Below are 72,089 nucleotides of genomic sequence, written 5' to 3'. Positions count from 1 at the left end.
TCTTTACATAATTAAACAAATGCAACACATCTTTACATAGTGAAACAAATATTCTGCAACATAAACAAATGCACCCTGTCTTTACACAGTGAAACAAATACAACACGTCTTTGCATAGTTAAACAAATATTCCACAACAAATCATGATGCTTAGGAGACTGAGACACATTAAATATTAGAGAGGGCTTTGTATTCACAGCCTTAAAGCAAACTATAGTTTATTCTGACTGTTCATTTTGAAGCCAAATTTTTGTGACTTTCCCCTATGTCTGTGTCCACACTAATGTTAACAGATGTCCCACCTTCCAAAACAGAGCGGCAAGTTTGGCAGCCCTTCTCAGATGGCAAATTTAATTATGGCTGCAAATGTGATAATGGAGCAACCTTTCCAAGTTTTAATTGGATTTGCATTTGGCACAAGCAACCTTTGCTTTCCCACCATATGGGTAACTGCAGTGCAAGGAACTGTCATGTGCCCTTGCTGTGAGTTACTCAACTCTTGATTATCTACAGAGGAATGGTCCATATAGTGGATCAGTCATGCCTGTTTTTAACCTCGGCCAGCTCTCAGCTATGCCTAGTGTAATGCTGCCCCATGCTGCCACTTGGTTTAGCCCTGGCAACCAGTAACATTTTAATATCTTCTGGGCAGAACACCAACTATTAATCTGATGCCAACTTATGCATCATGCCTTTCCGTTAGATAACACATTCCATGTGCAATCTTACACGGCTTTCGATGTGTAGGGGGCCTTAAGATTTGCAGAACAGACGATAACTCAGACAATTCAGATAACAGTTAGGTGTCTTGGTGGTAGGAGAGTAGGTAATGAAACCATCTGAGGCGAGTTGAACGACTTATCCAAGGAAGCACAGAAAGAGTGTCAACCTTAGGTTTCTAACAACAAGGCTCTTGCTTAATCTGACACTTTCCCATGAAAGAACGGGAGAAATATTTAGATGACCCCCTATTTTGAATTATTGTAGCTTCCCTGTTTTAGCACAGACAATGAACAATATGATTTGAATAAACAAAGGAAAAGATAGGATGTAGCAAAGAAGCAGAAAAAAAGATTGTTGGATTCATTCTCTTTTAAAAGCTTATCTTTGTGTGTGTGTGTGTGTGTGTGTGTGTGTGTGTGTGTGTGTGTGTGTGTGTATGTGTGTTCATTTGTTTGAGTATAAATGCACATATGACATGGTGCATGTATGTAAGTCAGAGGAAAATTTTGGGTCTCAGTCTGCATTCCAGCTTGTTTCAGACATGGTCTCTTGTTCATTGCTACATGTAACTGGTGAGCTGGTCCATGCTCTTCCTCCTGCATGTAACAGGTGAGCTGGTCCATGAGCTTCCTCCTGCATGTAACTGGTGAGCTGGTCCATGCCCTTCCTCCTGCATGTAACTGGTGAGCTGGTCCATGAGCTTCCTCCTGCATGTAACTGGTGAGCTGGTCCATGAGCTTCCTCCTGCATGTAACAGGTGAGCTGGTCCATGAGCTTCCTGCTGCAAGTAACAGGTGAACTGGTCCATGATCTTCCTGCTGCATGTAACAGGTGAGGTGGTCCACGAGCTTCCAGGGATTCCCCAGTTTCTTCATTCCATCTTGCTGTAAGACTGCCGAGATCACAGACCAGCCACATCTGGCTTCACTGAGCCATCTGCCCAGCCCTCATTCACTCACTCTTCTCTGTTCCTTTTCTTAGAACACACTGTTGTCCTTTTGTGGCTTCAGAGGTCTGTGTCAGAACTGTGGCAATTCAGAGTAAGGAACAGGTGAGCATGAGCCCTAAAGAAAGAACTGAGAGCATCTAGGAAAACCGTTTGAGGCCCTAGAAGAGTTCTTAACATTATTTTATTACAGTTTTATTTACTCATCCTGTGTGTGTGTGTGTGTGTGTGTGTGTGTGTGTGTGTGTGTGTGTGTGTGTGTCTGTGTCTGTGTCTGTGTGGTATGTGGCGTGTGGCCCGTGTTGCCCTTTCTGTATGTGTGTGGATGTACATGTGCTGTGGCAGGTGTCTGGAGGCGAGAGGATAATCTGTGGGAGTTGGTTCTCTCCTTCCACTGGGTGCTCCTGGGGTTTCAATACAGGTTGTTATGTTTGGCAGCACGCATCTTTACCCACCGAGCCATCTCACTGGCCTTGCATGCAAAATGGAAACCCTAAAACTTATGTACTAGGAAACTTCGTTAGATAGTTGGCATCAGGGGTTGAAAGTGGCTAAATATACAATTCTGATACCCTTATTGGATACTGAAAAAGAAAGACAAATAGTTCTTACAGCAGTAACCAGATAATTCAAGGCAAGTCTTAAGTGCCCTGGGAACTACAGTTCATCTTGGTGGTGAATTTCAATTCTTGCTTAGTTGGGGGCACATGTGGGATTACTGAGGACATAGTAATCACGAATTTAAAGAAAACCTCTTGAGTCAAATTAAAATGTAGTTCTGAATGAAAGATAAATGCACCAGAAATATTTAACACAAGACTTTTATAATCAACTCCATATTTGGAAAGAGTCCTCCTGCCCCCCACAGCACGAACTGCATAAAAAAAAACATGATAGTAAATAACACAGAGAAATGGCCTTCCGAGATTCCAAACATCAAAAGTTCTGCTATTTAGAAATGGTCTCAGGTCACAGCAACCACCCCTGAAGATTTCAAAGCAAGCTGAAATAGTGAGTTCTGAGTACCAGAGGATTCCAGAGAGCTCTTTGAAGAAAGTGATCTGGCCTGAGCCTAGGGGTAGAAGGGATGAAGCCATTTTAGTATCCCATGCTGTTTAGGTGTAGGGCAAGGAGGTAGTTCTCCAATTTGTGAAAAATTCATTTTCATGTGACAAGGTCTCTTAGCAGCAGGATGGTTTCTGGAAACTGCCTTCTCTTTCTTGTGCCAAAATGGGAGTGTTTACCCAGATGCAAAAGATGAAAAATAATGACATTAAAAAAAGATTGGAGTGCTTAAAAAATATGGATTTAATTAAGCATTCCTATAATTTGGGACTGGAGAGATTCAGAGGGTTCTGTGTAGGATGTAACAGTTACTGTTTCATTATAGAGCCACAGTGGCCCTAATGTGGCACTCTGGCTTTGCTCATGGCCAAGTGGGTGGGTAACAGAAATTAGTTTCTCTCTCTCTCTCTCTCTCTCTCTCTCTCTCTCTCTCTCTCTCTCTCTCTCCCCTCCCCCAGAGGGGAGATCCTTTTTCTTCTCTGCTAAATTGAAGTGAAGGCCATTATAAGTACCTGATAGTCCTGAAAAGCACTGTCTGTTCCCAGAATCTCATATACCCTTTTATCAGTCCTCATCATATGGCTGTTGCACTTATTTTGTGTCTTTATAGCACATGGAAATGGGTTCCTCTGTACAGAGGGAGACATATGTTACATAATTCTTTTCCTCTTCCTCCAGAGTCTCTACCTCTTCCTTTCATCTTTGGCTCAGGACAGAGTTTGGCTCAATTCTGATTTTTTGAAGAAAGTATGGAGAAAACAGCCAGGCTCTTCTGGTAACTGGAAGGTTCTCTTGGTGGGCATGCTATAGTAATAGTTCATAAGAAGATACTTATCAAGCCCATTCCAATGACAGATACATCTGGTGTACCTGTTCAGTGCAAACTAAGTGTTGATATGCATATATGTGGGTTAATCTGAATTACAGGATCAGGTAACAACTATTATTCTATAAATGAAAGTACCTTTGACTCATCTAATGCCTTTAAGAATGCTATCAGACCCATCTTGGTTTCAGAAACATTTTAAAAATATCAATTTAATGGCCCACAAGATGGCTCAGCAGTGAGGGACATTGCCACCAAGCTTGAGAACCTGTCTTGTATTCTCAGAATTCACTCCCATAAGTCATCCTTTCACCTCCACACATATAGCCTGACATGCACCTACATATATATACATGTACCCCCACACATATACATGCACCCCTACACATATACATGCACACACACATGTATACATGTGCCCACACACATATACATGTGCATAAAACAAACAAATAAATAAATAAATGAAAAAAACCATTTAAAATATACTATAACTTTGGCATAATACTTATCAATCACCATTGTGCTCTATAGGACACAGATTAATAATTAATACTAATGCATGCAACAGGTCACAGCTATTAGGTATTTGTTGATATCAAGCACAGTTCAAAATATTTTACAGAAGTTAAGAATATAATGCCGTTTAAAACTCTATGGATCATATACTGTTATTCTAATTTCCTAGTTGGGGACAATCATTTGTAATGTTTACTGTTTTTATTCCAATTTTTTGTCAGGGAATGGTACACCAGAGATTTTGCTTGACAAAGCCACACATACAATAAATTGGCAAAGCTGAGGTTTTAAAAAAAATTCAAGGTAATGTGTAATCTCTATCTTCATATCTCCTCTCTGACCCTTTTTTTCTTTGTATTCTCCAATAGCAAACCATACCTTGCAGAGTATTTGTTTAATATCTGTCTTCTCAACTTGATGGGGCTCCCTGATGGCACAGCTGACTGTGACTAAAATATTATACCCAATGTTACACTAAAGTGTCTGCTGAGTGTAGAGGAGTTCATTAGGGCCTCTTAGGACTAGTCACCAAATCTCTCCTTTGTGTATGCTAAAGGTGACTTTGTTAGGCAAGGAGAAATTTCAAAGAAAACAACACATGGCGATATTCTTGTGGTTTCCACAGCCAACTTGAAAAATCCAGACAGGTGGAGATGTGACAGGCTGACAGATGACATGAATGCAAGACAGTGCAGATGATGTAAGTCCCAGACAAGTGACAGAGGAAGGAGAGAGGGGCAGCCCTGGGATGTATCAAGTTTCCCCAAAGCAGAGTGAGTTAGTGAGCATGTAAGACCTGTCTTATCTACTTGGTTGCAACTTTCCAGTTAGGCCGATGTGTGTCAACAATCACACACCCACAAGAGACAAGAGACAAAAATAAATCCAGTGACTTCCAAATTCTCTATTGACCCAAAAAAGGCAAATGCACTCGATTCATAAAACTTCTGGGTCAGAAACCTCCTAAGTTACTGAGCTATTCAGTTCCTTGCTTGCTCACTGCAGTTCCCAGTTATATATCCCAAGCAGGAAGTTCTTTCTGTGTTAGGTGGTGGTGGAAGTTTCTAGGCTGGGAAGGGAAAACTGTAAATGACTTCTGACCATGCAAACCCTTCTCAGCCCAACTTGCCATTGTGAGATGTGCTCAAGACAGCACTGTGAATTTTTGACTTGAATGTTTTCAATGAAATGCTTGCGTTCTCGATTCAGCTAGGGACTCCTGAGAGCCTGCTATATTTAAATGTTATGGGAATGAAGTGGAGAAAAATTCCCAAGAATTGGTAGTGTACTTATTTAGAATTTGTCATGGGCCAGTAAACCAGATGGTGTGGGTGCATGTAGATGAAGGCTCTCTCTCTCTCTCTCTCTCTCTCTCTCTCTCTCTCTCTCTCTCTCTCTCTCTCTCTCTTCTCTCTCTCTCTCTCTCTCTCTTCTTATTGTCTTACTATGTAGCCTAGGCTGGCCTGGAACTCACAGTCTTCCTACCCCAACCTCTGTGTACTAGAATTAGCAGATGTGTGCCACTACCCCTGGCTGGGAAGTATCTCCAGGGAACATCTTGCATTATCCAATATGAAGCTATATGGATGTTTACAACCCTCTTGTCTGAGAGTCTCTGGTTCTCAACACTCTGCATGCTCTGCTTGCCTTTATGGATACCATGCTCTCTTTACAAAGTAGTCTTTATCTGGGGAGCCATGAGTTCTTGCATCAAGGTAGTTTTCAGAATTTGCCAGATTGCCATTTCTTAGCTGAGCCTTCTCGTCTTGGCTCTTTCCTGGGCAAGTTCCCTGCTCAAGCCTCAAGACTGTTAGCAACACCACACTGGTGTTCCATTTTCCCCTAAGCAACAGAAAGAAAAATCCTTTTTTTTCTCTTTTCAACAGTTCACATAAACATCCTAGAGTTGCATCTTAGTCACCAAACTTGGGCTGTGAGTCTATTTTGAGTGACCCACTTCCAGTGAGTCTAAGAATCAAAGATTTATTTCCCTAGTCTGGATCATATGACAACCAAGTCTTACAGTGTAGAAATGAGAACTATAGCTGATCCTTTGGTTAAGAACTACAGCCAATAGGCCTTAAGAGTAGGAGGGGCTGGAAAAGTGCTCAGAGGTTAAGAGCACTGGCTGCTCTTCCAGAGGTCCTGAGTTCAATTTCCAGCAACCACATGGAGGCTTGCAACCATCTGTAATGAGATCTGGTACCCTCTTCTGGCCTGCAGGCATACATGCAAGCAGAACACTGTATTCATAACAAATACATAAATTTTTAAAGAAGAGAAAAGAGTAGGAGTTGGTGGTCTTTGCTGAGTAAAGGGGTCGATGTCACCTTCTACAAAGACCTACAACCTTTGTCATTCATTTAAATTCCCCTGGTTTCAAACAAGATAGTTTGATTAGACATGGGGGGGGGGACAGTGGTAAATCTCAGGATCAGCCAGCAATTGCAGCTAATATAATAGGAAAAGACAGCCCACAACAAACTCTTAGCCCCACCTTAAAGATGAATAAACATGCCTCCTATTGTTTAGCTAATAGCAGCAGAATCAGAATTTAAATCCAGTTCTGATTCAATAATCCATGTTCTGTGCATAGTAACAAGCCTATTAAACTTGCTGGGATAGGCTCCTAAGCCTATGATTCATATATGTCAAAATTTTGCTCTCACATTCCCGTGCTTTCTTTGCCTGTATTTTACTAACTTCTAAGTATTAATTGAGCTATATTCAAAACTTCCTAGTTTCTGCCAAGTAAAGGCAATGTCCTTGGATACTCAGTATGAGCTGCATCAAGATCAGATGTGGGATGTGCTCACTAGAGAAGCAATCCTCCTTAGTGGTTCTCCCTCCTTGGTCTTCCTGAGGGCTCTTCTTATTCTCTGCAGATTTTGAGTGAGTTTATTTAAGGAATGATTCTTTTATTAGGCCACTCAGCATCCCCTCAAATTCTTTCTGCTCACAACACATGGGTAGAGTCAGATGAATAGCTGAGACGTAGCATAAACTGTAGCAAATGTGAATAGAAAATGTTAAACTGTGTTAGCACAAATCTGTTAGAGATGATGAGGCCATTTCCCTTACCTGTTTTGATGACAAGATCTGTGACTAGTTTTCAGCTGGTTTGACTCATGACAGAGTCAGTTAACTTCTTACCATACTTCTAAAAAGTTTTATATATGTGCAAAGAAATATGTATAGTTAGTACATTTTTATGCATATATACATTTATTTTTGTACATGTATGTATTTACATTGGGTTAACCCTCATACCTATGAGCTTCCTATCTGTGGATTCCACCAATTGCAGATTGAAAATATTTCAACACAAAGTTTGTCTGTGCTAAGTATATACATACTTTTCTTTTGTCATTGTTCATTAAATAGTACAGTATAATGATTATGTACAGTACATTACACCAAGTGTTATAATAGTCTAAAGGTGATTCAGGGTCTATGAAAAGGTGTGCATGGGTTCAATGCAAACACAATGCCATTTTGTATAAGGGATTTGCGCATCTGCAGGTGTGGGCATCTGAGTCAGGGAGGGAGAGTCTTGGAATCAATGGACACCGAGGATCACAGATGATGATGGTATGTGTGCACATACACACAGGGCTTGGAGGAGAGTTGAGATGAGCAACAATAACTATATTTTAATAACATAACTTTATGTTGATAAGGTTTTATGTGTTTATGTTATACTTTCATAGTGCAATTGAAATTAATGTCTAATTTTCTTCCCCAAAGACAAACTGAAATCTTGGCAGTGTTTCCTTTGGCCCTTCTCTTTTTCCCTTTCAGGTGGTTTGTTCTGATGGCATGCAGTTTTTGCCCTACACAGTTTATGTGGGATTAGCTACACCTCATAGTTAAAGAATACAGACAGTCCAGTTTCTCAGATTACACTTGTTGAGCTTTGCTGTTGAAGCACAGACTTCATCTTTGTCTGCACTTGGGTGAGAAATGTCTGTCTCCATTAGCTTTAGCCTGGAATTCCTTTGTTCAATGTTTTTTTTTTTGGGGGGGGGAGGGGTCTCTGATCTCTAGAACCAAATAAGCCATTACTAAAAGATGGGTTTATAGCTCAGTGGTAGAAAGTTTGCCAAGCATGTATAAGCTTTCAGGTTCAATCCCTGTCATCCCACCAAGCCACATCTAACTGTGGGATCATTTATGAAAAGCCCCTCCCTCTGCAGGAATCATCTGTCTCTGGTCTATTATCCTCTAATGCTCTCTTTAACCTTCACCTCCAGGGACCTCTTCTCTTCCTCGCATGCTTTGTGTCCTTTCTTCCTACTGCCTCTGTGGCTGATAGCGGTACTGTTGCCCTTAGCATTTCAGGACAACATCAGGTAGGCTACACAAGCATATGCTGACATAATTTATGGACGGTGATGGTATCGGGGACAAGAGACTTACCGGGGGAATGGGGATGTTGAAGGCAATACATATGACTGATACCTGACCTTCCCCATGACGGTTTGGCTCTGCTTGAGGAACAGCAGGAGTATAGTCAAAAAGTGCCTTTTTTTTCCCCCCAGGAAAATTATCAGCAGAAAATAACAGATTAGCACCTTAGATTCTTCAAAGCATTTCTGTGTGCATTTTCTTCTTTAATCTGTGCAAAAGCAGGGTGTTCTCTAATTCTCCCAGCTTTGAGGGAGATGTTCTACTCCCTGCTTTGAGAGGAGGCTCATGAAGGTCCTGCTTTGGTTAAAATGTTTGCACTAAGGGGTGGATCAAAAGCAGGCTCTTCTTGCTCTGTCCTCGTCCTCTCTCCCGATGCACCAGAAATGAGTGTCGTTTTTAAGACTTCTTCAGTACATAAACACCTTACGTTAGCATGTGCATGAATTTAAGGTACAGGTGTGGTAAATGAATCCTGACAGTAGAAACAAGGCAGGCTTCAAGGAGATCAGGCCGCAGTACAAATGCTGAGATCTTAATCTGTAGAGAGAGGATCATAGATACTCTGTAGGGATTGAGAAAATGATCAGGAATGGAGCAAAGGAAGCCAACTTCTTCCTATAATCTAGGAATCCACTGCACTTGGACTTTCTCTAAGCAAGAGAGCAAAGCTGAGTTATTTAAATTGTATTTTATTAAAAAGTGTAAAACTAGGGGTTGGCGTGACGGCTCAATGGTTAAGAGCACATATTGTTCTGTCAGAGGACCTGAGTTCAGGTCCCAGCTCCTGGCTTCCAATTGCCTGTAACTCCAGCTTCAGGAGATCTGATACCTGTCTGGCCCCCTCATACCCAGACATACACATAAATGAATAATAATAAAAATATTAGAATTAAAATTAACATATATGTATGATGATGTTTCTGAAGAAGATTTGCTTTTGTTGATTGTCCACCCCTCAGCCTCCTGAGTCCCCTTGGACCAGTCCATCCCCAGCATCTCCTTTCTGCTCCTTTTCTCATGCTATATGTGTTCTAGTGCCTCCCTTCTCTGACGCCCATGCTTTTCCTCCTCGTCAACTAACTGAATTCTTCTTTTCTTTTGAAAATCGGCATCAGAAAGATATTTGCATATTTCTCCTACAGGAAAGCATCCTGAGGTTCTTAAGAACATGTATTAGTTGAGGTTATGAGTTGCAATATCACAACGGTAAATGGAGGGCTTCTGTACTAATCGTGCTGTGGCAACAGAGGAGCCCAAGATGCTCACAGAGCTCTGTCGTAGAGGATCAAGAGGAGGAATTGAAAGGTCCTTTATCTATTTGATTCCACGAAAATGAAATAAACTTCTTTTAATTTTAAGAGAAGCCTAATATGTGAGAAGCAGCCCAGGTTCCTTCTCTCTGTGTGACAGCATGTGGCTGACACGGGATGGGGACGGACAGCACATTTAGAGAGAGATGTTAATAAAAGACAACACATGTGGACATGGAGCTGTTTCTTTTCCCTGCACAAAACAAAGTAGTAAAGTATGTGTGAGTTCTCTTCTTATGACTAACAGTAACTTTATTTTCTAACAGGTAATTTTTCTATTGCTCCAATATTTTCCCTTTGGGGGGAAAAATCTGAGTTTCAGAATTGGATCTCTTGGGCCTTTCTGTTGTCTCCTTCCTGTTCAAAATGCTTGTGTCTCTTTACGGCTCACACCCTCTTGGAGCTGCAATTAGGCTCAGCACATCCAGGGCATCTTTGTGGGGTTGACCTTCTTTAATACACTTGGCTTTATATGGCTCTGTCTACCACAGCCCCTGTCTCTGAGCATAACATTGCTTTTCCTGGCATACAGAAATGCCTTTCCACTCTTTTCACTCTTTGAGGCTAATGTCTGACATATTCTGTACATAAAGTCTTTCTAGTTTCAGGTCTGTGGACCATCTTAGCAGAGGACCTGGCATTAGCAATCACTACCTCAAGCTATTTCCATAGAACATTAAAGGGACCACACATGTGATCTTCTAATACACAGTACTTGATACTGTTTTCTAACACACAACACTCTAATACTTTCTGCAATGGAAGCTCTCAAATAGGTAGGTTAAGATGTCAAAGAATTGCTGTTCAAAGGATTGAGCAGTTATTAGTGTATATTAGTTTCTTCCCTTCTCAATGGCAGGCTTATATTACATTTATGAGTGTGTGTGTGTGTGTGTGTGTGTGTGTGTGTGTGTGTGTGTGTGTGTACGCGTGTGTAACCATGCACATTCATGCTGTGGTATGCATGTGGAAGTCAGAGGATAACTTTTGGGAGGTGGCTCTCTCCTTCCAGCAAGTTGGTCCTAGGGATTTAAATTCTGGCCATCATGCTTGGCAGCAAACACCTTTACCTGTTATGCCATCTTGTTAGCTCAGGAATCTCTTGTTTATTGTTAACAATTAAATTATGGTATTTTAAAGTAGACCAGGTCCATGTCTTTATTTTATATAGCCTTGATTTACACGAAGGACAGGTGAGAAAGTCAGGGACAATATGATATTTCACAATACTATACAGTGTCTATCAGACGGAATCTGTAGCAACCCTGGATGCTTTCATTTCTTCCATATTTCATTTTTTCACATACCCATACATTTAGCTTGTGATTTCACCCCTATCATGTTGCCCTCAAGGTCTAGGGCAATGATTTGTGAACTATGGCCAGATAGCAGACCACATTCAGCTCAGTGTATGCTCTAAAACAACAACAACAACAACAAACCCAAACCAGAAAAAACAAACAAAAATAAAAACAATCCACAGCCACTCTTCATTTGCCTAGAAGTTTTCTGGTTTCGTTTGCCCCACAATGGCAGAGGTTAGTTGTGATAGTTTTAATTCAAAACGCTTAGAATATTTACTGCACTTCCTTTATAGAATAGTTTCTTTGTTTCTGGTCTAGCCACATTCTGGATCTCATAACATTTCCCTACCACACCTTTCACACACAGAAAACATTCTGCTCCTATTTAATCTTTATTAAAAAATCTTTTATTTGAAAAGTCTTAGATCTGAATGGAATTCAGACCCCATTTTTCATATTCAAAAGTAAACCACTAGTGCTGACAGATATTTCTCAGTCTGTGGATTTTCTATTTTATCATCTTAACATACTACAAACAAGAAGATAAAAAGATTCAATGTAATCCCCATTAAAATTCCAACACTATTCTTTACAGACTGTGAAAGAACAATACTCAACTTCATATGGAAAAACAAAAAATCCAGGATAGCTAAAACAATCATGAACAATAAAAGAACTGTTGGAGGTATCACCATCCCTGATCTCAAGCTTTACTACAGCGCTATGGTAATAAAAACCACATGGTATTGCATAAAAACAGACAGGTGGATCAACGGAATCGAATTGAAGACCCAGACATAAACGCACACACCTATGGACACCTGATTTTCGACAAAAAAATCCAAAATTATACAATGAAAAAAAAGAAGCATTTTCAACAAATGTTGCTGGTCTAACTGGATGACGGCATGTATAAGAATGCAAATAGATCCATATCTATCATCCTGCACAAAACTCAAGTCCAAGTGAATCAAAGACCTCAACATAAATCCAGATACACTGAACCCAAATGGAGAGAAAGAGGGAAATAATCTTGAATGCATTGGCACAGGAAACAACTTCCTGAACAGAACACCAGTAGCATAAGCACTAAGGTTGACAATTAATAAATGGGACCTCATGAAATTGAAGTTTCTGCAAGGCAAAGCACACAATTAATAGGACAAAATGGCAGCCTACAGAAAGGGAAAAGATCCTCACAGAGAGCTGATTTCCAAAATATATAAAGAACTCAAGAAACTAGATATTAACAAACCAAATAATCCAATTTAAAAAATGGGGTACAGATCTAAACAAAGAATTCTCAACAGAAGAATTTCAAATGGCCGAGAAACACTTAAACAGATGTTCAACATCCTAAGCTATCAGGGAAATACAAATCAAAACAACTCTGAGATTCCATCTTACACCTGTCAGAATGGCTAAGAGCAAAAACACAAGTGACAGCTTATGCTGGAGAGGATATGGAGCCAGGGGAACACCCCTCCATGGCTGGTGTGAGTGCAAACTTGTGCAGCCACTTTGGAAGTCAGTGTGGCAGTTTCTCAGAAAACTGGGAATCAATCTACCACAAGACCAAGCTATACGATCTTGGGCATATACCCAAAGGATGCTCAATTATACCACAAGGACACTTGCTCCACTATATTCATAGCAACTTTATTTGTCATAACCAGAACCTGGAAACACCCTAGATGCCCTTTAACCAAGGAATGGATAAAGAAAATGTACATTTCCACAGTAGAGTATTACTCAGCTGTTAAAAACAGGACACCAAGTGGATGGAACTAGAAAAAAAAACATCCTGAGTGAGGTAACCCAGACCCAGAAAGACAAATAGGGTATGTACTCTCTCATAAGTAGATATTAGCTGTAAAATAAAAGATAACTAATGCTACCATCCACAGACCCAGAGAGACTAGGTAACAAGGAGGGTTCATGGTGGGATGCCTAGATCTCCTTGGGAAGGGGAAATAGAGATTTCATGAATGGACTGAGGGTGGGTGGGGGTGCAGAAGGGGAAAGCACTGAAAGAGACTACTGGAATTGGGGGGCATTTCAGGGTCAGGTAAAAACCTGGTGCAAAGGAATCTCCCAGGAATCTACAAGGATTACCCCAGCTGAGACTCCCAGCAATAGTGGATACGTGGCCTGAACTGGCCATCTCCTGTAATCAGATTGGTGCCTAGCCTGATTGTCATCAGAGAGGCATCATCCAGCAACTGATGGAAACAGATGCAGACCCACATACACACATTAGGTAGAGTTCTGGGAATCCTGCAGAAGAGGGGGAGAAAGGATTGTAGGAGCCAGAGAGGTCAAGGACACGACAAGAAAACTCACGGAATCAACTAACCTGGGCTCACAGGGTCTCACAGAGACTGAACTGGCAACCAGGGAGCCTGCATGGGATGGACCTAGGCCCTCTGCACCTATGTGACAGTTGTGTAGCTTGGACCTCTTGTGAGACTCTTAACAGCAGGAACAGGGGCTGTCTCCAACTCTGTTACTGGCTTTTGGGACCCTACTCCTCATACTGGTCACCTTAGGCTTACTGCAACTTGATATGCCATGTTTTGTTGATACTCATGGGAGACCTGCCCTTTCCAAAACAGAAACGGAGGAGAAGTGGACTTGGGGGTAGGAACAGAGAGGGGTTTGGTGGAGGGACTGGGAGGAGAGGAGGGAGGGGAAACTTCAGCTGGGATGTGAAATAAATAAGTAAGTAAACAAACAATTTTTTTTTTTTAAAAAGACATTTGTTGGCGACTTGTTTAGCTTTACAAGTCTTCTCTGTTAACACCAGGAACAATCTCTGGAAGGTTCTTCAATGGGTTTAAGTCACTGCATGCCCACTGGCCACTTCCTTCCCCACTTGTGGCCATATTTCTGACAGTCAGAATGCTTGCTTCTCGTAGAAACACTCAGAGAACAGAAAGGGCCTTTTAAGAAAAGCAACTTTAATTTTACTTGCTGAATGAACTGAGATTCTAACAAGGGAACAACACTCTAGTGGGCTTGAGTTAAAATTTTGGGAACTGTGAACTTTCTTCCAAACAGCCGCCTCATAAATCCTTTTAAGCATGCGGCCCTTAGCACGAGTCTCTACTAAATTAAATATCAAGCTGAGCTGGGAGAGGACCGGTGGTACTTTTGATTATTTTATAGGGTTGGGAGAGAGAAGACACCCAGGAATACAAACTTCTAATAGCTTCTTCTCCCTTGTTGCTTTTCTAGCCTTCCAAAAAGTTGCAGGAAGTTCTGAGTTCCAGCCCTTCTGGCTGTGCACTGACAGTCGGTGAATCCTCGGCTTGGATACCAAGTACAATTGTGCTTATCCAGAGTGCGTGGGGAATTCAATGATTCAGTGTGTGTGTTTTCTTCGGATTGCTGAAATTCTTCAGAACAAGACATTCCCACCTTTGGGGCACTGGACCACATCATCTGAGCTGATTTAAAAAAAAGGGAAAATCAACAGTGACTTAGTAACTTCCAAGCTTCTGCCCAAATACTGTGTTTTGATGATTCTGCAAGGCAGAAGTTAAACAGCAGTCCTCTACCCATTCCAAGTACTTGAGAGTAAGATGAAACTGACTAGAATACCCAAAGAAAACCAGGAAGCTTGCACATATTCCACAACACTGAACACTTTGGTTGCTTGAAAAATGTACAGTAATTGAGTTCTAGTCCTTTTCTGCTATCAGCTGGTAACAGGACCAGGGGAGCCACGTCATATCACTGGGTTTGTCAAATGCAAAAGGGGAGAGATGAGACTTGATATTTAAGATCTTTCTTGCAAACTCATTATTATGCTCAAGTTCTAAGCTAAGAGGCATTGTCAACCTTTGGAATAGGACTTTAGAGGAAGGCATACTCAGGAGATTTACTGTCTTATATCATTCTAGTGACCCTAACTAAACTTATTTAGAACTTGCCAGACAGTACAGACCCTTGAATGCCCTTGATGTGATAAATGGTCTTTCCGTCTCGAAGGCTATATTCCTAGACAAAACGTATATCATCTGGAAGTTGCCAGGTAGAATGGTAAAGAAAACAATGAAATGGCTTCCATTTCCTATGAGATCAGCTGAAACAACCTCAATCCTCAGAACGGACATGCTGCAATCAGATGGCCTTCAAGAGGCAGGGAAAGGGCATCATTTTACATATTGTCTCATTGGAGCTGAGGGAGTAAAGAATACGCTATGTGAGTTCTTTTCTAGGCTCATCATTTTATGATTTCATAGGTAATAAGGCTCTGATTTTTCTTGTCTTCAGTTGAAATTTTGATGAGCACACATTTTTATTGAGATGAATCTTGCCTTAACAGCTGCAGGTGGGACATCGTTCATTAGGGACCTCTATATTGAGGCACACAATCCTCCCCTTCATTTATACAGAGAAACTCAACAGTGACACCATAATATTTGACCTTAACAGCTGCACCTGGAGTCATTCACCAAGAATACCACAGGAATTTTGCCAGCAAATTTAGCTCCGCGCATTAGCAGTACAGTGATGCTGAGAGTCGTAGTCATCTGGACTGTTTTAAGAGCTTCTAACACTCCTCAGTTAGGCTTGATGAATTAGTTCTCTCCCTGAAATATGGGGATAACATAACTCATTATTAGTACATTTTATGGAAATGACATTAATCCAAATTGTTAGTAATTTCAGGTGCATATTTCAAAAGCACATGATTTAATTCCACCCAGTGGAGAAGATTGGGCAAATTTTCTGTAAGCTCTTGTCATGACATGACTGAAGGCAAACGCTATAACGAGTGGGGGTGGTCTTGGGAACATGGCACACTTGAAGATTTAAACCAACAACTGTCTTTTTGATTTTTCCACTCAAGGCTCCTGTGTATTGTAGACCTCCCGCCGCATGCTAAGAAGAACAGCAACTGACTTTATACTTTATTCCCAGGCTGCCGGTGCTCAGAAAGCAACTCCCAAGACCATTGAGAAAGAAGCACCTGATGGGGAAAAGGACCAAAGCACACCTCTATAAAACTACGCAGTTCCAATTTTACTCCCCAGTTCCAATAAATAGATAAGATGACTGAAGATAGTCTTGTAAGAAGTTAAAACAAGACCCTTGACCCAATTGTCCTATGCTCAAGAAAGTCATCCATCCAAACCACCAATGGCTTAAGTCAAGTTCCGTGGCTTTTCACTTGGAAAACTAACCACTCAAACCTGATTTCTTTCTTACAAGCTGCCTTGGTCTCTACCTCACCTGACTTCCATGATACGAACAGTGAATTTTCTAGGGTGAAAACGAGATCAGATCATTCTCATGCTGAAAACGCTACCCTATGGGCTGAGGCAGGGGGTGGTTCAGAGGGCCAGAGAACTTGCTGTGTACGCATGAAGGCCAGACTCTGAGGCCCTGAACCCATTTGAAAGAGCTAGGCACAGTCCCGCATGCCTGTAACCTCAGTGTTGGGAGACAGAGGCAGGTTGGTCCTGGACAAGCAGTGGCCTGCTGGCCTAGCTCAACTGGTGAGCTTCAGGTTTAGTGAAAGATCCTGTCTCAAGGAAGTGAGATGGAAAGTGATTGAGGAAGATACCTGGTGTTTTCCACTAGTCTCTGTATGTATACACATGTGTGTACACACACACACACACACACACACACACACACACACACACACACACACACAAAATCAGAGTTTGGTCTGGGACTGTCTCTCAGCGATAGAGTACTTGCCTGGCATATGTTAAGTCCTGGGGTTCAATTTCCAGTATTGAAATACTTCTGTGTGGCAATATTGTGTCCCCCAATATGTTGTGCACCTTAACAAACTTATCTGGGGTCAGAGAACAGAACAGCTGCTAGATAGACATAGAGGCCAGAAAATGGTGGCACACACCTTTAATCCTAGCATTCTGGAGGCAGAGATCCATCCGGATGTCTGTGAGTTCAAAGCCACACTGAAAACAGCCAGACATGGCGACACACGCCTTTAATCCCAAGAAGTGATGGCAGGATGCAGAAAGATACAGAAGGCGTGAGGACCAGGAACTAGAGCCTGTTAAGCTCTCAGGCTTTTGAGCAGCAGTTCAGCTGAGATTCATTCCAGATGAGGACTCAGAGGCTTCCAGTCTGAGGAAACAGGATTGGCTGAGAAGTTGGCGAGGTGAGGTTAGCTGTGGCCTGCTCTGTCTCTCTGATCTTCCCGCGTTCACCCCAATACCTGGCTCCAGGTTTGTTTGAATTCATAAGACCTTTTAAGATTCCTGTGTCCCTTCCATGTCTCTAACAGTCATCGCACTGAGCTTAGGTGTGTTGCCTGTGACCATCTTGGCTCCAGGTTCAATCTGTTTCCTTAGAGGAATGGAATTTTTTGACCCGTCAAATAAGTCTGTGTGGCTTTCAAAATGCTGTGTTTTCATGTCTTTGATACTTTTGTATATGTCACTCACTTCTGCTTTGAGCTGCAACTTAAAGGATAGAAAGATGAAAGTTCAAATTTATTGGGACTCTTAATGATGAGCCAGGCATAATTCTCTTAATACATTCAGCCCTCTCAGCAGCAGTGTGAAGCAGGCGCCCTTGCTATCCTGGAATTATAAAGAGGGATCATGAAGCATAGAGCAGTTAAGTTACTTGTCTGAGGTTTCTCAGGTACAAAGAGTGAGATCTGGGAACCTAGGGAACAAGCTTGCAGGTGAGGTGTTGTATAGCCTCTGGGTATCCTTTTTTCAATTTTTTTAAAAAAACATACATCAATGTGTGTTTCACTGGGATGCCCTGATTATGCTCACATCTGAAGGAGGAGCTCTGCACCCGGGCTCTTCAGCACCCCACACTTCCTCCTGTTATGATACATGCAACACCGTATGCTGCAAACTCAGGGGTTTCTTCTGCCTCCCCCTATGCACCGCTAGGCAAAAATTTGTGAAAAGGAGAATACATTTTCACCTGTAATAAATTGTTTCCTTTTGTTTGCAAAATAGCCATGTTTTTAGTCAGGAATGTATCCCCTAGAAGACCATAGGTAGTCAGTATTCCATGGCAAAAACAAAAATTCAAATAGCATTATGGGTTTCCTCCAGTCCCGGGAAACACATCGCAGGGATGGGGTATTGGTGATATGATCAATGTATGTTTTATGCATGTATTAAAAGGTCAAAATGAAGCCCATTATTTTGTACAATTATTACACACTAATAAAATGAGTGCTTCTTATTTTCTTAACCCCTTTTGCCACTTCCTTAATCACAGGTGCTACTACTGCACTCTGAAACCATAAAGAAAAAAATGTTTCCTCATGCAGCCTTTCATACTTTTTTCCTTCCTTTCCTCTATATTTTCACTTATGGAGTCTTAGCTGGTCTGGGACTTGCTATATACATCAGATCACATTTGTGACTATTTTCTTTCCTCTGCTTCCAGACTAATGGGATTTTAGACATGCACTACTCTTCTTGGTTGTTAGATATCTTTGAGATACAGACTCACCCTGTATCCCAAGCTGCCCCTTAATTTCTGATGGCATTCCTGCCTCAGCTTCCCAGGTGCTGGGATTGTAGGTATGATACAAAATGCTCAGCTTGCTAGCCTTCGGTTTATAAAGTTTAGCACACATCTTAATTGCATCACAATAATGAAAAAAGTGACACCAGATATCCTTTCCAGGCTACTTTTCTTGTAGGAATCAAGGGAAATAAAGACCTACTATGTGCCAAGTGCTGTCCTAAGCATTTTATGTGATTTCATTCAAACATTTTACCAGCCTTTAGGACAATCTCCATTTTACAGGTGAAGATTTACATTTTGCATCCAAAGTGGTTAAACACCTGCCATAGTCACTGTTCTACTGCTGTGAAGAGACACCATGACCATGGCAATTCTTATCAAAGAAAACATTTAATCAGGGGCTTGTTTACAGTTTCAGAGGGTTCATTCATGGTCCTCATGGCGGGAAGCAAACAGGCATGGCACTGGACCAGTAGCTACTGGTGAGAGTGAGAGCTTTATATCCTGATCAGCAGCAGCAGAGAGAAGGGGGAGAGGAGGGGCTTGGGCTTTTGAAACCTTAAAGCCCACCCCTCCTCCGAAAAGGCCACACCTCCTAATTCTTCCCCAAACAGTTCCAACAACTGGGAATCGAGCATTTAAAATTAGAAGCCTATGGGGGTCATTGTCATTAACAATACCTTGTACAAAGTCATTCAGGAAGTCGTCTGTAGAGTAGGAACTCAAGCTCATACCTGCTGATGTTCGAGGATCTCACTGATTTAAAGGTGTGTGGAGTCTGAGGCCAGGGTGGTCTTTTATGAAACTCATCATTCTCAGCTTACAAAGGAAAGCAAATTCACAGGTGAACTAAACCTACTTGGTTCTGTCAGACTAGGCTTTGTTCTGAGATTTTTAGAGAGAGGACACCACTGCCCAGTGATCAAGGAAGCAACTATGGTGCAGCTAGCTAGTGGGGATCCTTCTGTGATTGTTGTGCTTCCTTGGATGAGAGAGAAACTTCCCTGGACTTGTTTCCTCCATCTGTAAAATGGGTGCAATCATCACTAACGGAGGCGGGCATTAGGTTCTAATCCCTGATCTGCAATTTAAGGAGTAGCTTTCTGGCCAGCACTGTAGATCAGGCTAAGCAGGAGCCTTGGGGCCTAAGCTGGGGCTTCTGCCCTTCCTGTCTGACTCTAAGACTCCACTTTAGTCCACGCTTTGCTGCAGGATGGAGGCATACTGTCCTGAATCCCTGAATCCTTCTGCTAAATTACTTCTCCTCTAGAAGTGGCTAGAGCTTCTTGCCTCAGCTCTAAGCATCATGCATTTTATGGTTATACCGTTCTAAACAAATCATAGTCAATTACTTAAGGTTAACAATTGAAATTCCCAGTGGTAGCAAAGAAACTAGTCATTTGTAAGTCATTTGTGGTAATCTTTAGTAACTGATAATTAGACACTAATTATCTCATTTGCTTAGTGTTGTTTTTACTTAGTAAGACATTTAATGAGTTAATTACAAGAAAAAGAATTGAGTGGTAATTTAGTGCCAATTAAGGGGTTTATATATGTAAGCAAATAATAATGTTTAGAACCAGAACAGTGAACTGAATGATTTGGAGTAATGTGATAAGAACTGTGATACCCTTGTGTGAATTACCATGGTGAATTCGTCTTGGTTTATATACAACCAATAAAACAGATTTCAGGTTATCAGCATTCCTCAGCCTCAGTTCTGTCAACATCCTGCACCCAAGTAACAGTTTGTTGTAGGAGCTACCTCATGCACGGTCGGCTTTGTGCCAGCATCGCCATCCTTTTGCTCTGTGGATGTGGTGTACTTTCTGAATTGTGACAACAAAATTGTCTTTTGATACGGTCTGCCCCACAAGGGTACAAAATCTCACACTGTTGCCAATCTCTGTGTTATATACTATTTTTAAAAAAATTTTTCTTTGAGGTTAATTTTCACTGCTCAATCAAAGCCAATTGTGTGGGATCTCAAGATGTATACATGACTATGGATGAGCGTGTATACAGAGGCCAGAGGATGAAGTTGGCTATAGTTTCTTTTTTTTTTAATTTTTTTATTTTTATTTTGCAATACAATTCAGTTCTACATATCAGCCATGGATTCCCTTGTTCTCCCCCCTCCTGCCCCCCTCACCTTCCCCCCACCGCACTCCCCATTCCCACCTCCTCCAGGGCTAAACCGCACCCCCCATTCCCACCTCCTCCAGGGCTAAGCCTCCCCCGCGGACTGAGATCAACCTGGTAGACTCAGTCCAGGTAGGTCCAGTCCCCTCCTCCCAGGCTGAGCCAAGCGATCCTGCATAGGCCCCAGCTTTCAAACAGCCAACTCATGCAATGAGCACAGGACCGGGTCCCACTGCCTGGATGCCTCCCAAACAGATCAAGTCAATCAACTGTCTCACCCATTCAGAGGGCCTGATCCAGTTGGTGACCCCTCAGCCATTGGTTCATAGTTCATGTGTTTCCATTCGTTTGGCTATTTGTCCCTGTGCTTTATCCAACCTTGGTCTCAACAATTCTCGCTCATATAAACCCTCCTCATTCTTGCTAATTGGACTCCCAGAGATCCACCCGGGACCTAGCCATGGATCTCTGCATCCAGATCCCTCAGTAGTTGGATGGGGTTTCTAGCACAACAATTAGGGTGTTTGGCCATCCCATCACCAGAGTAGGTCAGTTTGGGGTGTATCTCGACCATTGCCAGCAGTCTGTTGTGGGGGTATCTTTGTGGATTTCTGTGGGCCTCTCTAGCACTTTGCTTCTTCCTATTCTCATGTGGTCTTCATTTACCATGGTTTCCTATTCCTTGTTCTCCCTCTCTGTTGTTGATCCAGCTGGGATCTCCCGCTCCCCCAAGCTCTCTTTCCCTGACCCCCGCCCTTCACTACCCCCACTCACGTCCATGTTGTTCATGTAGATCTCATCCATTTCTCTGTCACTGGGCGATCCCCGTGTCTTTCTTGGGGTCCTGTTTTCCAGGTAGCCTCCCTGGTGATGTGAGTAGCAGTCCAGTCATCCTTAGGTACATCTAACTTATTTTTGAGACCAAGTCTCTTAGTAGGTCCTGGATATTGGCCACTAAGTTGGGCTGGCTGGCCAGCAAGCCTCAGGATCTGTCTCCATCTTTCCAACACTGGCATTAACAGCACTAACTGTGGCACCCAACTTTTTATGTGGACTTGGTTCCTGTACTTGCTTAACAAGGAATTTACTGACCTCTTACCTGCTATCTGCCTCCCCAGTCTTAAGAATCTCATTATAACAGCTTTGGATGTTACCTGTCAAACACACTATATGAATTAACTGGCAAAGGGTTGAGAGCACCGACTTACGTTCAAAGTCAGTCTTTTACTGGTGCCTGGTCTGATGCGGGCAAGGTAGCATCTTTGCCCACAGGACCACTTCCCTCATCTATATAGCAAGGATAGGAGGACCATCCTAGAACTTCTCATGCTAAAGACACTTTGAAAATGACATTTTACCTTTGGTAACAAGGGGACTACATTCAGAAACTTCCCTGACTATCCATTTTTTCATTAGTTAAAATACATTTACACACACACACACACACACACACACACACACACACACCACACACACACACACACACACACACACATACACACACACACACCATTTTCTTACCACATTTTCAACTTCTTAACTTGATTCAACTGATTATGATTACTACCCAAATCTCATACTACTCTACTATAAATTTGCTTGCATAGCAATAAATCTTCAGTCTTCTGGGATTCCACTTAAAATGTATTGAGTATTTTCTTTGTACCAGATAAATTTCCAGGCCATGGGGACAAATCAGGGAACAGATCAGACAAATGCATGTTATAGTAGAGTGAGACACAGTATAGAAAGAAACAAAAGAAGAATGGTATGGTAGTTTGAATGTAGTTGGTCCCCATAAGGTCATAGGACTATTAGGAGGTGTGGCCTTGGAGAAAGTGTGTCTCTGTCGGGGTGGGCTTTGAGATATCCTTTGCTCTAGCTTTGCTCAGTGTTACACTCAGGTCACTTCCTGTTGCCTGTAGGTCAAGAGGTAGGACTCTGAGCTCATTCCCCAGCACCATGTCTGCCTGCATGGCACCATGTCACACCATGGTGATAATGAGCTAAACCTCTGAAAATGTAAGCTACCCCACTTAAATGTTTTTCCTTTGTAAGAGTTGCTGTGGTCATGGTGTCTCTTCACAGCAATAGAAACCCTAACTAAGACAAGTGGAGATGGAGAATTAAGTTTTAAATATGGTGGCTAAAAGTCCCTACTAAGGAGGAGTTAACCCTTCCACAAAGTATGGAATTCAACTATGTGGGTATCTTAAGGGGCACTGTCCAGTATAACAGGGTTCCAGATCTTAGTGGTCCCTGAGACCTTAACACAACCGACTCCATGATGGAAGTACCATTCAGGCCATAAAACTCAGCATATAGACAGCATCACCAGCCAAACTAAAAGGCCTAATCCATCAAAGTCCGTAGTTCTGGGCAAGTCTTTGAATGTACTAACCTTGCTTTTTTGCTTCTAAAGTTCTGCTTCTGGCTAACTGCTCTTGTTAACTGAAGTATGTTAACCAAGAACATGATTTTTTTTTTGGGTGTGTGTGTGTGTGTGTGTGTGTGTGTGTGTGTGTGTGTGTGTGTGCTTAAAAGCTCACCCTGAGAAAGGCTCGGGCCACAATGAGATCCTGAACACTAGTGCAGTCTCCAGCTGGCTAATAAAGACTATTGGCTTAAATCCATTGCTGAGCAGTCTTCTCTGGTGAATACCCTACAACATCCAGGAGGAAAAACTAGCCATTGCTTTCACTTTCTGAGCAAAGGGTCACAATTTTTATTAGCTTGAAAAGATACCATAATTAACTTTACTGCTGACAAAATTTAAATTAGTCATTTCATTGTGAATATCTCATAATTTTGCTTTTTAAGAAGATGTTAAGCCAGGCCTTGTAGTGAGATTTGTAATTTCAGCACTCTGGAGACAGAGGCAGGAGGATCAAAAAGGTAGGGCCTTGTCTGGGTGACAAAATGACTACAAGGCAAACCTAGGTAACTGAGTGAGAACCTGTCTCAAAATAAATAATAAAACAAAGGACAAGCAATACACTCAGTGATAAAACATTTGCCCAGCATGTGTGAGGCCCTTAGGCTCAATCCCTAGCAGTGAAAATATAATTTAAAAAATTAAAAAGTCCTTCTATAGATATTTTATTTATCTATTAATATTTATTTTAGGGTTTTTGAGGCAGGTTCTTGCTGTGTAGCCTTGTCTGGCCTGGAACTTGCTATGCAGAACAAGCTAGCCTGGGACTTGTGGAAATCCTCCTGACTCAATCTCCTGAGTGCTGATATTTGAGGTATGCATCACCATGGGTAGCTGTAGCTCATAAGATTTTTTTTTAATCTCTTGATATTTATTTATTTTCTTTCTTTTTTATTTATTTTATTAAATTTTCTATTCTTTTTATATACCAACCACGGATCCCCCTCTCCTCCCTCCTCCCATCCCCCAGCCTTCCCCCCAAATCCACCTCCCATTCCCACCTCCTCCAAGGCAAGATCTCCCTTGGAGAATCAGTAGAGCCTGGTACATTCAGTTCAGGCAGGTCCAAGCCCCTCCCCCTGCACCAAGGCTGCACAAGGTGTCCCACCATAGGCACTGGGCTCCAAAAAGCAGGCTCATGCACCAGGCATGGATCCTGATCCCACTGCCTGGGGGTTCCCTAAACAGCTCAAGCTAAACAACTGTCTCCCCTATGCAGAGGGCCTAGACCAGTACCTTGGGGGCTCCACAACTATTGGTCCACAGTTCAGCTTATAAGATTTTAAAAAATAAGTATAAATACATCGTTGTAAGACAATATTAGGTTTATTCAAGGAAATGGAGGAAATTTGAGGAAATGGGGGAATACCTTTGAACTTTCCAAATAAGAATAGTTAAGTTTGGTTGAAAGTCAATTGCAAATAGGTAAATATTTTATCATTGTCTTTCAGTCATGTTCAGTTAGTTCTTCTTGTCATTTGAGTTGATCAACTGTAATGCTTCAGCATTACATGAAGACCTCACTCCATGACTTATCTTAGACATCTTCAAGATGACTAGGAAGGACTGCTGTGTCAGTTAGAAAGACTAGCCATCAGATAAGCATTGGGCTTTACATCTCACTTAGTACATACAAGTCAGGCATTTAGGCTCCTACCTTCTTCTTAAGCAATAAAAATTGAAAGTGAGGTCATCAATGCTCTCTGTGTATCAGGAAGCACAGAAGTTGATTTTTAAAACTAATAGCTCAAATTAGCATGACAGTTCTTGCTTTCCCTGGATAAAATTGTTTATATTTATAATATTTAAGATAATGTCTTAAAATATGGATATATTCTGGGATGATTTAATGAACCAAACTTGCATATATGCTACCGTATAACATATCATAGTTAATTCTCTGAAAATAGGCAAGCTCAAATCCATTTATCTTCTGTGAATCCAGCACTTTTCAAGTACCCATGTGAAAGCCTCTTGGATTCTTTTTTTTTTCAAATCCTCTTTAGCAGTTCCTCAGGAAAGCAACCATATTACTACAATTCTGTTCATAATAGTTCATCTGTGTGTGTTGTACTTAAAGTCAATTTGTTTTGTGTATAAAATTCTTGGCTAACATTCTTTTTCCTTCTGTAGCTTAAATATAGTAACCCATCACTACAAAGAGATGATGAATCTTTAGTTTTACTTTCTTTATAAGTCTATTGGCTGGTTTGCTTGCACATCCAAAGGATTATTTGCTGTGGAACAATCTTTTTATACACTGTGAATATTTGTTGTTCTCATTGGTTTAATAAAGGACAAAATGGCCAATAGCTAGGTAGGAGGAGGTTAGGCAGGACTTGTGGACAAAAAGAGAATACAGAGAAGAAGGAGGTGGGATCACCAGCTAGACACATAGAAAATATGAGATGAACATGCCATGCTGAAAAAAGGTACTGCCATGTGGTAGAACATAGATAAGAAACATGGGTTAATTTAAGATGTAAGAGCTAGTTAGTAACAAGCCTGAGCTATTGGCTGTGCATTTATAATTAGTAAGTCTCTATGTAGTTATTTGGGAGCCATGTGGTGGGATAGAGATGAGCTGTGGTCCTGACAAAAAAACTCTGCCTATAAGTGCTTTTTCTTAGCAGTCTATTAATTTTCCTATAATACTGTAGAATTTGCTTTGGATCCTTCTGAACTTATTTTTCTAGGTTGATTGGGTAATCTAACAAAAGAACAGTTGTTTCTTTTCCACTTTTAGCAAATTTTCCATCAATTAAGTTTTTAATAGTTATTCCATTCCATTATTTTGGTTTCCTTCTGTAGGGGTCCTATTAGAGACTTTTCTGTCTGTTGTTGTATTTTTTGCAGGTGGCCATACTGGCATATTTATTCTAACTCAGATATTCTCATAGCATTCTTGACATGTCCCAACAAGGGGTATGTAGGACGAAGTGCTAAATGGTCTTATTAATAAAAAACCCAGAGCAGATATTGGGGTGTAAAGCTGAGAGATCAGAAAAGCAGAAAGAATCCAGCCATGTTCTTACCACTTGGAGATCCTCCGCCAAAGAGAGCTACTTTCTGTGTATCCATGCCTATATGTTTTTCTGTTTTGTATTTCACTTCCTCTCTCTACCCAGCTATGTCACTTCCTCTTTCTGCCCAGCTCTGTTACTTCCTGTCTGTCTGTACAAACCTCTAGACCTTTATGGTTAACTAGTGTTGGAATTCAAGGCATGTGCCGCCATGCCTGGCTCTGTTCCTAGTATGGTCTTGAACTCACAGAGATCCAGACAGATCCCTGCCTCTGGAGTGACAGGATTAAAGGTGTGTGCTACCATTGCCTGACTTCTATGTTTAATATTGTGGCTGGCTTTTTCCTCTGATCCTCAGATAAACTTTATTGGGGGACACATATAAAATATCACCACAGGGGTAGAATCTGTTCTTTCTCTCCATGAATCTAGTATTGTGACTACTCTGATGAATGAATGACAAAAAAAAAATGTCAAACATTTTATGAGGTTAGGGTATAAAAGTAGAATGATTTCTTGGCGCTCTCAGGTGAGATCCATCTGGATTTGTATTAGGCTGCTTGCCCTTAAGTGTCTATCACCAGATGATAAAACATCCCAACCTACTTAAAGAGGTTAGGACAGTTGTTCCAGCCAATAAACCCAATTGAGCTCTCAGGCAGTAGTCAGTATCAACCAGATAATAATGCTGGTCCTTCAGTGTTCAAGTCTTCTGAGGTTCCAAGCATCATGGAACAGAGGTAACTCACTGAGGTCCTTTATGAGCTCATAAACGATGAGCAAATTGTCCAAATCCTCTAGCATTAGAGAAACTGTTTTTCAGAGGCTGGGAGATAGGCATGCTCTGCAGATGTTGGCTGGAAAAAAAATTCTTTTGTCTGCCTTGTGTTTTTCTAGGTAGAAATTTAAAAGAGACTCTAAGAGACCATAGAGTGGTGGCATCCAGTTGTTAGAGACTATACTAGTGATTGTTGAAATAGTTGCAGGTCAATGCGGAGACAGGTCAACATTGGACAAGTCAATGGAACTTGGTGAAGGCAAGCATGTTTGCCACAGGCTTTTAGCTCCTTTTGAACGGTTCAGTCACAGTTTTGATTTCTGTTGTAAACACACGGTACCTGTGTTTTGCATTGTTTGTAGTATTGTGTGTATGTGTATGTGTATGTGTGTGTGTGTGTGTGTGTGTGTGTGTGTGTGTGTGTGTGTGACAATTACTCCTGTTTCTTTCCGTTGTTAGTTTCTAGGCGAATTTTGATTTCCTGGCTGGACAAGGGTTGGGAGATAGCTGCTCAGACTTCCTCATTTTCGAGCTCCGTCTTTTCCATTGTGCAGTCTAACAGCTGCCTCTTCCTGGATTTTCCTTACCTAGCAGTGGGGGTGTTTTCCTTCACATTCTTTATTCCTTTCCTGTTTGACTGGGCATCTTCCCAGTGGTTTCTCTTCAGTATGGAGCTTCAGCCTAGAAGGGAGGTTGGGTTTGTCTTATGAGTTTGGAGTACAGTACTCATTGTTTAGTACTTTCAGACCACCCCCTGCAGATTTTGTGTATGCAGATGGCTACCTGGGGTCTTACATTCTCTCCTAGGGTTTGCTGGTGTTCTCAGGGAACTTCAATGTACGGTCAATTGTGAGTTCCTGTGACCGTTTTGGGTTCTCCTGTTCCCAGCCCCTTTCCCGTGCTTTATCCACTATAGAAGCTGATGGCTGAAGAGCCTTACACCTCTCAGTGTTCTTCCCCTCCTGTATATAATTTGTAGTTTGTACAAGTAGCTGGTACATAGTTAGGAACTTATCTGTGTGAGCTTGTTTGCTCTTTTAGTCACTCCACCTATTTTAAGGGGAATTCAAGTAGAATCATATACTACATACATATACTATATGTATCTACAACATTGTGATTATCTAAGAATTCCACACATGCCTTTTAATCTCTCACTATTGTATGTATTTCTGGGTTGCAGTGTATTAAAGGCTAGGTATAAGACGTGTTTAGAAGAATTGTAATGGCACACTAACTCTCCTTTCCTCATGGGTTACCCATAGGAATCAGCCATGATCTCCATTTTCACATATTGAGTCCTCTACAATAATTTGGAAATCTGTAAAATGAATTCTAGGCTTTATAATATGAAGGTGTACAAGAGATTTCCCCTTAACAAAATCTCACTCTATCAGCAGTTCCTCTTAAGCCTTTGAAAGGTCAGAATTATTGTGGGGAATAGAGGGGATGCGTCAGAAAGTGAGGCGAAGGAAGTGGGGATGGGTGTGAATTATGTCAGCTCTAGGTAAGAGTCCCTTACTTGCTACAAGAGTAGTGTACAGGGACATATTGATGTGTTTCTCCTCCATGCTAACTGCTGCCCAGTGCTCTAGCCCCCAACAGCTGCAGACCTCAGATGACATCAGCTTCCATTGTGAACTTGGTAGGATTCTGAGTACATGCCTGGAAAAATCAAAGCCACTTAACTACACAGACAGTCTTATACTCATGCTGTTGTAAGGCTGTTTAGAATAGCCAGGTTCTAAACTCAGCCTAGGAACCCAATGAGAGATGAAAATATGATCACACACAGACACATAGACACACACACACACACACACACACACACAATGAATTTTATTCAGCCACACACACAAAAAAATGAACTCATGACAGTGTCAGAAGAAGGGATGAAACTAAGCTATGATGTTAAGAGAAATAAGGTTTCAGAGAGTCAATGTCACACATTTCCTCTTAAATTTTTACTCTAAAGGCAAAGAAAACAGGATTTGAAAATGAAAGATTATTAGAAATGTGGATGGATAGGAAAGTGCAATAAAAGGTTAATATGGCCAAAGTACATCATGTGTATATATGGTAAGTCACAATAAACCCCTTTGCATGATTTTAAAAAAATAAAAAGAACAAGAAAATTTCAAAACAGATGATATGAGATCAAGTATAATTGGCAAATCAGGTTTTAAATAAATTATAAAACAATGGAAAATAACTTGGTGAAAGAGGCATGGAGTAGATGAGGGTGCATGTAATGTTCTCAGCGCTGCCCTTTAGACCTTCACCCAGAAGGCTGGTGCCTTTACTAGAATCCTCAATTTAGAGATGCCTGCCTGTCCTGAGCTTTCCAGAGGCGTGCTGAGCACAGTCAGCTGAAGCGCAGATGTTTCCGACGTTAACTCTGGTTTAAGGTGTTAAGGAAGATTAAGCTTGAATTACATTTGGGAAAATAATCTCTACTATTATGAAGCAAATAAGTGTTTAATAGTATTTAAAGAAGCACTTCAAAGGGTTTTTTTTTCTGACTTTCTTTCTCCTACCAAATCTTCCTTTCCAAACAACATATTGTGGAGTTGAGTGCAAACGAATCAGTAGCATATGGCTTAATCTTCCCTCAAATCCCTTTGGGCTTGAGAAATTAATTGACAGACTCAGTGGCAAAGCTTCCTGGTAGTATTTGGAGCCCCAAATTTAGGAAGCATGTCTGGAATCACTTAACGACTGTGGTTCCAGTTAGCGCTTTCCTGTATTGAAAAGTTTTAAATCAAGGGCAAATGGGGATGCAGCCTTCATAGCTGGCCAGCTCAAGCTCTGTGCCTGTCCCCACTGTGTTTATTTCACTGAAGATTGATTAGGAAATGTGCATCCGTTAAATTCAAATCAAAGCATACTTTGCTTCCTCTGGACCGAAACAGTCATGCATGGGAAAGCACAGAGAAGGAAGTCTGAGCCAAGCAATTACTGTGCTATCTAATATTTCAGAAGTCCCAGGCCTTCAAGAATCATAGGGAGAGCTCAAGATGAAGTAGAGGGGGTTTTGGTTTATGGTTAATCTGTGAAGTCTATTTTTAAAAGTTTCTCTCTATGAGCAAATAAGAAGATTTTCTAGTGCCTGCCTATGTTGAACTAGGAAAGTCAGTATGCTACAACTCCAGGAGTTTTGGAAGATGACAAATCCTCCCTGCCTGTCTCTGGTTTTGTGACTGAAGCCTTGGGTTAGTTGCAAGGGCTGTTGGCAATGCTGGTAAGGTCTTGCATGAGGAGTGAGCTATGGGGCCAAGGGACTTAGAGGTAGGGCAGACTCAGTCTCAGTGGCTCCAGGCTTTGAATGCCTACAGTGGTTCAGAACTATGAGTCATGCTGTCAGCCACCTGATGATAATCTTTTTGCTTCTCGGTAATCTCACCCTCAATCACAGAAGATGCAAACAGCTGCCCTCTTAACTCCAAAATACTTCAGTTATCTCTTACTCAAGAAATACCTTTCCTATTAGGAGGAGGAAAGAAAAGAGTGACTTTCCATGCTTAGATATGGGTCTGGAGACCCAGACATACCAGACTCTTCATTGACACTATGCGGCTAGAGATCTTAATCTCATAAACATCCCTTCCTTCACCAGCCCTCCCTACTCCCTGCCAAAGGGACAGAGATAGGATGAACAAGTGTCCACCACCACATACGAAGCTGCTCCAAACCTCCATGCCTTTTATGCTGTGATGGACCATGTACTCTGAACTGCGGACCAAAATGTTTATCTTCCCTTAAGTGGTCTTGGTCAGTGCTTTTGTCGCAGTAACAGAAGTAAGTACAAATGATGTGCACCATCCGCTGAGTGCCACGGATGGTGCCACATAGAACTTCATTGTCAGATCCCTTCCAGTTTGGTTCATCCCAGCTTATGAAGTTCTAGGGGAGACAGCAACAAGGGCTATTGACTGATTCCTTTAGCTGGTGGATCAGGGTAATTGTGAAATTCAGGTTGTGCTTAGAGGCAACTTGACTGAAAGTGTAGATGAATTTCTAAACAGTCTTAGGAAAAAAGAAACACGGAGCATTTTTATAGAGGAAACAGCCAAAGAGATCAGAGCAATAACCACAACTAACTTTAGCTTATCACCAGAATTAACTTCCCCAGAGAGAGAGCTTCTTCCTGTCTGACTTGTTTTTTGTTTTTTTTTATTGCCTTTCTGTTCTGCCTTCTCACTGGCTCTAAACCTAACCACATGACTTCCTTGTCACTGCTTGTCTATACAGACCTCCAGGTCTCTATGGTTGGTACTGGGATTAAAGGTTCATGTCACCACGCTTGGCTGTGTCCTTGACCACACAGAGACTCTACCTGCCAGGTGATCGGATTACGGGCGTGTGCTACCACCACCTGACTCGCTTATGGCTCGCTTTGACCTCTGATCTCCAGGCAACTTTATTTATTAACATACAAATAAAATCACATTTCAGCACAATTAAAATATCACCATATTTCCCCTTTCTATTCTAATAAAAAGAAAAAAGGAAAAAAGTTATAACTAATATAAGAAAAACTATATACAATAAGTACAAAAACTATATACAATATATACAAGCAATAAATACCTAAACAATGTCTAGTCCATTTGCATTTTACAGACTCAGAGAAAATATTCTGTTATCTATCCTATTTTGATAAGTCCAAAATGTACCTGATTCGCTTTCTATCCTAACTTATATTACTAACAGAACTATCTTATAATGTCTTTCAAATTTATCCACTTATACCTCTTTAGTAAGTTTCTTTTCTGAAATTCTTAACAAGGAAAGCTATAACTTTAACTATCTAATTTTTAACTATAACTATCTAATCTTCAACTCACTATAACTATCTAATTTTCAACTAACTATAATCATAACTGTCTCTTCAACTCCCTCAGAGACCCAAGAAGGAAATAATATTACCTAAAAAAACAGGAAGTGCATGCAAGCAGCTTCCAAAAAAATGTGTGAGTTGACAGAAACAGCCAGCTGCCTGGACAGTCACCTGAGGTTTCTCCGCAAAGTTGGGGCATCATCTTCAGCCTATAGGCTTGGCGTATCTGACAGACTTTTTTGTGAAGTAGGATGTACACAAGGCCTATAGTTTGACCTCACATTCGGTGGGAGTAGTCCATGTACCAGAAACACCTGAATTCCATTAGTGTCCTGTCATTATTCAGGATTTTAAATTCTGGAAATTGTCGATGTTTTTGGAATTCAGCTGTTCATTCTTCTTGGCTTGTGGGTGGCTTCATCTCCACAGAAAGTTTTAGGAGTTATGTTAGTCTTGAAAAGGTTATTCTCCAAAGGCCTTTAAAAGCCATACCCATCAAAAGCACAGTGCTTCTGGAAACCCATGCTGCTTTTTAGAACACTTTTGCATGTGGGAAGGGAAGCTCCTTTCCCCGATTAAGCACAAAATTCAATCGGTGTAACTACAGAGACCACAGCTGACTCATATTTGTCTTCTGCTGTTTTGTGCTATTTAACTATCTCTGTCTCTAGTTGCTTTTTATGGCTGTTTATAACCAGGATGTTTTGAGACCTCAAATGCCAAATACATTTTTTTCTAGTTCTGAAAAAAAATGAAGTTGTGAAAAACCAAAGTGAATATTATTATTAAACATCCCTGTACTCGCTATATACATTAACAGATGTGAAACTGATAAATTTCTAATCTTTCGGGTTGAAGCCTGTCTTTGCCCCACTGATCCTGTTCCTTACTTGCCAGAGGCAATATTCCTTGTAAATTTTGTGTGAATCTTTCTAGCCTGTTTGTCTTCGCTTTTGGTAAAAAAAGATTTCATAACAGTGTGTGCTACTGTTTTATAGTTTTAGAACCTGACCTGATTCAGTTTGATTTAACTGTGCCCTTGAGAGTCACCAATATCGATATGTGTAGATCTGGTTAACTCAGATTAACTAGGTGAGTATACTTTATAATGTCACTATCTCTTCACGGTCATGTATTTTCATTATTTCCGACTTTGTCCTATTTATACAAATGGTTTAATAATTTGGATAGTTTCAACTTATTGAGTGGCAAGATAAAGGATTTTGTAATGGATTTGTTTTATGTGTCTAGGTGTTTTGCCAGCATGTATGCCTATGCACCATGTGTGTGCCTGATGCCTGTGGAGGCCTGAAGAGGGCCTCAGACTCCCTGGATCAGGAGTTACAGATGGTCCTGAGCTGCCACGTGGATTCTGGCATTCAAACCCAGGTCCTCTGGGAGAGCAGCTGGTGTGCCTGGCCACTGAGCCACCACTTCCACTCCTAAAGCATGTTTTATATGTAACAAAATGAGAAGGACATAATTGCTTTCTGTGCAAATTTTCCCCCTCAGACCAGCACAGTTTAGGAGGTAAAAGCATCAACTTGATGGACATTTGCTCTGTATCAATTATTTTCACATTTTAGTTTTATTAATAAATTAATTTATATTTGAAAGAGTTTCATTGTATAGCCTAGGCTGGTCTTATATTTATGGTTGTTTGTTTTTAATTTGTATGTAAATGGTTAAGTGCATTAACTGTTTTTTTAAATCTTAAACCAGCCTTGCAATTCTAGGGTAAATACTCTTGGTCATGATGCATTTTCCTTTTAAAATATTGTTGGGTTTAATCTGCTGCTACTTTATAAGTTTTTTTTTGTGTATCTTTAATGGACAATATTAGTCTACAGCTTTTTTTTCCTTTAGTTTTGGTAGGAGGAATGTTCTGACCTTACAGAATGAATTAGGTAGTGTATTCTTGTGTGTTCAACGTTATGGAAGAGATTTTGTAGAATTGAATTATTTTCTTTTAAATGTTTCGTAGAATTTACTTGTAAGAACATGTAAATCTTAATCTTCTTCTGTGGAAGTATTTTGAGCTACAGATTTGATATCCTTTGTAGGTATGGCACTGTTTGGAGTACCTAATTATTTTTGAGTGATTTTTGTTATTTGTGCATTTCCATGAATTTATTGGTTACATCTAATTTATCACATATATAGCCATTAAATTCACGGCCTTTCCTCACCGCATGCAGCATTTACTGTACAGCTGTGACTCCTTGTTGCATCTTCCACCTTTTGTCTTCAGGGGTCTGGTGGGGTGCTAATCACTTTTGTTCAGGGGCACAGAGAGCCAGCTCTCGTTTTTACTCTATTGCTTTATGCTTTTCGCTCCATTGGTTGCTGCTTTCATCTTTCTTCTGATAACTTCGATTTTTCTTTTTAAATTACTGTTATTTTATCTTAACTCTCTCTGTGGTGTGTGTGAGTGTGTGTGTGTGTGTAAGTCCATGCGTGTGTGCGTGTAGGGGTTTGTGGCAAGTGTTGGATCCCTTGGAACTGGAGTTACAAGTGATTGTGACCCACACAATATTGGTGATGAGAACCAAACTTTAGTCCTCTGCAAGAGCAGCAAGTACTCCTAACCCCCACACCATCGCTCCAGCCTCTTGATTCAGTTTTCTTTGCATATTCTTTTTAAAATTCTTCCGAGGTGATTAAGACTGTATTCTACTTCAATGTTAGTGATCAGAGCTGTATATTTATCTGTAAAAGCTGTGTTAGAGATATCCCAATGGCTTTGATGTTTTGTTTATATTCCCATTTAGCTCAAAATATTGTATAAAGTTTTCCTTTGATTCCTTTTTGTATTTTATTTTAGAATAAAATTATAAGGAAAGTTACTGTTTAGGGGCTTACCTTCATACTTTTTAAGGTGTAATCAGGCAGCTTTTAGGTTATGGATACTCTTTCTTCATTACTAGTGAACACATCCCCTTTAGAGCCTTTTGCCCAGTATTGGATGCAATGGCAGGGCTCCAGTGCCTTTTGTAGGGACATAAGCTATTCCTGAGTCCAATGTGAATTTTGAAGACAGTTTTCCAGTTCTCCAACAGTCTTGGGTATTTCCCTGAGCGCCGGCATCCCTGATTTCTTATCAGGAGTCTTAAGAGGAAGCTCTACAAAGCTCAAGGGCTCTCTTCCGATGCAGCTCTCCTCTCCTCCCTGCTCACTTACTCTGAGAACTCTTGCTTCCTTGACCCCCGCAGACACCTAAATTCAGCTCCTTCACTCAAGAGCCGGAACATTGGCAGGTAAAGCAGAGGATCGCTTTACTTGGCTTGTTTGTGTCCCTTCTCTTAAGGGTTGCTCTCCCTGTGCTGATCAACAAGATGCCGAAAGACCTTTGTTTCATATATTTCCTCCCCTTTGAAATTATTATAAATGGGAGCTGACCCAGATGCTATTACTTCAGCTTTTCTTCAGTTATTTATTTTTTTTTAAGTGAATGACTTTAGATTTTGATGACAGAAGTTACTGTGTATGGAACAACTAAACTCCATAGTTTTGTGGGACTTGGAACAGGCTAGACAACATTCAGTGTTTTATACTTTTGAAGAAATTTATGAGAAAGGAAATGTGCTTAGCATGGAAGATGAAAACTGCCATCGATCATTCATTATTTTTTTTTAAAATTAATTTAATATTTTGGGAGTGTGTGTGTGTGTGTGTGTGTGTGTGTGTGTGTGTGTGTGTGTACATATGCATGCCATGATCTGTGAGTGGAGGTCAGAGAACAATTTATGGAGTTGATTCTCTCCTTATACCTTCACATGGTGTATATGCAAGGTTCTCTAGAGGAACAGAACTGACAAAATGAGAGTATATCTCTGTGTGCGTGTACATGTATATAAATTATATTGTTATATCAATTTATTATATTAAATAAATTATAAATTAAAATTATGAATATATATCATATAAATATATACATTGGTTTTATTACAGTGGCTTATAGGCTGTGGCCTAGCTAGTCCAAAAATGGCTATCTGCCAATGGAAAATTGTTCATTCCATGAGGCTGGATGTCCTAGCTGAACTTTGGTATATACACCAGAATCCTGAAGAAGTAGGCTCTAATGCCAGTGAAGGAATGAACTTGCCAGCAATAGTGAGGGCAAGCAGGCAAAGAACTAAGATCTTCCTTCTTCCATGTCCTTCATATAGCCTGACACCAGAAGGTGTAGTCTAGATTTAAGGTGGATCTTCTCACCTAAAAAGAACCATATTTAAGGTGGGTCTTCCCACTTCAAAAGACTTAAATAATAAAAATCCCTCACAGGTGTACCCAGCTGCTTGGAATTTAGTCAATTCCAGATTTAGTTAAGTTGACAACTAAGAATAGCTATCACAAATCAATCCCTTGTCAACTTGACATACAATCATATCTCTTTATGTTATAATTTCCAAATGAAAACAATTACCAGGTCATAATTATACCTAACACAATATAACTAACTATCCCATGTACAACCTCAAATGCACTATGCACAATATCATATAACTATCCCACATACAACTTCACATGTATTAATGGCTCTCTATAGTCTTATATATTTGAATGCTTAGTAGGATTAGAAGGATTAGGAGGTGTGGCCTTACTGTAGTAGGTGTGGCCTTGTTAGAGGTAATGTGTCACTGGGGATGGGCTTTGAGATTTCAAAAGCCTAAGTTAGGTGGTTTCTCTCTCTCTCTCTCTCTCTCTCTCTCTCTCTCTCTCTCTCTCTCTCTCTCTCTCTCTCTCTCTCTCTCCTTTCTCTCTGCCTGCTTTCTGTGGATCAGGATGTAAAGTTCTCATCTCCAGCTCCAGTTCATGCCTGTTTGGTTCTCACCATGATGATCATGGACTAACTCTCCCAAACTGTAAGCAACCCTCTAATTCTTTCTTTTATACAAGTTACCTTTTTCATGGCACCTCTTCACAGCAATACAACAATAACGAAAACACATGGGTTCTGGGGTTCTAACATAGACTGTCATCAATGTTTCATTTGCTGGGCCATCTCATTAGCCCCATTTATTCTTTATATAGTGGTCAGAGTGATTCTTTCAAATTAGAAATCAAATCATATCACCAACTTTCTTAAAAGTCTTTCATGGTCCTCCAGTTTTCTAGGATAAAAGTCTATCACATCCAAACCTACAAAGCCCAGCATCATTTGGCTAAAATTATCACTGGTTCCCTAACAGCCTGCATCGCTATAATCTTTGCTCACATAGCCTTCCTGTCCTTCACATATTTTAAAATCACCACTGACTCGAGCCTTTAACCTTCCTGTCCCCTCCACCTAGATGGCTTTTCAATACTGGAGGGTGAGATTTCTGTTTGAAGTCACTGATATTACTACTAAATGTTACCTCTAGGTCTTCAGAGAAGACATCTCTATTCTATGTAAATAGTCAACTCTCACCTCACATTATGTTCTTCAAAGCATTCACCGCCATTTTTCTCTAATCTTGTTATACTTTTGTTTCCTTATATGTTGCCCAGAATAAAATCTTCAAGACTTCATCTTTTTTGCTTTGCCTGCACAGTTTCTAGAACAGGACAGTGTAAGCATATAATAATTGTTCATTTAAAGAAGGAAGAGATCTACAAGAGTAGACAGCTTTTCTCCATTTATCCAGGCTGCTTGTGGTCCTCCTGCTTCAGTCTGCTGACTGTTGAGCTGATGGGCCTATGTCATCATGCTTGGTAAAAGTAAATTATTATGTGTGCTCTAGAAATTAATTATATCTTTGATTATACTAAAGCTATGAAAGAAACAATAATTATTGAACAAAAGCCATCTTACATATATCATGGGACAAAACAGAATAATTTTATAGATATCAGATAACATTATGAAATTACCCTGTTATGTTTAGTTAGTGGATAGACAAGGACATAAATCCATGTCCAAATTTTCTCCCAATGCCATATCTTTCTGTTATTTCCCAGTACAGATCTTTAGCTTGTCATTATAAACACTAGACAGCTCACTTAAAGATTCATTTAAAGGAAGCAGTCATATTGGTCTCATGGTATACCATGCAGGCCAAAACAAATATTCTTTTGCTTATCTTGTGCAGGTAAAATTGCACAAGGTAAAATAAAATTATTTTATCCCTCAACTGGATAAAATAATATGCATGTTCTCCCTCACTGTTTATTGACCACTCTGTTTCCCACTGGTTTTCTTCCTGTGTATTCTCAAAGCATATTTAAACTGTGGTTTTGAGTTCCAAGAGACGGGCTAGAGAGACTTTGGTCCAGCTAGCAGGAAACATCTGTAGCTGAGATTGAAGATCTGTCACCTTTCCTGGAAGAATCTCTAGTGAAGTAGAAAAGTCATATGAGGAGAATTTGTTGAAATTGACAAGTACCAAATTTATAACCAGACTGAGAAGTAACCCCATTGGGTTTAGTCCAAGTCACAGTCCCTAAGAGCAGGACAAACAAGGCTACATCCCTACCTTTCTTTATGTCTTTCTCACTTATTATTAGAATGCTGTGGATTATTTTGTAGGCAGAGTCCCACTGCACTTCTGGATGGTCAGATTGAATATTCAAAGAACATGTGAGCAGAAAGAATAAAAAAGAACATCACACATTTGCTGTGTGTTCAGCAACTCAGCATCCATAACCTAGCATTGACCTGCTTTTTGTAATAGCATTCCAATTAACTGTTGAGTAATGGCTTTTCCATGGCCATGTTTCATCCTTGAACACTATAAGTAAAAGTTTGCCTTCTTCCTTCTGTCCAAGGAGTAGGTAAATGATTAGAGTTTACATACTTTAGTCTCTTTCCTGTAATACTATGAACATATCAAAAAATATTAATGCTTCTTTATTCTAGTGGATCAAATATCTTAGTGTGGTCCTGTTATCCAGAATTCCTTACAGCCCAGTTTCTCCAGTCATTCCATTGATTATGTGAGTTACTCAAGGGCTTTTTTTTTTTTTTAAATTTATTTTAATTTATTTTGCAATACAATTCAGTTCTACATATCGGTCACGGATTCCCTTGTTCTCCCCCCCTCCCGTCCCCCTCACCTTCCCCCCAACGCCCCCCCCCCCCATTCCCATCTCCTCCAGGGCAAAGCCTTCCCCACAGACTGAGGTCAACCTGGTAGACTCAGTCCAGGTAGGTCTAGTCCCCTCCTCCCAGGCCAAGCCAAACAATCCTGCATAGGCCCCAGGTTTCAAACAGCCAACTCATGCAATGAGCACAAGATCTGGTCCCACTGCCTGGATGCCTCCCAAACAGATCAAGCCAATCAACTGTCTCACCCATTCGGAGGGCCTGATCCAGTGTGGACCCCTCAGCCATTGGTTCATAGTTCATGTGTTTCCATTCATTTTCAAGGGCTTTTTAATAAATAATGTTTTTCTCTTTAATCTTGTCCTGGTTAACTTCTCTTGCTTATTATAGTCTGGGTGTGTTCTTCACAGGATCATAGGTTTCCATATTTGGTCTCCATCTGGTGATACTATTTTGGAAAACTATGGGATCTTTTGGACATAGGGCTGTAGGGTTTGGGGCAGAGGGGGCATAGCCCCTTAGCTTCCTGCCCCAATGTTTGGTTTCTGATTCACCTAGAAATAGCTCCCATCCCCACGCACAGAACCAGGGCCACCATGCCTCCCTATCCATGAAACTGCTGTCAGCGGTACACTTATGCATATGCATTTTGGAATGTCAGAAGCACTTCTCCTAATTCCAACAACCTAATTATCACAGAAGAGTGAATGAACGGAAGTAAGCTGTTGCTAGACTCTTCATTGCTACTTTGACTTTTCTTTTCAATGTGACTCCCATTCTTTGGTTTTTGTGTGTTTCTAAATAGTAAGCTTTAGGATCTCTCAGAAAGAGAATAACTTGTCTTGCTGCCTGCACCTCCCTGCATTTGAATGTCTTGCATCTCTTTGCGCTGATCATCTGCTGCTCTGATGATACACACTGAAGCAGAGCCAAGTTATCCTTCTTGTTTTCTTGTGCCAGCCCTTTAGCGTATATCCTTTTGGGCTACCACGTACATTTCCACATGCCTTTGATAATGATGGAGCTTCTTGATTCAGAATGCAATTTGTGATGTTTCTTCTTCAACATGAAAAGTGGCACAGGTCTTCTTCCTCGGGGCATGAATCTTACCTGAAATTTCTAATAAGAATTTGGCCTGGGGAGATGGCTCAGTGGATAGAGTTCTTGCCATATAAGTGTCAGGACAGGAGTTCAGATGCCTAGCACTCATGTAAAAATCCAAGTAGGTGTGGTGGCTGCCTGTGATCATGGCACCTAAGAGGCAGAGACAGGGGATCCCCAGGACAGGATGCCTACCTAGTGTATGTGAATCTATGAGCTCTAGGTTCAGCAAAGGACTGTACCTTAGTTAAGAAAAAAAAGTGGAGAGCAATGGAGGTAGACAGCTGTGTCAACTTTGGGGTTCCACATGTGGACATATATATAGCCATGTACATACACATATATGCCCGCACATATGCAAGCAAGCATCTGTCTCTGTCTCTGTCTCTGTCTCTCACACACACACACACACTCCATACCTACACATTATTGGTGAAATTATTAAGGCAACTCCACATAGTTAAAAGGGAGATTTATTTTGTGGGTTAACTCACAAGTGAAGAGATAGGTAACAGGGTCTGGGAAAGGTGTAGCACAGTCCGGCAGTGTTCTCTGGAGAACTCTGCTCAGTCTATCTCCAGCGTCCAGGGTCCAGGAACCAAGAGAGCCAGTGCATCTGGATCTTGCGTCTTCAGGGTCCTCTCTCAGCCCGCCTTGTAGGCATGACAGTTACCGAAGCCTCAATGGGGGTTGGAACTTCCAGATCAAAGCTAGAATGGCTACCCACTACAACACATCCAAAAAAGGAAAAAATAAATTATAAACTTCTAGCATACCATAAGAAGTTTAAAAACTCAGTTAACTTTTTTTATTATATGTGGTCTAGACATGCCATTTTTATAACAAAATGGGATATCCATTGCTAGAAAATATTTTGTATTTCAAAATAAAATGCTTCTAGAAGCCAGTGGGAATTAAGAAAGAGGCCAGAAACAGAAGAACATGCCTAGCAATTACAATGAATTTTGTATGAAATTTGGCACCCAAGTCTTAGAAGACGGAACAAACTATGTATTACTCAGAGACAGAGGCTGAAAAAAATATACTTGGATATGAACTCCAGCTTGGAGAAAAGGATTGGAAGGTCCTTCCACAGTCCTTTGAGGGGACAACTGAGAGGGAATGGCTGTTGTTCAGGTCACCTGTCCGGGTTGGTGACAGAGATTAGTGCTGAGAACTGATGGCTCTTGGACAGAATTCAGGGTGAGCTTTAGCACTACAATGGACTCTTAAAGCATCATGGGAAGGAAGTTTTGCAAAACAATTGGCAGAAAAAGTATCATCATAGAGAAGAAACTTGGAAATGGAAATCATCTAGGTTCTAAATCTGGCATGATGCCTTATCTCCAGGCTCCAGTAAGCCTAGAATTAGGAGGAAATAGGGAGTATTGATCCAAATTAGACGTAGGATACTAGAGCATGGGGATGAAATGTTGTAAGTTAGTTAGTGGGGAGGATGGGCTAGAGAAAGTTGGTAGGCAAGCATGAGAGAGTCAGAAAGAGGATGGCAGATAATAAAGCCTATAGAAGAGGAAGGTTATGGTCACAGGGGTGGCATGGGATATGGAGACAAAGTTTAGAGACACCAGGTGATTGTTTTTCACCTTATGGCTACTGTGGTTGTCATCCTAATGGATGGAACTCTGTAAGTGATTCAGTGGAAAGGTACTGAGTAAGGTAGTATTAGAAGCAAGAAAATGTTCGTTCTATACAGTCCCTAAAGTAATAGAATTGATTTCTACTGAATTATCTATAGAGACTGAATAAATGAACATACATTTAAAAATGTTTATATCATGGTTCCACTTTAAAAAAATAAGCTCGAATAAAATTAGAAATTGATATGCTCCATGGTGAGACATATTTGAAGTGGCATATGGGCAGAAATTTGTACTTAGCTTAATATAAAATGGTTGAGAAGACAAATCAGACAGACAAATGGCTTCCTACTGCTTAGATAATTTTAGGAAAGAAACACACTTGGGTGTAATGATAATCCAAGGTCTGTTCATACACAAGCCAGTAAGCACTGAAGTCTACAATCACTGCAAACATTTGACTTTCCAATCAGGCCTGTTCATAACTGAGCTTCTCCAATGCTTTGTAATGCTATTTCCCAGGAACTATGGGGTCCAAAGCATTCATTCCTGAGTGGGAGAGTTGTCCTCATACTCTGCTACTGAGCACATGGGTTTTCTTTCTCTGTTCACTGCTCCTTTGAATAGAGATTGAATTCTCCTCTCAGATTTATGGCTCAAGAACAGTTTGATGGGCACAGTCTCTATCCCAATTTCCAGTTTCTATCAGCAATTTATCTGGTGTGGTTTGGCTAAACTGAGCTGGCATCTTATCACACTCCTCAGGGGCTGTTCATGATACTCTGAACTAATGGTGAACATAAAAATAGTATCATCAATAACAATAAATCCAAAGAAAAGCCACCAAGCTTTATACACACTCCTCAGCCTGCACTGTGAATTTTCCCATTGTTTTCTGTCTCTGATATTTTTCTTGTGGAAATGTGTTGACCTGGAAAGCTATTGCCTGCTCACCACTAACACGTGTCCTCATCTCTCATCCATTTCTACTACACAGTCTCTGGATATTCGAAGACATTTTTCTAAATATCACTTACCTGATTGGGAATTAAGTAGGTATTCAGTATTGGGCAGGTATCTGACCTGGGATAGGCTGGAGCATTTTCTATCTTTGTCCCAACTGTCTCATTTTGTGAGTCAAAGTATGAGTAGACCATGAGCCATATGGCCTAGTTTCTATTTTGATGTTTACAGATTCACAAATAACTATCAAGAAAGCCCACTACAGGACCTGTTGGACACAAGAAGCTTGCAGGCCTTAATCACATTGAAACAGTGGGTGTAACTCTACTTTTGATATTTAAAAAAGTTTAATAGAATCTACTTCCTTTAAAAAATTTGATGAAATCTACCTATTTCTTATCAAAGATAGACTCATTTGAGTATATGTATAGTTTTATTATTTCTATAATGGGACCCAAGAAAGACCCCCTTGATTTTAATTATTAATGAATATGTATAGAACAATTGATGAATGGACAGGTGAGAAATGCTTTTATGATATATGGCTTAGCTACCTGTTAAAATCCCAATAACCTATATCTTCTCAGGGAGTTTTGGGTGCTGTAACTTAGTCTCAGGCATCAGTGTGCACTCAGCCTATTTGGTATGCACTTATTTCTACTAGTATGATTAGAAAAGTCTTGTAAAAAAATCTACACCAAAATCTAACGGGCCATTTTTATATACGTGTCTGTGTGTACTTGTCTGTTTATGTATGCAAGCAAGAGTGTATGCCCATGTTTGGAAGTCAGAGGTCTATACTGGATCACTTCAGTCATGCTCTACCTTGTTTGTTCTGAGACAGAATCTCTCACTGAACTTGGAGCCCTATGATTCTCCTAGGCTGGCTAGCCCACAAGCTCCAATGATTTACCTGTGTCTACCCACCAGCACTGAGATTACAAGTGCCCATCAGCATGCTTGGCATTTCAGATGGGTTCTTAGGCTTGAACTCAGGTCCCCATGTCTGCATTTCAACTACATTAATGACAGAGCTGTATCCTCAGTCCTGACAGGACCAATTTTGATTATTCGCTGCTTTAGGGTAAGAAAATACATAGTTTTTTTTTTTTTAGGTTTATTTATTTATTATATATACAGTGTTCTGTCTGCATGCATGCATGCATGCCAGAAGGGGGCACCAGATCTCATTACAGATGGTTGTGAGCCACCATGTGGATGCTGGGAATTGAACTCAGGACCTCTGGAAGAGCAGCCAGTGCTCTTAACCATCTGAGCCATCTCTCCAGCCCGACATAGTTTTTTTTTAAGGGGTGCTTAGACTTTCTGTTTTATGGTCAAATAGAATCATAAATAATTTTAATAATCTCAGAAGAAGATGAATTAATTATTGGCCAATGCTACTTCCTGAGTATGTGAAATTAACTTTCGAATGGTAGTATGACTTTACCCAGAATATTTCCATTTTTTTCTAAAATGATTTAAATATATCAAATTCAATTAATTTTTGATAGTGACATGCATGGAAAAGTACTTTTTTCCTGTAGAATACTTTGGTTTTAGACTGGAGAACCCATAGATTGTGTCATAGTATAAGGCACAATAAAGTAAGTGGAGTATAGAGTGTTTGCTTTCCTAGCTGCTTTCTTCAGTAGCCTTCAAACAACCCTTCTGCTGTTTGAAGGTGCTGGGGATTTTCTGTTAGGTCAGCACCTCTGAGGCCTGGTGAGGATGAATGGGTAGAAAAAGCTGGTAAAGGGCAGATTTTTGTTGTCCTGCATTAAACAAATTCTCCAAGGTCGAGTTTGATCATTGCACTTGGAGAAACCCTTCCGAAAATGCAGGAAGAGAAAGAGAACTCTCAAATCCCTTGATCGCCCATCTGTTTCACCTAAAAATCACGCTGGCCTCCCCTGGCTACAGTAATGCTTTATTGTGCCTTCCGACTCCATGACGTTTAGTTTCATACAAAGAAGTCAAGAATAGTATCTGTAACAGAAAAGTGTGGTAGGGGTAAAGGAGACAGAAAATAGGTCACTGATGGGAAGTTGTCTTGTTTGCTCGTTTGTTTGATTTTACTTGAGTATCAAAATCCAAGTGTCAGGTATTGTGTTGTGACATCCTCTCCAGTGAGACCATCATACTTCATTTCAGTCTCTGGGTGCCTATGTGACCACACAGAGAGAAAGCGGTTGAAGCTGGAGTTAGCCTTAACTTGGGATAGATCATTTCCCTAGTTAGCCTGCTTTCAATATCCATCTTTCCCATCAAAAGCACAAAGGAAAAGCAGGATTGTGTCAATCATATGCAATCTGTCCAGCCACACAGTCTTCACACAGAGCAGTGGTTCTCAATCTTCCTAATGCTGTGACCCTTTAATACAGTTCCTCATGTTGTGGTGACCCCTAACCATAAAATTAGTGCTACTTTGTAACTGTAATTTTGCTGCTGTTAAGAGTCGTAATGTGAATACTCTTGGTGACAGAGGTTTGCCAAAGGGGTGGTGACCCACTGGTAGAAGACCACTGACCAAGAGGCGCTCATGATTTGCACAATGTTTTTCTGTCCTTTTAGGATGTGTGTTTGTCTGTCTCAGTGCATACTGATGTGTGGACATGTACCTATGTGTCCATGCATGTAGAGACCAAAGGAAAACCTTGGAAGTCATTCTTCAGACACCATCCAACTTTTTCTTGCTGACTAGTGAGCCCTGTGGATTTGTCTGTTGGCCTCCCTAGTCGAGGGACTACAAGTACACTCACCAATCCTGGCTTCTTATGTGGGTTCTGTGGATCAAACTCATTCCTTGTGCTTGCAAAGAAAGCACTTTACCAACTGATCTATTTTTCTAGGCTCAAAGTTCCAAACATTTGCTGGAAAATATATAGTTGGTTCTAAGGGTCCACTGTTGGTATTGCTGATTTTGGTGACAGATTGGAAATAGTAACAGAATAGGACTGAAGTATCTAGTGTACAGACACTGCTAATTATTGCTGATCTGGGCAATTGAACATTTAACCTCGCTGGCCGACTATTTGTAGTGAGTCAGCCTAGATCAATGCTTTAAAAGTGTTTCCTTTTGAGAGGCTGTTCGTGATGTCTGTTGAGGGCTAAGGAGGAAACCTGGTAGATCAGCCTCCAGTCCTATCATTGCTTTAACACAATGAGAGGAATTTCTCTTCCCTCTTAGGTGTTCAGAAGATCTCTTCAGGAACTATAGTTCTCTGAATGGTATTCTGGATAATCAGGATTCCAGGTTGAGAGAGAGGGAAGGCAAAATGGAGGAACAGGGCAGGAAAGTGTTCTATTAGCAGCCAGGGCAAATGTCAAGGGAACTACAATGATGAATAAACTCTTCGTTATAAAATGGCAGCGGAAATTCTGTCTTCACAATGAATTCTTTTCAGTGTACCTCACTTCACATAGCCCTTTTTGCTTCAAAACTCTCACAGTTCTTAGCCAAGTTACAGCCTTTGACTGATACATAATGCTGTTTAAAACAATGTTTAATGAAAATTGATAATATTAGTATTGCAATCTTATGGGTTTATTTGTTCCTGGTAGAGAAAATTTCATTTATGTGATTGGTCTCTGTGGTTGGTTACAGCATAGTACAAGGTGATTTTCCAAGGATGAATTCATGCAGTTGATGAAAAGTTAATGAGCTCCTTTAAAGCAGACAAGCTAATTTTGGATCTCTCTCTCTCTCTCTCTCTCTCTCTCTCTCTCTCTCTCTCTCTCTCTCTCTCTCTCTCTCTGTGTATGTGTGTGTGTGTGTGTGTGTGTGTGCATACCTGTGTACACATGCACATGCATGAGTGTGTGTGGGCACATGTGCCTGTGGGTGTGTGTGCATCTGTGTTCAAGTACACATGGAAGCCTGAGGTGAATGGTGAGAATCATCCCACAGTGCTCCTTTACTTTATTAATAGTGGCAGGATCTCCCAGTCAAACCCAGAGCTTATGATGTGGCTATTATCACTAGCCTGCTTGCTCTGGGAATTTCTTGCCCCTGCTTTCTGAGATACAGGAAGACTGTGATGCACATCTGGCATTTGAATAGATTTACAGTGATCTGAACTTGGGTTTTTATGCTTGCATGACATGTGTTTTAACCACTGAGGCATCTAATGTGCATTTCTGTGTTGGTCTCAGTATCTAGCAGAAAATTATGTTTATTCAATGTAATGCAGAATTTGAAACAATTTCTCAGTTACTCCCCAGAATGTTGCATGGGAGAAGTTTTAAAAAGCTACATGAGCAGTCTCAGTGTGCCATAAAATAGAAAGTCCATGTTCAGTTTTATCTCCTTGCAAATTGTCTTTAAAAAAATCAATCAATCAGAAAAACAAATTGATGAAAATTAAATGGAGAAAAAGCAACTGATTCTCTTTCCATTCCCCAACATTATGGTCTAAGTGTATAGAAATCCCTAATCCTCTAGAAGGAAATGTTCCTATAAACACGTCCCATCTCAGTGCTTAAGCTGTAGAAACACATCAGCAATATCAGAGAGCCCTGGCCAGCATTTTGTACAACATATTGGAAGAAAAGGAAATTACCCTTGGAGATTATCTAACTCACAGTCAGTTCTTCAGGACTGCATTTTGATGAAACATATAAACTGAGCATTAAGAAAATCTCCCAAACAAAACAGAGTGATTGAAAGCACCTTGCAGTCCATAAGTGAGTCCTGAGGGCCAAGGGCAATTTGACCAGAGCTAGGCCATTAGACACCAGGCTGATTAAGAATTATCAGTACTCTAGTATAGTTGGGCTAGAAGATAAAGCAGAAGGCACTATGTACTTTCCAGTATATATTTATAACATTCACATTGCAGTTTGCTAGTTCGATCATTTTTAATAAATCCATTTTTGTCATTGCTGAACAGTTTCCAACTAAAGAAACCCTCCAGGTGCCATTAAATAGGGAAACTGGGGCTGCATCAATGTCACCTGATTATTAGAATTAATCTTCTGGCACCTGTCTCATTTTCAGAATTCTGTTTTAAGGAAATTAAACTTTGGAATGCTGTGTGCTTAAGTACATATTGTTCATGTACATGGGAAATTGATACTAACATTTGCCAAGTTCATAATCAACTAAGGAGTAGGTCACCCTGCGGAGGGAGGAATCTGAAGAGCAATCACTCCATGTTCCCCTGCTTTCCTCTACACTCTTGTCTGTTTACAAGGACTCTCTGGCTTTCAGCTAGCAAAATAGACTTCTCTTCCTTCTTTTCAAGCTTCCTTCTCATGGTTTTCTTCTCTCTCCCTTGCTACTCTTCTCCATCTACCTGCCAGTAATTTGAGAAGTACATTCCCCAAGTCACTGTGGAAGCAGGAGAGGCATGCCATCCCGACACGGTGTTCTTCAGTGTTCAATGATAAGTAATGGTGCCTTGGATTGCCTGCGATAAAATATCCATACCAGGCTAGGTTCTCTGTTCATCTTGTTGAAGTGTTTCTTTGTGTCTGAGATGATAAACTTTCATGTGTCAGGAGACACAGAGGTCTGATATAAAACATAGTGAAGTATGCTTAGATGTGCTGATACTCTTTCTTTGAAAATATGCATCATTTCAACATCCCAGTCACTGGTAACAGAGAAAAGCTTGAACATAGTTTCCTATTCTCTTCTTCAGACTTATTGACTAGTGTGTCTGGACACCATGATTCTCATTCAAGTTTTAGACACTCCATACCTTAGACTTCAAGATGCTAAAAGGACAAGAATAAATCTTTCTTCCATTTCTTATAGCCACATGATTCCTATCCATGTTATTCTTTTATTATCATTGTGTACATGAGTGCGAGCTTGTGTGTGTGTGTGCATTTGGGGGGGGGGGCGGGCGGCGGGGGCGCTGCATGCCATGGTGTGGAAGTGAGAGAACAATTTTGTGAAGTTGGTTCTCTCCTCCTACATTTATCTGGGTTCAGATGTTGACAGGGTTGGCTTCGGGTTGCCAAGCTTGCAGGTACTCACTAGCCCATATCAATTCCCTTCTAAGAAAGTAGTAAGTTGTATTTGATAGACTACTGAAATAGCAATGAACATAATGTATGAGAAAATTTGCAGAAGGAGATGATTACTGCTTTCTATGTATTGGAATCAATAATTAAAACATGCCTTGACATGTGAAAACAGATTGAAGGTTGAGATTATTGAATGTATTGGTCACTTTTCATGTTGCTATGAAACATACCTGACAGAAACAACTTAAAGAAGGAAATACTTATTTTGACTCATTGCTTCTATCCATGATGGCTTGGGAAGGCATGGGTAGAGTTCATGGCAGCAAGAACCTGTGAGAGAGCCTTCTCATGCCTTTTTTTATTTTATTTTATTTTATTTTATTTTATTTTATTTTATTTTATTTTTGAGACAGGGTTTCTCTGTGTAGCTTTGGAGCCTTTCCCTGGAACTCACACTTTAGCCCAGGCTGACCTCAAACTCACAGAGATCCGCCTACCTCTGCCTCCACAGTGCTGGGATTAAAGGTGTGCGCCACCACCGCCCGGCTTGCCTTCTCAGGTCTTAAGAAAATCAAGAAACAGATGAGGCTGGAGAGATGGCTCAGTGGATAAAGTGAGGACTGGGGTTTGGATTCTCAGCACCCATATAGAAGCTTGTCGCCATGGTGCACTTCTGTAAACCCATGGAGAGATGGAGACAAGCATATTCCTAGAGTTTGTTGTCTGGCCAGCCCTGCTGACTCAATGATCTCCAGGTGCAGTAAGAGACCCGTTCTCAAAAAACAAGGTGAAGAGTGAGTGAAGAAGACAACAGACATTGGTTCCAGGCACACACACACACAGGCACGCTCACACCCATGTACCCATGGACCCACACATGCATGCACCCATGCACCCACTCATGCACCAAACAAAAGCAGAGAGCTTGAGCTGGAACCAGAGGTAGATATAACTTTCAACAACCACTCCCAGTGTTCCATTTCTGCTAGCTAAGTCACATGTCCTGTAGGGTCTACAGCCTCCAATCTTACATCACCAGCTACAGGGTTGTTTCACAACCACATCACAGCATCAGTGGCAACATCCCTTCTTTCAGGTTGAACAGCAGGCCCAAGTGGGCCTTTAAGTGGCAAAGATTTTGACAGTATCATCATGTATCTAAATAAGCCCTCTACAGTGATTTTTAATCTTTGAAAAATGTATTTGAATTTCAATTACCCTTTTGCAAATGCACGGGATAGTTTACTGTCTAAGCCTTTCACCTATAAAGAGAAATGCCATAACACTCACGTGAATGTTTGAGTCGTCTGTAGGGTTGACTGCTTTACCTTGTTGACTACCTGCTACTCTGAGATATTGAACCAATGGCTAAGCTTCTCCCTGGGCACATCCTTCTCTCCATCTTGCTACTGCCAAAAGAAGGCTACTCTGTAGATGGTGCTGTCAATTACCAGTCAATTTGATTGCCTGTGGGACACCCAGAGACATGCACACTCTTTAGGGTGACTCTACTGTTGCTGTTCATAGCTTAGTTGAGTTTTATCTTATGCAGAGTAGGGTCACTTTGACCGGTTATTCCTAGAAGTGACGAGTTTGATATAGAAATCCAAACTTGCTAATTCCCTAGGAGATTAATTTTCTGTGACTGTGTGTGAGGCAGATGCTAGCTTCTCATCCTCCGACTGTATTCTGAAGGGTGAAGGTTGTTGGCAGTTTTTCTTCTTTCAATCTTGAGGATGCTATTTCTTGTGAATGAAGCATTAAAATAGAACTCACTGCCTACGCCACTTCTGCTTCGAAAACTGTCCTTCAACTTTGTTCAGCTGTATCCCTCCTTCAAGCCTTGACACTGCCCACTTGTCTTCCTAAGGCAGCCACACTCCCTGGTGTGCTCTGACAGTACACCTCCCACAGACTTGATGCAATATTGAAAAGAAGATATATAGAGAATATATGTATGTTCCTCACTACTAAGCCTAATTTCAAAGTTATAAAATTAATTGGCTCATTTTTCCCTTGGCCATTAGCAAAGAGGAGATTCATAAGTCAGTGTTGATTGAAGCATATTTATTTAAATATTTAAATGATAAGAGTAATACATGCTTGTTGTAATGATTTAAACATTCCAGAAATATTTAAATCAGAATCATCTGTGTTCTCCCCCAATCTCCAAAACCTCCCTTTCCAGTGGATCACAGTTAAAAATGTGTTGTTTTAAATTCTTTTCATTTTAATTTATTTCTGCAAGATTATATCAATTCTACAAATATGTAATTGGATTATAAAAACAGAATCAGAATTTGTGTTATTCTAAAACTTTTTTCACTTTAGCATATTTTGTGAATACACTTTCAAAGTAACATTTTAAAATACAGCTCATTTAAGAGCTGGTAAGATGGCTCCATGGGTAAAAATACTTGCTGCCAAGCCTGATGACCTCAGTTTGTCCCTCAAAACCCACACTGCAGAAGGAGTAGTCCCTCTGACCTTTACCTGTATCCCCACACTCAATAAATAAGTAAATAAGTAAGTAAGTAAAGTACAAGATTTTTAAAAATAAAAACATAGTTCATTTGAAAACATGACTACATTTGTATTCCATATTGAGAATCATCAAAATTTAGGCTATCATTCTCATATTGATAGGTATGCACATTACTCTTAAGTTTTTTGCTAATAAAATATGACTTTCATGATCATTGATATACATTTAATATAGGATATATAGAGATGTTAACATATAAACATTTATATGTAATTGTATATTACAAATCCCTAACTCCTAAGAGGTAGGACTGACTGGACAAAAGTATTTGCATTATATATTTTGATTAGTAGTTCCAGGCTATTTGAAAACTGTTGAAAAATGCTGTTCTCCTTGATTCCAAGCAAACTTATTTTGCTATTTCCCTACTTTTATAGAAGGTTCTAATTTATAGCAGAGGGAAGATTTATAACTTAAAACTTTATATTTATTTTATCAACTTTTCTGAATGTTTTAATGTGTATATTGGCCTTTTCTTTTGTACTTCACCTTTTTATTAAAAATTGATTTTTTTCAAACAATACATTTTGATCACAGTTTCCTTTTCCCAACTTCTCCCAGAGTCTCTCTACCTCCTCACTCTTCAAATTCCACACCCTGTCTTTCATTAAAAAACTAATAGGAAACTAAAATAAAACAACCAAAACAACCAAAAAGAATCAAAGAAAAATTACAAGAAACACATACAGAGCAGAGAGACACACACACTTACACACAGAAATTCCATCAACACACAAAATCAAAAACCATGGTATGTAAGCAAAAAACCTATAAAGTAAAAATCTGCCCAGACAAGGTTTTATGGTACAAAAAAAAATCCCTCCAAAAATACCATTGAGCTTGTTTTGTGTTGACCATCTACTGATGGGCATGGGGCCTGCCCTTAATGTGTGGTTTGTATACCCAGTGAGACTCCATTAGAGTAAATCAATTTTTCCTTTGAAAGTGGTTGTCAATTGGAGACATGTTCTGGGTTAGGGATGGAGGCTCAAGTCTACTTCCTCTTTCAGCACTGGGATCCCATCTGTCTAGGATCTGTGCATGTCCTGTGCATGTTGCCATTCTCTGTGAGTCCATATGTACAGCAACCCTGTTGTGTCCAGAAGGCCTTGTTTCCTTGGTGTCCTCTATCCCCACTGCTTCTCACATATTTTACTTTCTTATTGTTTCTTCACTCACTTCACCTGCTTTCTATAGTTTGTTCTCTTTAATTACCCCAAAAAGTCAATTTTCTTTCTTTCTTTTTTTTTTTCCAAACATATGGTAGTTATTTTTGTCATCCATACAATTTCAAATAGGCTGTGTCTCTCCAATTCCATCCTTTACCTTTTGATTTTGCTATAAAAATGGGATTTTGTTCATCTATTACAGATTTAAATCATTAAAAATAACTTCTAGGCTGGGCGGTGGTGGTGGTGGTGCACACTTTTAATCCTAGCACTTGGAAGGCAGAGCCAGGCAGATCTCTGTGAGTTCAAGGCCAGCCTGGTCTACAGAGCGAGATCCAGGACAGGCTCCAAAACAGAGAAACCCTGTCTTGAAAAATAAACAAACAAACAAAATAACTTCTAGATTTCCTGCTCTCCTTAAAATCTTTTACAAGGAATGTGTATTTCTTTCTTTCTTTCTTTTTTTTTTTTTTTTTTTTTTTTTTGTCTTTGGAGACAGGGTTTCTGTAGCTTTGGAGCCTGTCCTGGACTGGCTCTGTAGACCAGGCTGGTCTCGAACTCACAGAGATCCACCTGCCTCTGCCTCCTGAGTGCTGGAATTACAGGCGTGTGCCACCACTGCCCGGCTAGGAATGTGTATTTCAAATAAAAGGTTTTATACATAAGTTCTCATCCCCCCCCCCCATTTTGAAGAATCTGTTTTCCTCTCCAGACTCAAAAACCCTAGGTTACACTTTTTTTTTTTTTTTTGGTTTTTCGAGACAGGGTTTCTCTGTGTAGCTTTGTGCCTTTCCTGGATCTTGCGCTGTAGACCAGGCTGGCCTCGAACTCACAGAGATCCGCCTGGCTCTGCCTCCCGAGTGCTGGGATTAAAGGCGTGCGCCACCACCGCCCGGCCTAGGTTACACTTTTGTTGCCCAAGAAGGCTTTTCTTGTAGAGAAATGTTATCTTTTTTCGTTTGTTTTTAGATTTGTGCTCTAGTGAAATTGCCAGCACCTGTTATGTATTTACTGTTTTTTAGTTTGAGATCACCATTTAAATGGGTTTGCGGTAGTGGACTAGAGTATAGAGACACTACTCACAGAGTCAGATTGATTGTCTTTGATATATTCAAGATCCTGGATTAATTCTTCAAAGACAGAACATAGTGAAGGAAACTTCTTCCTATATCCATCCAGACAGCCGGTACATTGACATACAGGCGTAAATGTATTTGTGTGTCTGTGCATGTGCGTATGTGTGTGCACGTGTGTGTGTGTGTGTGTGTTCGTGTGTGTGTGTATGTTATTGGGCAAACTTACCTCTGAATCCTCATGGCTCAGCTGCAGCCTTCGCCCTCCAACAAGCTTTCCTTTGATTTGGGAGCAGGCTGCTCTAGTATCGCGTGGTCTGGATGCTCTCCAGAAAGCTGGACTGTGCATTCTATACCAGATACCTCTTTCCTTTGAGGTCTTCATCTCAGCCTGTGGAAAGGCTCTTCTAAATTCCGTCTTTGTTCTTCCTCAGCCCTAGAAGCGTCAGCTGCTCCCTGCATCTGCTGTGCTGTTTTTACTGAGCCTTGGTTAGAATCCTTACTCCTTTTAGTAGGTGACCACGCTTCACTCCTTAATTTTTATATTAATCTTCATTGTTCCTATGATTGTGGTTTTATTCTTCAGACTTGACCTCAATGATACCTAGTTGTAGCTGGGATGTTTCTGGGAAGAAAAGAACAGAAAGAGGGAAGAAAAGACAGGGTGCACCTTTGGGGATGAGGTCACAGACACTGATGTAGGGACAAAGGAACAAAATATGAAAGGTAGCTGCAACTCCACAGAAGTCAAGTGGTATGAGGCTGAACTGGGCCCTAGAACCGTGTGACTCTCCTAACCATGGTCTGTGTATCTGCAAAGGACTACTTTGGACATGCTCAGTGTTTCCCAATCTGTGTTCTTTTAAATTTTGGCCTATGCTTGCTCCAACTGTGCATCAGGTATACTTTTATGTAATTAATATATTTTCAACCAAACTATTTTTAATTAGTAGTCTTGACTTTCAGTATAGGTATAAAATAAAAATTATTGAATAATGTAGATTGGGCCATTTTAAAAAACTCAAGCTTAAGAAGTAAGCTTTATAACAAAGTATGATGACATGTGTGAAGATGTCATTAAGAAATTCAATGTTTTTTTTATATTAACTTAAAATTAATTTAAAAATCAATAAAACCGATATGTAATCTTTAGATAATGATAGGTGGTAGTGATGTAGATTTCCCATAAATGGATTATATTGACTAGATCAAACATTTATTTACTGAAATAAAGTGTTCCTATTGAGCCAACACCCTATCCTATGACATTGCATGCAATGAACTTTGACAAAGACAAAACCAGAATACTCTCAAAGTCAACCTCTTTTAGCTACAAAATTCTGGACTATGGACCTATATGGCTTTTTATATGTTTTTGTTTTATGGAATACAAAGATAATTTTCTAAATAGTGTTTCTAATACTAAGTATGAAGATACTTTTTATAAATACTATTTTTAAATGCCAGGTGGGAAAATGAGCATTCTAAGTATGCACTTCATAACCAATTCCCAAATACTATTTTTGATAAATCAACTGAAGAATATCTATCATCTATCTGTCTTTCTATCTATCTATCTATCTATCTACTCATCTATATTTGTATTTGTGCAACTATATATGGATTTTTCCAACTTTATCTTTGATATGTTCATCTTAAACTATGTGCCATTGTTTGTTTCTTCCTTTTTAAATCCTGTTCCTTCTTTTATGCATTGGCTCATTATTCTCCCCCTGTTGGTTTCTACTTAAATCATAACTTTGAAGGACAAGATAAAACCAAATAGCATTCTCTATACTGTATAACTAGATACTAATCAAATGGTTCATTTCATGATTCATCATAGCTCAGGAAATGATTTCAATGAAGAAGATGAAGAAGAAATTTCAAGGATTTTTCTATTGTTTGTTGAGTTCTAACAATGCACATGAGATTGTGGTTGCCACAGTAACAGATCCAACTGTGCTAGTTTGTGCCTTTGTCTTTAATAACAGAAAAAAGTAGTTATTATTTTGTGTACATCTGAATTTATGTGTGTGTTCATGCAACTCTGAATACAGGAGACAGAGAGAGAGAGAGAGAGAGAGAGAGAGAGAGAGAGAGAGAGAGAGAGAGAGGAAGAGAGGAGAGAGAGATCACTACTTGTACATAGATTTATCTTTCCTTGTTGTAGTATTTCAAACCCATTTCAATTTTGTACTATCTTCTTCTCTGTATTGGCAATCTTACCACATTGTTTAATCAGTGTGGTCTCTGAACATAAAATATTAACTATAAATACAAATAAAATTATAAAAACACAGAAATCATAATCCATATAATATTTCTTTGTAGGCTAATGGTAAGAGTCCATTGAAATATTAGACAAGGGTGCTTGGAATTAGTAACGTTTCATTTGAAACCTGAAATGTGGATCTTTAATATTCCATAATGTATAAATCGTTTATTGCTGCCTTAACAGCTGTCATTGTGTTCTATTGCTTGGACCTCTTTTCATTGGCAGCTCTTTAATGGAAAATGGTGTCTTCAAAACCAAACATAGTCGTTAATACAGAGTTAATGAATGAAGAAGTCAAATGTTCTACTAGTATTTTATTTAAAGTGGCTTAGTGAGATAAAGAAAACAAAGTAAAAGCCATATAAATGGCATGCCCATAAAACTATAAGTAGTGCAAAAAAATGTCAAGAACATGCCACACTTTCTTTTCCCACATTAAAAAGGGTAGTGGTGAAAGACATCAAGCTATAGAGATTTCATTTCTGCATTCACCTTCTTGTAGCATTTGGAGCAATTTACTCAGACTGTAGGTCAAAATTCTCATAAAATGAAAGAAAGGCAGTGTTAAACCATAAAACAAGATTGTAGTAGTGTTTCAGGACATTTGTTGCTCAGGGGGAATTGTGTAAGGGCAGTTGTATAGTTGTAGACCACCAAGACAAACAAGATGATTTTTAAAAATCTTACCTTTTGTAGTCTCTTTACTCAATGGGATGCTAAGTAGTTGAAGATGTGTCAGCTTCCAAGAGTTTTGTTGAGATAAAATCCGTGATGTCATATAGTCCCAGCAGCTGAAGTATTATTCTCTCAGCCACCAAACTTGTTCAACAACAAAAAAGATAGTTGGCTAGGATCAAGCTTTGTGAATATAATCACTCTTCCTTTTAAACTAAATGACTGACAGTAACAACACACACACACACACACACACACACACACACACACACACACACACACACACACACACACAAAAAAAAAAAAAAAAAAACCAAAAAAAACCACGCAAGTACATGAAACCTGTGTCTTTAGATTTCTGATTTGGAGCACAGAGCGATGGGATTTTCTGTTCTTTACTAGAAATGTGATGAAGTGTCAAGCATGCTTAGTTCTCCTGATCAGAGCAAACATGTTTTTGTGAACTAATACATGCTTTTATCATTCGTGCATATCGTCTCCCAGGTGAAGGAAGAATTTTCAAACAGAAATCATACAAGAAAGTTCACTTGTATATGGGATTACCAAAAGATTTTTGTATTTTAAAAGAATTGAACTATCATTTCCTGATGCTTGAAATCTACCTGCCATGTGCCATGATAAGGCCAGCTATCTCTACAGGTCTGGTGGCTTCTGAAAGCAGACTGAAGGGACCTAGGTTACTTTTCACATTTCTACAAGCAAATCTCCTCAAGACATTCTCAGATATCACCTCACAGCAGATGCACAATAAATACTATCTGCTGGTGCTTCTGATTGGTAAATGTTGAAATCAATGACATAAGATGCTTTGAATACAAATTCTTTGCCAAAGTTGGAAAGAAAAGAGAAAAGCATATAAAAGCCGAAGTAGATAACACTCCTAACCCAGAAATCTAGAGATAAATCTCTGTTAATATTTGGTTATATATTTAAGCTCAGCCTAAGTGTGTATAGATATATATGGTATATGTACACAATGTATATGCTATATATATATTTATTTAAGTTCTGTCTGAGTATATATAATATATATACATACATAATACAACATACATACATAATATATAGTGTATATTATAGTATATGTACACACAAATGTATACCATATATATATACTCAAAAGGCAGAATTTAAATATATATATATATGTCATAGTAGAATACTATATTAGAAACTGTAATTTTCACTTCAACATACTGTCTTAGCTATTATTTTCTAATGCCATTAATGTTCATCACATACATTTTTCCAGAAGGATGAATCTGGTAAAAAGTACCTATAATATTAGCACTTTAGGAGCTGAAGCAACAAGTTCAAGACCAGCTGGAGCCATGTGATTAGATCTTTTTCTAAAGAAGAAAGCCAAACAGTCGAATTTCACATAGACATACATGAAAACAAATCAAAATGTACCACATAACTTAGCCTTGTCCCTTTCTAAAGCCCAAAGGAATATAAGGTTTAACTGTTTTACTTACAAGCACTTCTTTTCCTGGTTATCATCATCATAACTCTATGTAAGATGTGCTTTCTTGCTTATATGCTTTAGGCAATATTCCATTTTCTCCATGCTTTTCATGTCATGCTAGCTCATTTCCTTTCAATATCCAGCTGCTTGGAGGCCTACAGCAGTGATGCTCAGCCTTCCTAATGCTGTGACCCTTTAATACAGTTCCTCATGTTGCGGTGACCCCAAACCATAAAATTATTTTCGTTGCTACTGTATAACTGTAATTTGCTACTGTTATGAATCGTAATGTAAATATTTTGGGAGATCCATGTTTGCCAAAGTGGTCATGACTCACAGGCTAAGAACCACTGGCCTACTGTTTGTGTTTACCTACTGAAGGCTATCTTCATTACTTCCAAATTTCAGCAATTATGAATAAAGTTGCTATAAACATAAGTGCATGCACAGGTTTTTATGTGAACGTGAGTTTTCCAATTAACTTTGTAAACAGCACATAGTGTGGTTTCTGGACAGTGTGGGAAGAGTTTTCTTTGTTTTGTAAGGACCAGGCTAACTTCTGAAGTGGTTGTATCATATTGACTTTGCAGCCACGGCTCCACTTCCTCCCTAGCAGTTCACGGCAGCTTTTAGGGCCAGCTATTCTAATAGGTGTATGTATAGTGGTATCTCATGGTGTTTCAATGTGTGTTCCTTGATGTGATTAAAAAAAAAAAATGAATGTTTGCCTCCTGTATATCCTCTTTGGTGAAGTATCTCCAGAAGGTCTTTGGACATTTTTTAAGTCTGGTTGTTTCTTATTATTAAAGTTCTTTATATGTTTGAATGAAAAGCCCTTATTAATTTTTTGACAAGTATTTTCTTTTTGGAAATTTTAAAATACGGATTCAATGTCTGTTATCAGTCTTCCTTAGATTTTCTGTTTAACGTCTTAAGCAGTTCTGTTGGTTTGTTTCATCCTTCAAATCAGTCATCTAATACATCGGCATACACCAGTCCATAACGCATTTTCTTTCTGGGAATTATGTAGTGTTTACTCTTTTATCCTGATTTAGTAATTCACATTCTGTTTTTTGTCTTCCCATCTTCTCTGAATCTGTCTCTATCTCAACTATGTCTCTGTCTGTCTGCCCCTCTTTCTCTGTCAATATACCCAGAAGATTGCCAGTCATGATGGTCTTTTTCCAAGAACCATTAACAGTGTCATTGACAGTTGTACACGTATCGCTTCGGTGGAATCCGATAAGATGAGCTGTGCTTTGCTCTTGCTTGCTTGCTGTCTGGAAAAGTTTTGCTTCATTTGTTTCCATGTCGTGTTTCCCTGGCACAGCAGGCACATTGCCTTATCCTTCTGTATTGTTTATCACCATATAATTCTACCTGGTCTGATACTGATGAGGACACTCAGATTTTCTGTTTTTCTTTTCCTTTGCTTGATATGCCTTTAAATTTAATGATGTCATTTAATTTTAAGTACCCTTGGTGGAAAGAAACCGTCACCTGCGCCTTTACTCACATAGTCAATGAAAGATTTCTGAACCCAGACTGTGGAAAAGGTTGGATTTTGTGATCATGATAGTGTTGCTCTTTTAATAGATGACCTTAATATACTTATTTACTATCATAAGTTATCTACCATTATATCTTTTGATTTTTATCTTGTGTTACATATTCTTTCTATAGGTCAAAATTTTATTTTATTCTCTCAAGCGATGTAGAAGTTATTTCCTTTATGTACTTACACTACTACTGTCTACCTGGAAATAAAAAAAAATGACACTGGATTTTTTTTCCTTAACAAAATAAAATTGGAATTATTTGCTTCCTGTGTATAAGATGAGAAATGCTCATATTTGTGTTTTTGCATTCCTGTCCTCCACATCCCTAAGATTGGTGTGATCTTGGATTTTATATACAAAATACTATTAACTTATTATTAATATCACTAGCTTATTTTGTGACCTAGTTTGGATATTTCAGTAGTTTACATGGCTTAAGAGAGAGAGAAATTACCGCCCTTTGTATCCTGGAGTTGGGCTGAGGTGAGACTCTAATACTGAAGAGCTACATTGGGGAGAGAGTTTTACTTTTAGGGGAAGATTAGAGTGCACCGGAGAACAGAAACATCACTTGTGGCATCATTACTTGGCCTTGTTACAGAAGGGCTGAAGAGTTCTGCCATGGTTATTTGACTAGTATCAGTAACTCACCACACTGCTATAGACATCTATTGTTTTCACAAAGACATAGGCAAGGGTTGGTATTTTCTTTTGAGAATATGAAGGACAAAGATATAACTCTGTGGTGTCAATTTTAAAACAAGGAAATAGAATATGTTTGTGGGACATCTCTACTCTAAAGCAAGTTGTATGCTAAAATAGAATAATGTAATGTAAAAATAGGATTTTGAAAATATTTTTAAGGTAAACAGAACAGATATGAGAGAGTATGCAAATAAGAAGGGACAGTTATGCTCCTAAATCCAAGAAATTTGACTATCTATAGTTATAGGTCAATAATTACATCTGCACTAAAGATTCAAATGTAATGAATCATCTTAAGCCCATGCAATGGTCTAGATACCAATAGTGTTTGGAATTTTTTATATGTTTGTAATATTTAAAAATTCATCAGCCTTCTTTGGATGTAAAATATACACAAAATATACAATATTTCTTATAAAACTGCTATTAATATGAATGTGGGCTTCACTGATCGTTTATTTTTCTTATTCATATTCCACTTCATTTGAAAATCTTTCCCTTATTTATTAGAGTCATGTCTGTTCTTACTGACATTGCTATTATACAGGACTCTTTAAGAATGACCTCATTCTCAGTTGTATACCTATTCTCAGTTTGATTCCCATGCAGGCTGTGCTTATTTACATCAAAGACTGAAAAGGAGAGCTCACAAAAGGAATGGCATCAGGTTATACCAGGTTCTGAGCTGAGACATCAGGACTATGATATAACTCCTTTTGTTTATTTATATATGTGGTGACATCCCACTTTCTTCAGTTATGTCTTACATTCTCTTCATCTTAGAATTCTTTACAAATTAAAATAGAACTCTTGTTAAACAATGAAGGCGCATGCTTTATTCTCCTCACATTTGCTAAGCTGTCATATCTATTGATGCATGTATCAGGGACAGCGAGAGCATCCTTACATTTCTGAGTTGTTTCCCTGAGTCTAATAAAGTCAGAGGGGTATTTTTCAAAATGAGGATGTTCTTAGTTCTAGTTGGCTGAGGATCTTGTGGTCCTAGGAGACGCTGAAGACAAAATCTTAGGAATCAAGAGCTTCATGTGCAATTAACCATCACCAAACATCTTCTGAATGAGCAACTGAACTCTCTGTTCATAATTTTTATAGAAAAACTTGAAATTCAAATTCCAAGCATCTGGTTATGTAATATGAAGCTCACAAATTGTTGGACTTCAATTTGATCTATGTTTTCTATCATCAGGGCAGATTTTCCTGGTGAATTGCTCTTTTAAATTTTGCATAACTTCTTTGGTAACACAGAAAAGTACAACCATGGCTTGCTAATATTCTACAAAGTCTGCTGTTCATTTGGTTTGCTTAGTTTTATCAGGATACTTTCATCTTGTGAGATCTACCTGACATTTATTGCTTCTATTTATTTTGGTAAGAAAAGTTTAATTAAAACATGTTTTGGTGTTTTAAGCTTAAATAAAATAATAACTAAAAAACATTGAGTAGATTAGAATATATAAGTGGGTTATTAAAGTGTTATTCTATGTGCAACAATCTAGAAAACAACTTAAGAATAAGATAAAGCTTGGTTCTGGAGTGACTCATTCCATTCTTACCTGGGTTGGTTAAAATAGTATCAGTAGAGTGCAGAAATGGGCGGTGTCTCTTTCTTGGTTCTGTTTGGGCATCTTTATAAAAGTTCTTCTCAGGCTGCTTTCCACCAACCCACTCTTTGTTCCATGTCACTGGCTTTATTTTTGATATTTGTATTAAAGAGAGAGAACTTCTATTGTTTACTCTAGGTTCTTTCTGAATGCTAAGATTATGATGAGATAAGGACTCTGATTCTATTCTTGGATCTAGATGTATTGTAGACAGTGTTCTACTGCTAAGAAGAGAAACCATGGCCATGGCAGCTCTTATAAAGGAAAACATTTAAATGGGGCTTGCTTACAGTTTCAGAGGGTTGCTCCATTTTCATCATGGTGGCACTCAGGCAGACATGGTGCTGGAGAAGTAGCTAAGAGTTCTATATCTGGATCCACAGACATCAGGAAGAGAGTGACACTGGACCCTGCTTGGGCTTGTGAAACTCCAAAGCCCATGCCAGTGACATCCTTCCTCCAACAAGGTCACACCTACCCCAACAAAGCCACACCTCTTAATCCTTCTCAAGTAGTGCCACTCTCTGATGATCAAGTATTCAAATATATGAGCCTTTGGGGGCCATTCCTATTCAAACCACCACAAGATGTTTCCACTTTAATTTGTAAACTTGAGGAATTCTGTTTTCCTATTGAATATCGTAGTCTGCCCCGATGCTTTAACAAATACCTGACACTGGGTAATTTATATTAGAAAAAAAATGAATTTATTTCTTTACATTTCTGGAGACTAGGAAGCAAAATATCAAGGTGCTAATTGGTTTAGTTGTCTGGTGTGGGCTCCTCACATGGCTGGAGGCAGAAGGTTATGTGAATAATATGGCCTACAGCCTCCCTTGCTGGGCCTTTGTCTTCACTCACCAGGGAGGAGCTTTGATGTTGCCTCAGGACTTTTCCTGGGGAGATATAAAGAATTGTCTGTTTACTCCAGTTGAGAAGAGCACCAACAGATTAAACAAAGAATCCATCCAAGTCCAGTGTGGTGAGCCAATGAATTTACCAGAACATGAGTGGCTCAAAGTCCCTTGAACAAACTTTTTGACAATTTTACCAGAATCCCGGTATAACTTACAGACAGCTTATAGTATCAAAGATTCCAAGCTATCTTTTTGTTTACCTCATGTTTCTCTGGGAAGAAAGGGTCTGATAAAGATCTCCTGGAGGCAACTGAGCTCTGGGCATCCCTAAGCCTCCTTCTCCCTCTACAGGGATGTTAGTATATGTAGATATCAGACAAGAAACACAGAGCCGATTTAGAGAAGAAAACCAAGAGGTCAGAGCCAAGAGCCTCACCCTTCCTGATTCAGGGATCCTCCTCAGCCAAGAGAGCTCTCCAAAAAAGGAGGAGCCCTCCTTCCTGTGTGTCTGTCTCTCAAGTCTCTCTGTTCTGGCTTCTGATTGGTTGTAAACCCAATCATGTGACTGCCTCGTCACTGCCTGTATGTACCGCCCTCCAGGTCCTTAAAGGCGTATGCCACCACTGCCACACACTTGCTATGGCTCTAATAGCTCTGACCCCAGGCAACTTTATTGAAAATACCACCACAAGTATATGTAATCACAAGGGAGTCTCCTGACTCAAGATGGCAACAGCACCAGCCAACCCAGAGGAAATGGCCATACAGTACATTCCCAAACACTTCTTGAAGATCCCACATCTTAAAAAGACATATTTTTTGGTTATTTTTTTTTCTGAATTTCATACTTGCATACAATGCATTTTGATTAAATCTACCTTCTAGTCCCTTCCCTCTAGCTCCTCCCAGATCTGTCCCACCACATCACCACATCTCTTTCCCACCTTCCTGTGGTTTTGCTCTTTTATTTATACCATGGAGTCTAGTTGGTACTGATGTTATATACGTAGGTGTGAGAGCACCCATAAATCATGGGAAGCTTACTGGGGGCTGTATCCATGAAGACAAACAATGCTTATTTGCCCAGAAATCATAAAGTGCCAGTAGTTCCTTGTGTAGGGATGGGACTTCATGAACCCCTCTCCTGTCTGTCTTGGTATTTTGCCTGATTTTATTAATGTACCTATAGCTACTCTGAGTTCATGTGTACCACAGGATTGTCATGTCTTGAAAACGCGCTTTTTTTTTTTTTTTTTTTTTACAGCAGTTCCCTGTAACCTCTGGCTCTTCAAATCTTTGCGCCCCTCTTTGGAGATGATCCCTGAGCTTTGGGGATGGGGGTTATAGATGTCCCATTTAAGGCTGAAAATCCCGCAGTCTCTTATTCTTGATAGTGTTGTCATAGGTTTTTTTATGGTTGTGCTAAAACTATATAACCCAAGCAACTTGGGAAGGAAAGGTTTTATTTCACCTAACAGCTTGTAAGTACATTGTCCAGTGAAGTCAAGGCAGGAACTCAAGACAGGAACCTGGAGGCAGAAATTGATGCCGAGGCTCTTACTGGCTTGTTCCTTGTGGCTTGCTCAGCCAGTCTTCTAATAGTTTCTAGGACCGCCAGCCCTTGGGTGGCTCCACCCATAATTAACAGGACCCTGACACATCATGTGTCAATCAAGAAAATGTACCACAGGTTTGTCCTCAGGTCAACCCTATGGAGACATTTTCTCAATTAAGATTTTTTAGTCCCAGATGATCCTAGCTTGTATAAAGCTAACATAGAAATAAGCCATAATTTGTTGGTCTCTCTGTTAAATGTCATTCATTACAAAAAGAAATTTCTCTCCAGCCTTGTTGTCTGCCATGAACTGGAGAATGTTTAGAGGTGTTCTAATCTGTGGGTGTGATGACAAATATTTAGAGAACAGTTTCATACTAAGTTCATTTAGAAACATAATAGTCGTAGGTTCTCCTCTATGGTCTGTCATTTGTCTGAACACAGGCTCTTGACCTAGAAAATGATGCTGGTTATGGGTTTCATCTCCTGGAGTGGGCCTTAAATACAATAAGAATGTGATCGGTTATTCATAGACCATTTGTACCACTATTGTACCAGTGGGCCTATCTTGTCAGGTTGCTAGTTTTTGTACAATTAACATGAATAAGATCGTTGATTGTAGTGGTACAAGTTTATAAAAATCACCCTTACATTCAGAGATTTTGCTGGACCTCACAGTCAAATTAATAATACACGCTGAGATGACTTAAGACTTAGCCTGACACACCATTGTGTACTTAGCCTGCTTATTTAACCTGCCTTTAAAAACCAACCTTCCTTGCCTTGGCTTTCTCATGTAATCAGCTTTTACAACTTCAGCTAATGCATAGTTTTAATCTTAAATGATATACTCTTATATGCCTTGATTCAGAGTAATGCCTATGTTTATGTGTGTTATGGTAACCATTTGATGAAAGCAGCCAATAGGCTGAAAGCAGCATTATATGACAAATATCAACCATAAATCTGGGAAACAACACTCAGATATAACTTGATAGCTTATGTTTGGAGTACTATAGTTACTACTCCAAATCACCTGGGGTCAGCAAAGTAACTTAATCCTGTAAAACTTTGTTAAAGATTTCTGTAACGAATCCCTCATTTCTCCACTATGTAATATTTTCTGTGCTATTCAATAAATACAAAGCAAGGCCCTTTGTTAGGGATAGTCAGACATCAGGAAGGCATTTATACACAGACAGCAATAGGAAGACAGTCACAGTAAGTATACAACAGACAGATGGCAGATAGGCCAACAGCCACCAACTACAGACAGACAGGAGGCACAGTAAGAGAAGTGTAAAATTCAAACATGAGTTCACTCTTGGTCCTGCTAGTCCAAGAGGAAGTTCTGAGTTTTTATTTCCTTAATGTGACACCAGGGCATTTGTCCCTCTGACATTATCGTTCCTGCACTTAACCAAAACAGTTGAGGGATCCCCAGGCCCCAAGTGGGTGTCAGCTTATTTCTCCAAGTCCTGTGACCAAAGTGTGTGGTGTCTTCAACAACAGGATCTCACTCTCGGGTTCTCATGGTCAACCCATGGCCTGCGTTGTTTTATGGACATATCTGGGACCTCTTTGAGCAACAATTCAAAGGCAGGTATCCTGCACCTGTCACCAAGGGCCTACATTTTAATACCCTTACCTTAACATCATATGGATTTTGGAGGCACATATTAGACTGTAGGGAACACATAGTTTAAAAAAAAAAACTACAACAAAACAAAATAACCTTTAGAAACTACACCCAGTTAAACAACACATTTGCTTACTTGTTGTTACATAACTTTAGATCCGAGGACAATGCCTGGCAGAATCAATGCTCAAAAATCTGTCCAAGTTGCCTTTGTTTGGTGCTCCTTGGACTGGGGCTTGAGCAATATGTACTCATGAAATGAATTTGTTTTCAGTTTAAGCACAGGCATCAAACTGTTTCCTCTAGAGATTGTCTCATATTTTCTTGCCTAATATTATTAAAAATCTCACATATTGATGGACATGTAGGCTTTTTACATTTAGCCATTTGTTCTTTGCATATTTAAATATTTATACATTTATATTATTTATTTCAAGTTGAATAACCCTAAAATTTAGGTCTTACAACAGCTGCATTCTTCACTGTTTATTTCAACAATAATGTGACTATCTTTCTTAACATTTCTCTGACTTTAAACAAATGCTATCACCTCTCTAGGCATCAATTTTTTTTCACTGGTGAAATATGGACAGATAAGTACATTACCCACTTCATAATGTTGTGGTTAATTTCAAAGGCTAATTGCATCAAGTGTTTATAATTAAGGATTTGAGTGTGTTAATAACGGTAGCAGTGTCTGCTTTAAGTGATAAGCCTCCTGATCACAGTAGTTTTTCAATTCAGAAGTTTCACTTCATAAAGTTATCAATGACATGGGTGGATAGACTGTTCCACATCATTATTCAAGAGCCCAGCTATGTGGTGGTGGTGACATGTGAGACAATTAAGAAATACAAGGTTTTGATATTCAGGCATAAATGTAGCATAGATTACTTCTGTCTACATTTTATTGGCTGATAACACCATCTTACTGATATTGGAGTGTAACTGGGAAGAAAATCATCTTTGTGGGTGGCTACAGTCTAGCAGTGGATGCCATAAGCTTAATAATGAATGATTATCTGATCCAATGTTGGACAGACAATCATAATCATCAGAATTAAGGGAATATTACAAATATGTCTTCTATTGCTAGAAGCTAAGAGTTTCACAAAACTGAACTAATCCCTTGTTTGAACAGAAGAGTTTTAACAATATGAAGAAAAATAAGTCAACTGTGTGTGGATGGATTGTAGTATAGTTGAGTCTGTCATGCAAGTTAGTGATAGTATAGTAACCCCTTTGAAGTATTGTGTAAAAGTTGCCACGGATTTCCCATTTCTCCAGATCCTTTAGGAGATGTTCAATGAAGTTAGATGTGTGGTGCTACTTATTAACGATTTTATAATTTATAATTTAAAATCAGTATCCAGAGCTATCAGAATCTGCTGGAATGCTTGAGCATTCTGTCACCATTGTATTAATACCTGCTTTCCTAATTAGATTATGTTCAGTGTGACAATCACAGGATGTTGAATGTAGAGTTATGTTCCTGCGCTATTTGTTTCTCGAGATTTCTATTAGAGTCACAGAACATGGCTGGGCTGCTGTGCAAGGTGACAGGACTTGTGATCCATTTCCTGAATTCTCAGAGCCTTGAGTCTGCCCTTCATATGAAGACAGTGCTTTCTCTTTTATAAAGAAGGCAGTGTTGTGCAGGAAGAGTAGCTCAAGCCATTCTGTTAATTTTGCATCTCCTTTGAAAATTTTTTATCTCCTCCACTTTCTTTCTTTCAATACAAGATGAAAGGAGGGTTCCAGATGGTAGGGATATTTTTCTTTTAATTTGACTGACTGTGCTTTGTTTCATATCTTGATAGGTGCTGTCTTATGCCAAGCATACGATACTGCACCATGGGGAGGGCTTATGGCTTTGTAATGTCCAAACAGCATTAGTCCAACATTAATCCCACTTTTTTCTGATATCAACATAATCTTAAAGTTCTCCTGACTTTGGAATGATCGCTAGGAGTCTAAGGAAAAAGAATAAGACTTCGTGTTCTACCAGTTCCATTTGTTTTTCTGGATGAAGGTTAACTGGATGCTGAAGACAATGCGGGTGGGAATGGAGTCTGTTTCTACTCATTGGATAAAGTATTGATTAACTTTGGAAATATTTTAAATTAATGTCTTTCTTTCTTTCTTTCTTTCTTTTTCTTTTTCAAGACAGGGTTTCTCTGTGTAGTTTTGGTGTCTGTCCTGGATCTTACTCTGTAGACCAGGCTGGTCTCAAACTCACAGAGATCCACCTGGCTCTGTCTCCTGAGTGCTGGGATTAAAGGTGTGTGCCACTGCTGCCCGGCTTAAATAAACTTATTACACAAATTATTTTTAAAGCAGGATCACATATATCCCAGGCTGTTTTGGAGCTTGCTATGTGACAGAATGAATGGCCTTGAACTTCTGATCCTCCTGCCTCCACCTCCCTTACTGGGGTTGCAGACATGTGCTACTACATTGGTTTATAAAGTACTAGAAATTAAACCCAGAGTTTCATGCATGCTAAGTAAGCATTCTACTGACCAAGCAACATTCCCTCAATAATGTTTCTGGCAAGAAATAAGTACTTCTTAACATTTTTACAATCCTATGAGAGCAAAGCATTGCAGGGTCTTACTATGTTTCCTAATACCAACGTCATTTTTTGCAGTTATTTGACTTTGACATATTCTTACTTATGGTGTGTTTCATGGTTTGCTAGGCCTGTAGACTGTAACACGAATTGCTAAATAGTCTTATTAATAAAAAACCTGGAGCCAGATATTGGGGTAAATTCTGAAAGATCAGAGAGGTAGAGAGCAAGACACTAGTTCTTACCCCTACGAAATCCTCTGCCAAAAGAGAGTGAGTTCCTGTTTCCTAACACCTTATATACCTTTCTGTGTCCTGCCATATTACTTCATGGGCAAGCAAACGAGATCTCAAGTCCTGGGATTAAAGGTGTGTGCCACCACTGCCTGGCTCTGTTTCCAGTGTGGCCTGAAATCACAGAGATCCAGACCGATCTCTGCCTCCTGAATGATAGGATTAAGGTGTGTACCACCACTGTCTGGTCTCTGTATGTAATCTAGTGGCTGGCTCTGTCCTCTGATCCCCAAATAAGTTTATTAGGGTACACAATATAACACTACAGTAGAATCTTTTTTTTTCTTTTTTTAAAACCCATGCCTTGGAAATGTGTGTTTGGATTCAGTTTTCATTGCACAACCCGAGATATGTATTTCATTTAAAAATCTGATAATTCTCAAACAACAAAATCAAAACAGTGGATTTTCTGTATTTATTAAGTAGGTATTGCCTTTTGAGATAGAATGAAATCTATTCTAACTTGTCCCTTCTGGATCAGTCACTCCTCAATAATTTTCTATTCTATATTATTACTCTGTCACTCATGATGGTGCCTTTATAGTTATCCATGCAGAAGGAGAAATAATCTATGGATCTATTTCATTGTTTTCATCATTATATCTTAGCCAAAATTCTGCAATAAAAGGGAATGTTCCATTTGGTGTTTTACACTTAACCAGGGAATAGAATGCTGTATTTTTTCCTATTAACACAAAAAGGCATCTTAAGTAACTCATTTGAAATGCTTGATGCTTGTTCTCATTCATATGACATTTACATGAGAACCAGAGAGGTGTGTAACATGTAGATATTGGGTTGTTATATGTATTTTCCTCCACATGAGCTCAGCAGAATACTTTCCAGTTTTCTTACCCAAATTCCAAATGACCACACATTATGAAACAGAGAGTGAGTTCTAAGTGTTACAAACCAGAGTCTTATATATAAAGATATCTAGGATATGTAGTACTATTGACTTTATGTCAAGGGTTAAATGCACTAATGCTTGCTCTGACCCTGGCATTGTAAAAATCTCTCCACTACTTGACTGGAACTCTCCTGAGGTCTTCTACTGGGTCTTACTTATTTCCCCCTTTCCCCATCATATCAGCAGGGGTTGAAGATATGTGTATGTGATCTTAAATGTCTTTGCAAACTTGGTTTTCACTGTGGAAACCAATGGAGACCCTACATGACTTTAATTTCTAGGCAAATTAGCTTAGAAAAAGTTATCCCTAGACAGAGTTTGATCCCTTTATGGGAGCCTTTTCCCTTTTATAGAAACACTCTCAAAGATAGTTGTCTGCTTGCTGTTTCTAGTCCTTTCTTTTATTATGCCCGATAATTAAATAGTAACTTTGTTTCATCTCCTTGTCACAGACTTTGATGATTATGTAATCACAAATTCCCAAGTCAGTTATTACTCCTCATTGTATTAGGATGGAATGGGAAGATCAAGGGAGGGGGTATGAGGGAGGAAATATGGGTGGAGACAGCTAAAATTAAGAGACATTTGAAGGGTAGTACAGAAACCCAATGCAGTAGAAACTTCCTAAAATATGTACACATATGAAGGTGATCTAAATGAATTCACAAAATACTGAGAGACACAGAGCCCCAAATAGCCAACTCTTGTCATCAAATGAATTTTCTAGCACTGGGAATGGGTTACATTGAGATTTTGACCAACAGGGTACCATGGGAATCCCCAAACACACCAGACTATTGCCAAGACTACAAGTTACTCTTCATGAACTGATGGCAAGGTCCCTTTGCTGAAGACAACACCTACACAACTCATTGAACACAGAGAAATTGATACCTGGTATCAATTCTGGTGCCTACATAGAACCTTCACTCCCTACATTCTAGCATCTTTGTTACTGGAAGTTACTCTGCATGTTACCAAGGAGAAATGTAAACACCAACCCAGCTACAAACCTTTGATCTACAATGGTGTCCTGCCTGCAAGATATGCTAGTACAATGGTGGCACATAACTTGTAGGAGTAGCCAACCAATATCTGATTTGATTTAAGGCCCATTCCATGATGTGGAACCCATAGCCAACACTGCTTAGGTAACCAAGAACCTGAGACTAGGTAGCCCAGAGACCTAGGGTAAAACCTAATACTACTGTTCTTAAAAAAATAAAATTTGCCATAAGTGACTCCTAATGGAATTCTGATAAAAAAAATAAAATTTTCCATAAATGACTCCTAATGGGATTCTGATCAGTGCCTTGTTCAGCCATCATCAGAGAAGCTTCCCTCTGCATCAGATGGGAACAAATACAGAGACTCACAGTCAGACACTGTGAAGAGAGTGAGAGACCTTTGAAGGCTCAGTTCTAAATAGGATGTCTCCATCAAATCCCTCCCTTCGTGGGTCAGGGAATCCTGCAGAGAAGGAGACAGAAAGAGTGCAAGAGTCAGAGGAGATGAAGGATGCCAAGAAAACAAGGTCCTCTAAATCAACAGGATTGACACACATATGATCTCACAGAGACTGGAGCAGCGTACACAGGGGCTTCATGGGTCTGAACAAAACACGCTTCTAGAGCTGAAAGGAAAAGCGACCCACATCCCCATCCCTAACCCAGAAGCTATCTCCAATTGATACTCACTTGCAAATGAAAATTTAGTTTGCTCCAAGACCGTCTCACTGGGGAAACAAAGTACTCTTAAGGATAGGCTGCATGCCCAGCAGTAGACGTCCAACAGAAAATGAACTCAGCAGCACCTTTGGATGTTCCTTCTTTCATAATGTTTTGTTAGGGCTTTTAATTTTTAAAAAAAAAATTATCTTGTGTTTTATTATGCATATAATATATTTATATATAAATTATATATATTATGTACATATAAAATATTACATATACATATATATTCTTTTCTCCTTTTATCCCATAGGTCTTTGGTGTGTCTATTATGGCTTCCAGTTTAGTGTTTCTATGGGATGCCCGAGTGTGTGAACCCGTGGGTCTCTGAGTTTATATCTTGTCTCTTGTGCCTTTTCTTGGGTCCTTTTCCCTCTGTTTGTTTTGTTTTGTCCTATTCTAACATGCTAGTTTTTGTCTTATCTTCTTACATTATATTTTATTTTTTATTATTCTTTAGAAGCCTGTTTGTTTTCTGATGAGAGACAGAAAGGGAGTGGATCCAGAGAGGAGAGGAGGTGCAGAGAAACTGGGAGGAACAGTGGGAGGAGGAACCGTAATCAGCATATATTATACGTGAAAAATTTTAATTTTTAATAAAAAGAAAAAAATGTGAGACCAGATGGATTATTTTTATTATTTGCAAATATACAATAAAAATATTCCCTATACTGATAAAAATAGTAATAAAAATTGGCGAAAGTCCCCATCTTCATGGAGATTATGTTCTACTATAAGAACTTATGATTATTTATCTTTTAATATAAAACTTTTTTGTGTGTGTATGTGTGTGTGTGTGTAGGCCAATTGCTCACCACATTGTTTTTTGAAACAGAATCTCTGTTAACTGGAAGTTTACTAACTCAGGACTACCCGGCTGGCCAGCAAGACCCAGAGGTCTTCCAGTGCTGAGACACAAGCACGCACCATCACACTTGCTCTCAG

General features: G+C 39.6%; 1 long non-coding RNA gene across 1 annotated transcript; it reads right to left on the bottom strand.

Annotated features, from left to right (window-relative positions):
- Positions 1–40,393: 40,393 nt before the first annotated feature.
- On the bottom strand, positions 40,394–53,696 carry LOC128121335 (uncharacterized). Its single transcript, XR_008222151.1, has 2 exons — positions 53,490–53,696; positions 40,394–40,662 (listed from the first exon to the last, which is right to left on the bottom strand). It is a non-coding gene; the product is annotated as an uncharacterized LOC128121335 (long non-coding RNA).
- Positions 53,697–72,089: the final 18,393 nt, after the last annotated feature.

This window comes from Peromyscus californicus, unplaced genomic scaffold (genome assembly GCF_007827085.1).
Source record: "Peromyscus californicus insignis strain IS unplaced genomic scaffold, ASM782708v3 Scaffold_3__1_contigs__length_106647218, whole genome shotgun sequence".
Classification (NCBI taxonomy): Eukaryota; Metazoa; Chordata; class Mammalia; order Rodentia; family Cricetidae; genus Peromyscus; species Peromyscus californicus.
This window is presented reverse-complemented; position numbering and strand designations above follow the sequence as displayed.